The sequence below is a fragment of the Thermobia domestica genome, chromosome 11, assembly GCF_964235325.1.
Source record: "Thermobia domestica chromosome 11, izTheDome1.hap1.1, whole genome shotgun sequence".
Classification (NCBI taxonomy): Eukaryota; Metazoa; Arthropoda; class Insecta; order Zygentoma; family Lepismatidae; genus Thermobia; species Thermobia domestica.
Window position 1 is genome coordinate 198,237,983 of NC_137464.1, and position 72,089 is coordinate 198,310,071.

The 72,089-nt window shown below is 36.7% G+C and overlaps 1 protein-coding gene across 1 annotated transcript; it reads right to left on the reverse strand.

Annotated features, from left to right (window-relative positions):
* Positions 1-16,227: 16,227 nt before the first annotated feature.
* LOC145664657 (uncharacterized) lies at positions 16,228-45,357 on the reverse strand. The gene is made up of 2 exons (XM_081731497.1): positions 45,172-45,357; positions 16,228-17,454 (listed from the first exon to the last, which is right to left on the reverse strand). Exons 1-2 carry the CDS (start codon positions 45,325-45,327, stop codon positions 16,363-16,365), a joined length of 1,248 nt encoding a protein of 415 aa, XP_081587623.1. The 5' UTR covers positions 45,328-45,357; the 3' UTR covers positions 16,228-16,362.
* Positions 45,358-72,089: the final 26,732 nt, after the last annotated feature.

Genomic DNA, 72,089 nt, shown 5'->3' on the forward strand with positions numbered 1-72,089 from the left:
TTCTGACATATAGCTAACAGCTGAAAAAGAAATACTTAATTTAAACGAAATATCGGATCCGCAGGTGGTTTATATCTTGTTTCAACGATTAAGGTCAAAGTAGAAAGAATAATCGCCACAATTTCTGGGAGGAAAAATAACTACAGTTGGAAGGCAAAGGTTCGCGAAGTTTAAACCCTTTGGAAACAAACTATCAACGACCTCACAATCAACAGTTTTGACAAACACAATTACTATAAGTAAATATAATATTAATAACTCACCAGGTGTCGGAAAACTCAATGGTTTACCTATTTCCGTTTTTCCTCTCGATTGGTATTTGGCCTCTTTGACTAACTGTAGACTATGCACGTACGCAATTCTTGCTCTGTGCCAGAAATTATACTATCACGTTGTTACAGAGGATAAATTCCAGGACAAATCTTTAGGATTGCCAGAATAAACAGGTATCCAAACTAGCAATCTCTACGGACTCTACTAAGAAATGTCCCACACTACAAGAATTCTCTCTCATTAATTAATTTCCTTCTTTTTTCAAAAAAAGAAATATTTCAGAGAGATTAATAAGTAATGAAAAGGACCAAAATGCACAATGAATTCACTCACCAAATAGAACTGAATAGAGCGAATTGAGGGTTCACATTGCATGCACACTTTCCCTCTCTGACTCTGTAACAAGCACAAAAATAGGCTATTTCCTTGCCAACTTCTTTCACTAACACTGTGAACTTGTTCAACACATCGTGATATTTAACTTCGCTTAACTCGCAAAGAACAAATAGTAGCAAAAGATTTTCTGGCACGGAACTTAGACTTGCCCACGTATATTCACTCACAAACATGTCCTACTTAACACAAAGCAAAGCAAGAACACGTAACCACCAAACAACTCCATCCTCTCTTGGCTAAGGTAGGGAACAAGATAACCGGTCCCTGAGTCACCGAGCCAGGTAGAGTTGGAGGGAAAAGCCACGCCCACCGAACAAACACGCGCAAAACCTTTTTTCCCTCAAGTTGTCATAGCATATAGTTTCTCAGTCAATTCCTCCTTACATTATTCCTATCAAACTTTTTTATATACTTTTTTTCTTTCACCTATTTTTCTAAAAAAAATACTTTTTAACAAAGAGAAAAAATTCGTTTTAAATACTGAAATTGAATAATAATATGAGTCTTAATAGACAATATATCGCTCAATGTACAATTTTCCTTCATGTAACCATCCATTCTTCTTCTTCCCAGATCCAGAAGGATGGTGCGTTACAGTGGTGAAAAAGGAGGATCATCTAAATTAGTTACTAAATAAATCTTCGCTCAAGTCACTCATATCACTTTCCACTCCTTCTAAAATATCTATTACTGCGTCCTCGTTTGTCATATTTAGGTGAAAAAGAGTTACTACACGGAGCAGGTGTTTCTCACAACAGTGTAATGTTAACTGAAATGCAGTGTTGGGAAGTAACGTAACGCAAGTAACGCGTTACTTTTTAAGTAACGTTTCCTAGTAACGCGTTACATTTTTTCCAAAGTAACTGTAACGGTAACGCGTTACAAATTTTTAAGTAACGTACCTAGTTTGCGTTACTTTTTCCGCGTTACATTTCGGATGAGTAACTACAATATATGTATATTTTTTTCGGAAACAAATGTTTCTTTCCTGTAAGTGAATATCTCAGAATGAAACAATCGAGCATGAACTACGTATGTCAGTGACCGACAGTCACAGACACACAGAGAAACAGATAAGTTCGTAATGCCACTTGCTGTTTTTGAAGATGAGGACAGCTTTAGGGAAACCACGTGTACTGATTGCAAGCACCTGGAAGATTTTGTCGTAGATTTTGACAGCTCCAAATCAATACATTCAGTGAGTGAACTAGGAGTGAAATGATACCGGCAGTCTATTTTACTTTGATTGGTGTTGTTTTTATAAAGATGGAGATCGAAAATATTTTATCGTTCGAACATTTGAAAGAATACTTTTTTCTTAAGAGCTGAGAATGATGGTAGACAGAATTTAAAAGTAAAGTGTCTGAAGTGCCCCGGCAGAAAATATTTATCAACAACTAGGGTGCCATAATTAACGATTTACAATAAGGGGTTAATATGAATAAACTGTGTTCTGATGAGCAGGCCTACTTTATTACTAGAAAATAGTTTGCTGATGGTATGTAATATTGGAGTTCTTTCAGATCAGTTTGCTTATCCTACAGTCCAGTTGATTATAGAGTAGTGTAATGTTTCTCTATATTCTTTATTTTTAATTTTACATAACAGCATTGTTATTATTATATAATTAGTTTAACAGAATAATAATAAGCAACCATTTTTTCTAATCAAGCTAAAACTCGATTCGACTGGAATTCAAGTCGAGTTTCGAGTCAAGCCAAGGGTAATATCCTCGAGTCGAGTTCCGAGCCGATTCAGTTTTTCGCGTCGAGTTTCGAGTCCAGTCGAGTTTGATAAATGGCTCGTTCGTTTTAACTCGTCTTGAAATAATGGCCTGATTACACTGGAAAACGAAAGCCATGAGAAATGTAAGCTAAACAGTAATATGGAATACTTTTATTGTTGCTCACGAGAGGGGACACTGCTCGCATCTCGTCTCGTCTCGATAGCCAGATCACAAGAGATTTTTATAACAAGCTCAGCTCGGCTCGGCTCAACTGAGAAGATGGCTCGAGCCGGCTCACTTGGGGTGAACCATCTGCTCGAGCTGGCTTGGTAGGGATGAGCCATTTGCTCGGTTCGGCTCAACAGAGCCTTGGGCTGTAGCCGAGTCGGTTGGGTGAGCTGTTGGATCGGCTCACTTCTCGGTTCGGATCGATAGTGAATGAGCTGTGAGCCGAGCTGCTCGAGTCCTTGACAATTCTAAACCCGGGCCGTGTTGTTTTGAAGATATTTGGCCAGTGACCTACAACTTTTAACATTGTTTGGCTCGAGCGCGAATACTCAACCTAGACTCTCAACCCAAATTCAGAATCTCGTGAACAATGTCCTTGACTCCTAGACTTCACGAACTATCAAGGACGGCAATAACTAGTTTTTTAGTATTCAAATACAAACCGCCTATCTTTCATTTTTATATACAGTGTTGTTATAATTAATAATAATAATAATAATAATAATAATAATAATAATAATAATAATAATAATAATAATAATACAATATAAGTTGTAGTAGTAGTAGTGTCATTGATAATAATTATACTATGTAATATACTTGAAGAATGTACTCGAAACTACACACCGGATTTGGCTCGAGTCGACTCGAAACTTAACCCCAATTCAAGTTGAGTTGGAGGAAATTTTTCGAGTCGAGTTCTCGGGTCGAGCTCAAAGATGTCTGTTTCTAGTCGAATCGAGTGTCAAAGGAAACTCGTTCGAACTCACTCGTGTCCATCCCTACGAGTAACGCAGTATGGCATTTTATCAATGTTACATTATATGAAAATGTTCATATATCAAGTAAAAATTTGTCCTTGCATTTACATAAAGCGATTCAGAACGTGTAATAATAATAATAATAATAATAATAATAATAATAATAATAATAATAATAATAATAATAATAATAATAATAATAATAATAATAATAATAGTGGTAGTAATAGTAGTACGGAAAATTGAAGTCATATTTTTTTACATTTTTAAAGTTTCGGACCTAAAAGTAACGCGTTACTTTCGAAGTAAAGTAACAGTTACTTTTTTGGGGCAAGTAACGCGTTACATTTTAAGAGAAAGTAAAGTAACTTGTAACGCGTTACATTTTTAAAAGTAACTTACCCAACACTGCTGAAATGCACTACAATTCAGCATCTAAAGACAATGAACTTTGATTGCTTGTAGTGGTACCAACTTTTGAGAATTATTGGACTATTGCTATATGCTGTTCCCAGGGGCCAGTACTAAATATTTGTACATTTGTTTCAACGATAATTGTATAGAAAATCTCTACACAAGCCTATAATCTGTACACTGAATCGTGTAGAAAATATATGCACATGGCCCACAGGTAAAAACTTTTTGTGCATACAATTTATGCACACGGCCAAATAAGGTAAAACAGGAAATATGTAGTTGGTCCTAAGAGGAAAATTCTGATTTTGACCCTTGGCGCTCAAAGTGTTATTACCCTCTTGCTGGCTACATTGAAACAAACGTAACACTACCTGCAAGCTTCCTCCTTGCCCTACAGAACGCAGCACAAAAAGTTTTAATAGGATAATTAGAGAAGCTGTAGCCCCGACATATCTGTTGATTTTTGCTTCTGAGGCCATGAGCCACCGCGTGCTGAAATACAAAGTAATCAAATAGTATATAAGATTCAGTCTACAGAGCAATTATTATTTTAAAAAAAAGGACATACATTATTTCGAGAATCAAGATAAGACGAGAAATGTTTACGAGACTTTTTGTCTAGTCTCGATTCTCATCTCCAAAACGAAACGATAATTTGAGTTAGCCTTGTCCCGTCTCGAATGTAAGATGTTAATTCTCGTTCCGACTTCGTTTGTTCTGTTCTAGAAACGATGAGAAATTCCTCTTCTCGTAGGCAACATTAAACAAACCCGAAATATTCTTGCCAAATGTCACGTTTCTGCTTGTAATGGTATGACCTGAGCGATAATAAGCTCCTAACTTTTAATCTTCTACGAGTTTATTATTATTATTATTATTTTATTATTCCTGAAGATTTGATAGCTCAAGTATTGAAACATACGAGTATTAAAATTCTGAAAATAATAAAATGTGTGTCATCGCCGATTAATCGTCACCAAATATCCTAAAGTAAAAAAAAAAAAAAAAAAAAAAAAAAAAAAAAAAAAAAAAAAAAAACTTGCCCGACGTGGATTCGATCCGAGTACCTCCATCCTACTGGTCGAGTGCCTTGACCACTGAACCACACGATCACTACGCAGTAAGTGATTCGTCTTTAGTGTGTTTACGGTAGGTTCCTTTGCCTCCGCTTACAAAGTTTTACGTTCTATTTCTTCGTTTCAAGACTTCTTTCGTATTTCTTTTATCATGATATGTCAATGATCTTTGGCATAGTTTATGTTAATAACTTGAGTTGTTCTTAAACCTTTGATTCACAAGTTTGTTTCTTCTTGACACCAAACTACAGATACGGTATGACATTTAATTCTCATACTCTGCATGTTTCAAAGCACTCGACATTACCTGATCAAAGACTTCTGTCCGGCCCACCAGGGTTGTTTTGTTTAAAACAAATGATTAAAACTTGTTTTAAACAAACACCGTGTGCGTGGGTTTTCTCGGGGCTCTCCCGTTTCCTCCCACTTTCTTCATTCCACCATTTCATTCATTACTCATCTTCACCGTCTCTTTTAGCCTAACCGGCAAATTTTATATACATTTTATAAATTTTTATTTTACTTCATTTTTGTAAAAAAATCTGGCAGAAAAAGAAAATGATCAAAAAGTGCTTCTCATTCAAAATACTTCTTCCCATGTGAATGTTTTGATTTCTCGTCGCTACAGCAGGTCAGTGTGGTCATCTACAATTTCTTTTGTCTTCCCCCCCCCCTTGTTTCTAACGTTTATTGTACTGTTTAAATGCTTATCAGTTAACTTGCGAGAAAGTGTCGTAGTCGAAGGTTGCACTTTTTATAGAACTGATAAAAAAAAATAAAAGAATTATCATGGAAACAAATTATTGTGTTGTATTCAGAAAACAAATAGTTCTTTGCTAAATTGTGCTTCTGAAATATCGCAGGCATTCATTGATACAGTACATGTTGGTTCTCAGTCTTCGTACATTCATACTTTAGAGCAGCGTTTCCCAACCGGTGTGCCGCGACACACTGGTGGGCCGTGAATGAGCCGCGAAAAAATCGAAACAAAATTAATTCTATAGCAATCAAATTGCAATACATAGCGAAAATGTATATTTGTATTTCACATTACTATGAACCTCTACTATGAATCTACAATTTTAAGTTTCATACCGTGTTACTTTTCTGTACATTTGTAATGATGAAAAAGTATTTGTTGTCATTGTTATGACTATTATTGCTTCTTTATTGTTGCAGATTATTTCGTAACTTGAAATTTTAAATTTACACTGAATCTTTTCAACAAAGCAAACATGCATACAAATTACCTACATTTGTATTTTAAAAGTAAAAGAGATTTGTTTGTTCGTTTTTTATTAGTGATCTTTCTTAGTGAAAGATTGGATGCAGTTTTCGAAAAAGAAAACATATTTTTAAAAACCTGAGTCCAACATTTCATTGCAATTGTTTTCTATTTTTAAAGTAGAATAAAAAAAAAATAAGCACAATTATTTACCACGGGGAAAACCAGTGATCGAGCTTTCTACTATGTGAAAAGATCGGTAATCTCACACACACACACACACACACACACATATATATATATATATATATATATATATACAGATGGTGATCAGAAAAATGGAAACACATGTAGTTGGCAACACGTCAGATGTATGGGTTGCCAGTGGTGTCGTGGCGCCCGCAGCGCCGGACCGCTGGTGGTGGTGTGTTAGGTCGGTCTCCATACTACGTCAGGCGCAGTGGAACAGCAGTGTCCAGTGGCTGCAGCAGACGGAGACCTCGCAGATTTTCAAAGAGGGCAAATTGTTGGTGCGCGGTTATGTGGAGTGAGTGTGACGGCAGTAGCTACTGTGTTAGGTGTGTCGCATGGGACAGTGTCGAAGGTGATGATGGCCTACACAACACACGGAAAAAACACATCGGGGAAGCGGAACAGTGGGCGGAAGAAAATCATGAGTGACAGGTCACGCCGAGTATTAAAGCGCATTGTCACGCAGAACCGTCGCGCCACTGCGGAGCAAGTGACGGAGGAACTCAATCAGCACCTCCCCCACCCTGTTTTGACAATCACAGTCCCCCGCGAATTACATGACATGAACTTACGGGGTCGCGTTGCACAGGCCAAACCGCTCATCAGGGACCATAACGCTTTCGCACGCCGCAAATGGTGCCGCGACCATACAACTTGGACCGTTGAAGACTGGAAACGTGTGATATGGTCGGATGAGTCATCCTTCACCCTATTCCCAACCACGGGCCGTGCTTATGTGTGAAGACCGCCCAAAGAAGCTTATGATCTGCAGTGTCTCCGCCCAACTGTGAAACATGGCGGCGGCTCGGTGATGCTGTGGGCCGCAATATCATGGTTTTCATTGGGTCCTGTAGTCACACTTAGCGGACGAATCACTGCCAATGATTATGTCGCAATTTTAGGAGATCACTTGCATCCTATGGTCCGGATGTTGTCCCCGGACAATGACGCCATCTTCCAGGATGATAATGCACCCATTCACACAGCTGGCGTCGTTGCAGCGTGGTTTGAGGAACATAGGGATGAAGTTCAACACCTCCCCTGGCCCACCCAATCCCCAGATCTCAACATAATTGAACATCTGTGGTCCGTCTTGGAAACACAACTCCGGCGATGATTTCCACCTCCATCCTCTCTCACAGAACTGGCCGATGCCCTGCACGAGGAATGGTGTAAAATTCCACTTGCTACCATTCACGACCTCTATACCTCCATCCCACATCGCATCAAGGCTGTTCTGAAGGCGAAAGGTGGCCCGACACCATATTAATCTGGTAAGTTGCAATTTCGTTCAGGTGTTTCCATTTTTCTGATCATCTGTATATATATCACGGTATTTTATGGTGTGCCGCGGTAATTCAAGTTACACCTGTAGTGTACCGTAAGTTAAAAAAGGTTGGGAAACGCTGCTTTAGAGAAAGAAAGAATCCGAAATGAAAGAAAGAAAAACTCATGACAAGGTGCAATCTAGAGTTTTATATGATTGTCGCTAGAGAGGGGCATCCGTTTAGAGGTCATCCTCCCCCTAGCCTCAATTTCAGATGTTGGGAGCAGTAATTCAGCTTTAGAAACCCTTTGCTCAGCAAAGTCCACAGAAAAAAATTGAAGTCCTTATACCGAATAAATACGGACCTCGATCACCATTTATATTGATCGTAAGGAAATTATAGGCCTAAATTGCTCTCTTGTTTATTTTTTGGCCTAGGAATTCAAAGGTGGTTCTACTTTCGAGTTTCGGGCCTGCTTAAAATTCTGGAAATTGGGCCTAAGCAACGTTCCAGTTTTGATCACCTATATTTCTTCCGTGTAAGGACCTCAAACTTGTTCTGTTGGACTTTGCTTATCAAAAGGTTTCTAAAACTGCCTTACTGTCCCCAAAATCTGAGATTCAGGGTGGAGTTGGGGCGGCTGCCCTAGTAGCCGCTCTTGAATGCGAAGATATTACGTTTTGAAATAGAATCAATTTCCTGAGTAAAACTGAACCTTATTGAAAATGGACTTGGATCCATTGTGCTCGGAACGCCCTAAATATTACTTTTCTTCAATAAATTATTGACTTGAAAAAAGCAACCAATTACATAGGCTTGCAGAAAAAATTTAAAGTTAACACAACGCGAAGTGTGCTTCAAATATTACTTTTCGAAAATTTATTATTTTAAAATAACTTTATTAGCATCAGTGTTCTGAAATAGTAATCAAATTTTGCAACTAAAATCTCACCCGGCTCCACGAAACGAGTTTAGCCCCTAAGAACATAACTAGAAAACTTTTAGAAACAGTACCTCTGAAATGACTTGTCTTAGGGCTAAAATAACCGCACAAGCGTATTTCTGGTAAAAAAAAAAAATTCTAACCTTAAAACATGTAAAATGACTCCCTTTGCATTTGAAATTTCGAATTGCAATCAAAGATGGCCGCCATGATGCTTGATAGCACCATTTGATGTGTCAGACCACTTTTAAGTTTCATCATTTTCCCTCAACCCATACTCAACACACAAGGGTGGTGAGTACTTTTATTTACCATGTATATTGATAAATTGTGTGAAATCTCCATAGTAGGTAGATTTTAAAATCTACCTGAAAAGCTTATTAACCAAGAAAGTACTTATGAGAGTTACTGGCAAGAGGGTTAGTAAAAGGGGGTCGTGATATATAAAAAAAGTTGTAAATCTATACTGAAATATTCTGTACCCAATACATTGTAGTCTTAACAGGGATAAAATAAATGAAAAGGTCGGTTACAAGCAGTGGTGGTATTCAGCCAGTTCCGACCGGTTCGCTAGAACCGGTTGTTAAATATTTCGAGCTCGCAGAAACGTTTGTTATAACCAGACGTAACAGTGAAATTTACCCAGTTATACCCAGAACAGTAAATTTCTGTTTAACTATCTTTGTTTTTAGAAACATATGATTCCGAGAAACAATGTATAAGCGATTTATTTCTTAATCTCAGATATCAAGAATGAAAACTGGGATCACATGAGTGTACTGTGTGTTTCAGATGTAAAGCATCACGGCCAGTGGCCAATGGTGCACGATATTCTGCGCGGTGTTGCCGGATTACGGACTCCCCTTTCCCTTCTCGCTCGTCCTCCAGTTGAGATTATGACACATACATTGGCAACATTATTCACAATGTAAATGTACTATTCCAGCGAACTCAAGAATTTTGACTGTGCATCCTAAAAGTATATATAGTAACTAAATTACTTACCTATTAACTTTTCCAGTGGATATGCTAAATACTCGTCTTCAACATTACTTTCACTATCGTCTATGTCAGTTAATATTTCGTCATTGTCTGAATCTGAGTCTTGTAACTTTATTGTTATGGGTTCCAAAAATTGTAAACAGAAAAAATAATTCTTCGAGCTTGAAAGAAAAAAAAAAACGAAGAAAGAAAATAAAACTTCTGCTGTACTCGGTTTGCTTAAAGACATTGCCAACTATAATTTTAGAGAACAAACGAATTACCACGAAAGAAAGCAAACGAGACACTGATGAATTCTCATTATGCTAGAAGAGAAGTTACGTTCCCACACAACTAGCACCTTTCTTTCATTATCCGTTTTCATAACAAGTAACACGCTTGGGCTTGGTGTAGGTGCCACGAAACCAATCCATCTGATTCCTAAGCAACTCGATATGCTCGAGTTTATTTTGGGTTACGATAATTTATGACACCATTCAGACGCCTGATGCTTTTGGTTCCCTTATAGAGGAGAAATGAGGGTGTTAAAAGTCGCACATAATAAGGCAGTGGAACGTGAAAGAAAAAAAGGAACAGAAAACATACTGCGTTTCTTCTATCGAATAAGAAAGAGCCTATCTTAAAGTAAATTTCAAAACAAATTACAAACTTCCCATGCTTTATTCTTACGATGTTAGGCGTATATACACTCTGTAAAGAAAAAATAGCGACACTTCAATTGTCAAGGTAACTTACACAGAAAACCATAGTTGCAGCCGGCTAGAAGTAGAATAGAAGGAAATTATGAGAGTGATAATTCATTTGCATTATCTGTGACACCTATGATGTACAATGGGGCTTACTAATTATTTATGTATCAGTAATATTCTCTCCAGATGGCACCTGAGAGCGTCTCGTAAATTATTGGGGTGAGAATTCTGCATTGCATTTGTGATGTGTAGGCCCAGGTAATTAGCATTTTGTGATTGTTCTATGCTTTGTCATTGTTTGAACAGTGTCAAGTGGCAATATTGTTGTTGTGCAGCGTTGTTTTTGTATGAAATTGTTGCTACATGTGGACTGTAAACAAATATGATTGGTAAGAAATGTGACTTGTCGTCACGTGAACAAGACATACTTCTTGCTTTGCACAACTTAGTTACATCTCTAAGGTAGATGGCTGGAATACTCAAAATTCACCATCCGACGCCAAAAAGAGTAATTCACAAGCAAAAATAGTATAAGAAATCATCCCTTCGTCAACAGTGTAATAGAAAAAAGAAAGCATCACCCAGAGCAGATCGCCAAATAAAATCAATAGCACTGCAGAATTAAGGAATGACTTCCCCAAAAATCGTTTTGATTTTGGAACTGCAGTCACTCGTATGACTGTATTGTCTTAACTGTATGAGGAGGATATTACGAAGAAAGAAAACCGCCTGGAAAGTCGAAACTAACAAAAACACAGAAGACTTCAACACGTACGTTTGTGAGGCGATATGCTACTAGAACTTATGACAACTGGAAGCATGTTGTTTTCTCCGTTGAAAAAAGTTTAGAATAGTGGGAAATGATAGTGGTGTGAAGTTATGGGAAGCTGTGGATACGAATGAGCGAGAAACTTGATTCGGATTTTGTATAAGAGATGCAAATATTCAGTTACTGAGTGATGGTATGGGCTTGCTTCACTGCCAAAGACGTCAGAGCAATGGATATATGTGAAGAGTCATTTGATGTACAAAAATATCTTCAAATTCTGGTACGTAAAATTCTTACAACAGCTAAAGATAACTTTCCTGAAAAAGATATGGACTACTTCGTTTTCCAGGACGTTAATGCTTAATGTCAATGAACGAAAATCGTTAATACGTGGTGCAAGAATATAACTATTCAAGGACTCATGTGGCCTCCCAACTCACCTGATATGAATCCAATTGTAAAGTTTGGGTCAATATGAACAAAAGACTCAATAGATAACTATCTCGGATAGAATGGAACTCATGGAACAGATAATCCGGGAGTGATTCCATGAAATCAAGGTTGCATAATGCAATAGCCCTGTCGCCAAAAGCCCTCGACGATTCCCCTGCACTTCCTAAAGCCCATGGGCCACATACGAAATCTAGTTTGAGGTATTGTACCTCTCAATGTTCGTACACAATATGTCTTACTGTTAAGAAATTGCATTTTTTGTTTTGTGCTATTATTGTTGATTTTTCATACTTTTATGTATAATTCTTCCCACAGCCGTTTTTTGCTAAAAACACACATAGCTACTAATATATGCATATAAATTCATTATATGCATATAAAAAACCTGAAACTGCGGCGCAAGTATCAGGAATGAACTGCTTATTAAGAATATGCATTGTAATATTATCAGTAATTCATGCAAAAACTCATATTGGCTGATGTATGTTGTGAAAACCATATCCGAGGAAGTGTTACTATTTTTTCTATACAGAGTGTATATGAATCAGATTGCAAAGGTATGTAGCCACGGGGGAAAAGGGGGCCCTGTCTTTCCAAACTATTTCCAGCTCCAAAACGAGGTTCATCTGGTATATTTAATAAACTTATTTAACAGTTAATGCAAATGAGGGATGCTTATAGTGAAATATGAAAATTTAAAAAAAAGAAAACATCATCAATACGGTTTATACACCTAATTGAAACAACTAAAATTAATCATATGCCTTATATTCTCATTTCCCTAACTGGGGCACTGTGAACTCGCTACTATGTTATTGCATAATAATATGAGTTGATATTTTTTCGAGTTTTTTCCCTTTAGTATTTTAACCTACATGAACACAAAGTCAGATAAACAGACTGCTGTAAACAGCATTTGTTTTCTTATGAATAGCTTATTCATTTGTCTTACAATCCGGTTTTCAACTTCAGTACTGTCAAGATCCGTCTTTTGATAAGGTAGCATCGTGAAAACATAATATGTGTATAGTATACATGGTGAGGTAAAATGCTTTCATATTCTGAAAGAGGTCATTTGTTCTGTTTTTAATGTGTGAAAAGCTTTCTTTCCTCTGAAAGTAATGTTCCCCTAGAACAACCTGTTGATTACACCCCTGATTCTCCTGTAATAAAAGTTGAGTTCCAGTTCCAAATCGAAGAAAAATCCACTAGAAATTAGACGTGGGACTCGCTCGTTTTACTAATTGTTTTATATGGAAACCTTTAAAAGTGTGTATCATGACAACCAGTTGTCATATAAAGATGTAGTTTTCACGTATGTGTTCGTAATTCTTTTCTCTACTTGGTAAAGTGAGCAGTTAATGTGCTAGTACAATATTTCTAATAAGCGCCTCTGGTATTGTCAAGATTCGCAGTAGCGCGAGAAGTCAGCGTGCAGAACTACTTGTCGCAAATTGTCAACACCACTCAAAGCCAATTGGACGCCGCGTGAAGCCAACTCAAGGTCATGCCGCTTATCATTTGAAACACACAATAGTGATGAGGGTTATTGAGGTCTACGTATATTTGAAACGCATACATATTATCAACACTTGCTGATCCATTGCTGGATTAAGATCTTTCCAATACTTTTTGACAACAATATATGTTGGGTAATTTGTTTCCTAGATATTTGCAGTAGTACCTAATTTCGTCACACCACCTTGTATTAGAATGCTGTGTAGGTCACTTCTTGTCACTTGTGGTATCCAGTAAAAAATTTGCTTTTGTCTACCTTGTACGGTTTGTTTCCTAAGAGAGTTGTATCCATTTATTTATCTATCCATCTAATCTCTCTCTCTCTCTCTCTCTCTCTATATATATATATATATATATATATATATATATATATATATATACAGAACCAGTTGTTAAAGAATTAGAATAATATCACACTGTTCAAAATGTTTAAAACATTTTTTTTCGTGTGTGTTTTAAGACATCTTTAAAATATTTTAAACACCTTTTTCATGTTTTAAACACATGCTTTGTTCTTTTTTTTTTTTAAAAAAAAAAACTATTTTTTCCAACCCTGCTATACACGTGTGTGTGAATTACAAAGTATTAAAGAGCTCATTAATGGACATCAGTATATGAACACATTGACATTATAGTAAACGAATGATTTTTGCTTAATTTGGAGATTAGTGCTCTGCGTCAATTACTGCTCTACGTGTCCTTCTATACATTATATGGCTGTAACCTACATGTGACAATCGATAAACTTTACGATGGCTGATTCCCAAAGTCTCGCTGTCTACTTAGTTCCTCAATATTCGAGGATTTGGACATCTGGTGAAGTGTGTACAGATTAGTCACCACCTGTACTACACCACTTCCCGTACTATTTGTATACGAATATCGGATAGTACCTTTTTAACGAATGAAGACAGGAATTGGTGGTCAACAGCTCCATTCTCTACGCTAATGTTCTATTTTTGAAACTTGATTTTTCGTTTTCTTCTTTTATTGTTAATTTTAGAAGAGAACAAACACACAAGAACCGCAAATTGAGCTCCTTTGTGGCTAATCGGTTAGCGTACGCGCCTTTGGCGTGGGAGACCCGGATTCGATTCCTGGCGGGAGCTCATGTGGTTCGGATTACACATTAATCAGTAGGTCCATGTCTCATATAGCCTCGCTGCTGAAAGAAACGTTGAACTCAAAATCAACTTAATAACAACATTAATTGTTAATGTGCACTACTCACTTTACAATTTCTTTAGACAGACCATCAATCCTGCTGTTTCAATGGTGAACTCTAATGTGAAGTTATCCATGCTTTGTTAGCCTAACTTACATGGTGTTTTTCACACGAGTTTGTATTCTATAAAACTCTGCGTTTCTTTCCTCTGCAGACATACCTCTTGCACCGAAGAAACCCATGCAACATCTCAGACGACAGTATGCAGTACTAGATATCGTATATTCCAACATTTGCTCTATACTCATTACAGCAATAATGGTAAAGATTCGCTAACATATAGCATGATAATCGTCCAGAAATTTTAATTGATCTGTGTAGCCGACACGGATTTATAGCCACACTGAGTAATTACGTATTGCTCCACATAAAAAAGAAGCCGAACTAAAAACAACTTGTGTAAATATTCTCAATACGGCTTAATTGCTTCTATGGTTCCTTTATTCTGAGAAACCACGCATCCATCTCTTTGTAGACTCTATATTTCTATATACGAGTCCTTGACCTGTTCTCGCGTTCAACAGACAGGGTTGACTACATTTTGAACATTTTGATTAAATTCCATTAACAACCATAAAAGTGAGAACAAACTATGCGGCAGAGATTGTTGTTTTATTTAAACATAGATAATAAGTGAAAAAAAAAAAAAACGGGTAAAGCATCATTACAACCATGTAATATATTCTGGTGACATTCTATGCCTTAATATTGTAATTATCTTGAGACAAGTGGATAAACGTCAATACTTGCCAAGAAGCTAATTGATCTCTAGATGTACAATTGTCAGAGTAGCATATCTCAATTCCAGTCAGCGCCCGCTAGAGATGTGATATCCACTTTTCACCTTCAGTAAGTATCCTAGTGAAATTCAGGAAGGCAGAGAAAGTATGTGACGTTCTGGGCCCTCGCAAATATCTTCGAAGCCATCAAACAAACTGTAGTAACTAATTTTTCTAGAAGTCACTAAGGATGACTTCAAATAACAAATCAATTGTAGAATTACTAAGCCGAAAACATAAATCGACGTAAGCCTTTAGTACGCCCAGAAAATATTGTTTGCAAACTGGTGTGACCTCAAGGTGTTTACCAGACATATATTTTGAAAGAATAATTTTCTCTCAGATAATCAATGATTTGTATAATTATGGTGGGAGTGTAGGTGGTGATAGCCAGAAATTCAGCTTGAATCACCTGTCAACTGTGAAACGAGACAGGTTTTCAGTAAGTTTCACGATATGAATGATTATCTGGCAGTAGCAAAGAAGTAAATTAACATCCTGCTGTCTATCATTTCTAGTGAACTTATGGTCAAGGCCACTTCGTTGTTTACGCTGAATTGTGCTCCATGTCATTTGGTAAGACTGGTTCAATTCTGGCACGAATAAAATGGAACCACAAAACTGTCGTGGCCAATCCAAAGCGCCACCACAAATCCAACTGAACTTCTGTGGGCCACACAGAATAAAAATTACGATCAAAAACACAGAAACCAACTACCAAGATTAAAGTGCTAGTTCTTTTACGTTTATTGACAAAATTGATTATTGCTGGTGCTGGTCTTGTCTCTGCAATGTCTAACAGCATGAAAATTACTATACTGCCAAACTATTAATACATTAACTCCGCTGCATTGGGAACTTCTGCTATTGGGACAAATTGTGCTGAAACAACAGGTTGCTAAGTTTTATTTATATTTTGAGGAAAAACTAATTAAATTCGTTTAGTAAATTAACTAAATCATTCTGTAAATTTGGACGAAATGTTGGGCTAGACTACTTAACTGGAAAATAGTTTTACGCAGAATTTTCATAATAGCTATTAAGGATAAATTCGAAAAGTCTCTTGACTTTGTATAGTGTACCTCCTCATAAATTGCAATACAATGTGCAATTAAAATAATAATTTCCAAGTATAAAACTTCGGCAAAGTTAGTAACCGTTGTACAGGCTTCCTGATCTACAGTGCATAAGTATGGAACGTTGAACTTTACAGAAAAAAAAAAAAGGTGCTAAATACAGTTTAATTGACAATGCAATATGTTGTTAAACTTATTTACACAAACGCATACTCCTGGCATACAACGGGTTACATGTTTCGTGTTACTTTAATGAGGTCTTAACAATTTCAGGTCAATCTAAATTTCAAGTACAATTATCAATTGTCACAAAACTTCCAACAACTGGACACAGTGACTGTTCATCCATAAAATGTCTGTGACGTTCGACAAACACCTCCCTGGCCAATTCATCACGCAACTGTAAACCATTAGTATCGTCACCCAAATCACAATCTTTGAGTTGATTATTATTTTGAAATTCTTCAGTACTAATGTCCAATATGTCTCCTTCTGTAATACATATGTTATGCAACACTACAATGGCAGCCACAACTTCCGAAGCCCTATCTGCATGTATTGTTAAAACACGTTTGAAAACGTGCCCCCACCTATGTTTTAGATGTCCAATTGCACGATCTATCACACTATGTGCTGCAGAATGATACTCATTAAAAATTGGTTGGTGTGATGATGTATATGGTTCTTTGTAAGGAGTCACTATACTAACGGGGTTTGTTTGGCACGGATATCCACTATCTCCCAATAAAAAATACCCTTGAGGAGGAAAGAGATTTTCGCAATATATAGGGTTCAAGCACAACATCTGTGAATCACGAGTTGAACCTGCACTATCTACAAATAGGTGCCTAAAAAGCATATTCGTATCACAAATCACTTGGAAGTAAACAGACGTTCGAAGCTTTCTACTTATATCGCCTTTATATTTTCTCCGACGTACCACTCGTACACGGGAGCTACCGATTGCGCCTACTGCTTTATGGAAAACTTCTGTTCGACTTAAACGACAAAATGAGTTGCCAATTTCATCAAATTCTTCTTCCTGAGGTAATGAAACAACAGATGACACTAAAGTCTGAGTCTGGGAAAGAATTCGATGCACCATATGATAAACAGTTTCCTTTGGTATATTAAGAGCTTGCTCAACACCCTTGTACGATGCTCCAGTTGAAAGCCATAAAAGAAACGCAAGTACTTCAACTTCCAGTTCCCATCCGTGTCGTTTTGTTCGTGGTAATTTTCCAATTAAGTTATCAAATACACTTAGGGACACTCGAAGAAGGGACCTGCAGGACGTATCATTGCGATTTCCCAGAATTTCCTGGAAGATAACATTATCTTGCGGCTTGCGGAAGTAGGTACCCTTTCTTTCAGCATCCTTTAGAAAAAAAGAAGGAAAAAAGAAAAGAGTAAAAACAGAAAATCAATAGTCAATATATTACATTTGAAATGGAAACAAATACATTTATTTATAGAAGAAAGAAAACGTCATCGAACGTATGTATATTAAATTTTCGGCCCATTTGGAAAATACAAGCACATGTGAAATGGTACAGAATGAATATAACATGCTCACAAAATTATTACTGACCTCTGTTCTAGAGGATAAGTCGTAAAAACTAGACCCATGAATTAGTCATTCTCAGCAAACAAACTACGCAGTGACAAATAAATAATGTAATGTAATTTACGCACAAACAACATTTTTATTCCCTTAAAGTTTTTGCTAACCTCTTTGGTATTTCGTTTCAAAATGTCGGCAGCTTTCAGCACTTCAATCGCTGGACGAGTAACATTCCCGCATTTTGTTAAGCTATTAAAACTTCCACACTGTAGTGATTGATCATCTAATCAAAATTTATTTTCAAGCCTTCTGCTCTGAATTAATATTACGTTACTACAATCAATACAATGTTGCTGTCTTAGAAGGAGAGCTTTGAGGAGTGTGCAGTAATGATAATAGTGAAGATGCCTTTCGTTAAATGTGAAGAAAAGTGTCAAGATACTAGGAATTTTGCAAAGTTTATGGTGCATTACAAGAAAGCGACTCGGAGGTTACACTTGCTTTCCGTAGAGTGTTTTCAATTATGTGTGTGCAATGTGAGTGTATGCAGTATCTTCTTTTTTTCGTGATATTCATGCAATCAGTATAATCATTTTCTTCAAATATATGCTTCAAAACATCGAAAAATTAACTTCTGGTTTCAGTTATCAAACAGAACCTCAATTTACAGAGACTTTGGGTTCGGATTTGACTTTACCAACATTTGATTATATATATTTCAGTTTCAATTCCTGGTGAACGCTTAACAAAACTCTCACACACTGAATGAAATCTGTGTTTCTTCTTACCCTACGTTAATACTGCGCACTTTTATAGTCTTACATAATCAATTGCAAGGCTTTATGAGAGCCCGGCCCGTTGGTTGCAATTCTCAATTTTGGAAGGAGTTACAGAGAAAGAGTAAAAAGAAGCTGTAGGCAATTATCTTTGGATACTTTTTTTTTCTGATTAGGTTTAACGTTCGCTTTTACTGGTTTAACCGAGGTTATACGACACGAGGCTTGACATAAAATCTGAACTACATGAAGTCCTACTGGGAATTAGACGCCCTAATGATATTTTTCAAGCAGAGATATGGTTTAGAAAGAAATTTCAGTAGATTCAAGGTTACAGTAATCTAAATGATGGAAAAGCAGCGAATATCGAAATCACAGGCTTTATAGCGATCAAGTAGTTGAAGCTTTAATGAAAATATTTGATCTAAAACAAATAAAACATATAAGGTATATGATTTAATACGATGCAGATAATCAACGGGATGCACTCCAAGAGAAAACATTAGTTTACGGAAAAGATATGTACTGAAGAAGGCAAACTAATTAGCGAATATAGCAGTAATTAAATTGCACATTGGTATCCGAAAGAGCATGTTATGACAGATTGATCGATTTGAGCTTGACGTGTCTCTTCAACACCGAGACTAAACCTACCGCTTAAAGGAGGGTCGGCACCATTGCTCAGGACTGTATCCGGTAATACCCCAGAGAAAAATCTAACACAGAAATAGTTGCTCAGAAAGGTGTTAGATACTTGGCTTCATATTTGAGTTTTAGCAGGGAAGTCTCTGGCTTGATCAAGAACAATCTACAAAAACCAAAATATATAGCGTAGATTTTGGTTTAAACCAGGTTCTTTTGGTTTAAATAATTTGCTCTATGTTATTACGGACTTGATCGAAATTTTTATAATTTTAAAAATCAGATTGCAATATTATTTTAGTGTGTAACAATATTACCTTGGAAAAACCAAGTAACATAAATAAGTATAGTTACATACTTGTAGAAGGACACCAGAAAACCCAAACAATTATATAACAAAAACATTATGTTTGTGAAAAATGTGAAAGCAGTGTTTTCCCGCATACGTCACGAAAACTATTATTTCAGAGTTTAAAATGCACTGGTTCCGAAGGACATGAGAAAGAGAAATAACAAATGACGCGCATATAAAAACTTATGGTTCCTAGACCAAGGTATTTAATTTTATTTAGTAATTGAGACTCGGTCGTAGTCTCGTTTCGTTTTGACTTGCTTTACTAACTCGGACAGTATCGGGCAGGTGGTACAGCGGGGGACACTTCTAAATGGTACACCTTAGCCGTAAATCTCCATATGGCTGTACCATTTAGAAGTGTCCCCCGCTGTACAATTGTATTGACCACTGCAGAAACGCGAACATATTGTCGTCGTTCCTGAGTAACATTTATGGATTTGAAAATGTAAGTTGCATATTACATGATTTTTTATTACACTTTTACATATGATTATGGCAGGAAAGCACATATTAATTGAATCCTCATAACCGTAGGTTATGATAAATCCGGATTGATTACCTCTTTATTTGTTTTTTTAATTATTTTAATAGGTATTTTAATGGTTTAGTTAGCTTAATTTATTACCATTATTTCAATTATTGCAATTAATTTTAATTATTGCAAAGGTTACAATGACAACTGTTATATTGCTTTGTCGCAAGCATACTGCTTAAGAGTTTTCTGTGATTGGTCACCAATAGGTGTCATAACTATGTATACATTTATACTACAACCTCATGCCTCATTGGCCACACCTGGTACCAATGGCCATTTCATGTTATTATTCATCGCTATGTCCCTCACCCAAGCATTCTATGCATAAACTGACGTTGCATCCCAGTGTACAGAAATTTTAATTTGTGTTTTTGCAAATTTCACCATACCAACTGTTTTCCAGTGCTATCTTCTTAACTTGGTAAACTCCTTATACAGGGTAACCATCAAACTGTGATCAAAATTAAGAATCTTGGGCATCCATTCCAGGATTGCTCAGTATTTTTTTTTTTTTTTTAAGTGAGGGAATATTACGGACTTGATCGAAATTTTTATAATTTCAAAAATCAGACTGCAATATTATTTTAGTGTGTAACAATATTACCTTGGAAAAACCAAGTAACATAAATAAGTATAGTTACATACTTGTAGAAGGACACCAGAAAACCCAAACAATTATGTAACAAAAACATTATGTTTGTAAAAAATGTGAAAGCAGTGTTTTCCCGCATACGTCACGAAAACTATTGTTAATATGACTGTCAAGAGTCATTTCAGGACAAAACGATAAACAATTGCACAAGTGAAACCATTATACAGAATTGCATATGGACAATTTCAAAGTACTGCAGGGTACAGAAGAACTAATTCAGTCCAAGTTAGTTTACTAAGACTTTTTTTAGTCCAAGAAATACGACGACTTAATTTGCATATTAGTAAGAAAAGTTAATAAAGATACGAATTGTTTTAGTGCACTTTGGCTCTGACCCATTTATACATAAATAGATACTTCTGATTTCATTAAATGCCTCTTGTGGGGTTTGTATGAACCCCCCCTCCCCCCCAAAAAAGTACGGCATTTCGATGTGTTTTATCAATAGTAAACATTATTAAAATGAAACAATATTTAGAATTTTCCTTTGATTGCAACTGCATAATAATAATAACAAACTATAAAAAAATCACAAAAGAAACACTCAAACTTTTTTTTTTAAAAAAAGTTGCTTTTCTAGTATAATCTCTCTGAGTAATGAACGGGAAATTTAGGTCTGAATATAATACGAATAATATACGGGTGTGAAACGTGATAACCCACAAATGTGTGTTCATCAAGATTTTACTAACACTTAACGTGTTTGCACACGATACCGACAAAATCGGCGGAAGCAATGATAATATCGGTGTCGTGTACTTTGCACACGTCGCGAACAATGTCGGTGGAAGCCCCGACAATATCGTTGCCGGTGATGAGCGAAGTAATCGACACTCATAATATATATTCTGCACTGTGTTTCTAAAAATCTTCTCCATATATGAAAACAAATAAAAGTAATAATCGGGAAAATTATTTTTTAAAACAAGGATTACAAAAGCTGTTCTGAAGAGGTGTGGAGGACGGTACAAAACTTAGAAAAAATAGGCCTATGCCTAAACATGTTTAGATTTAACAGTGCCGTTTTAAATAGATTTCGTAAACATATTATTTTCGTTTCGATAAGAATTGATGCTGCGGTACATTGCAAACTATATTAGTTTTAATTTTTGTTGAAACACTGTTACATATTATATGTATGTATATTATTTTGTTTTACATTCAATTAACACTAATGTCATATTAGATTAAATGATAAGATTCGAATTAGTAATTCTGTTTTACGTTGCTCCATACATACCTGTCGTTTCTCGTTTCTTTTTGTCCATGAGCTCAAAATCCTCGGCAAGGCCTGCATAAACTTCTCACCATGCTTTTTGCTTTTCAAGTCTGTCCTTGAAAGAGTCTGTTATCTTATCCCATATGCAAGGTCTACATTCCACAAGTTCAATAAGGGTTAAAATATCGTATGGAAAAATTCTTGCCATCTCCAAAATTCTAAGCAAAACTAGAAAGGTAAGAATGCAATAATACACAACCTTTTCATCCAGTCACTGTAGCTAAACTGCAGAACTCTATCAGGGGGTCGATCCAGGCACAAAGGGGAGAGGGAAAACTTGGATACACAGCTTTGGTCTTTGTTTTCAATTGCCATTCCCCAAATTCTTTTAAAAAATGGGGGATTTGGGATAGTTCTGGAAGTGAAAGAAAAAAATCTGCAACAAGTGAAGCATGGAGTCACATCCCGTTGTTGAGATCACAATCAAGAAAATGCCAAATGAGTCACTTGTCCTTGGAGCTTTGCAAAGAGTGTTTGATTATGCTGGTTTCGTTTCAAAATAATAATAATTCTACTTTAACTTGTCAACAAATATTCTATTCAATCATTGCTTATTGAGTGGGACTGGGAAAAGTGATCTGCACACAATTCTGATGAAAATAAAAGGAAGTAATAATAATCAGAATTTTTTGCATATGCTTATGTTCACAGTGTATCTAACTTTGAAAATTAGGCTTAAATTAATTTCCAGAATGTAATAAAATTTAAATGGATCAGATTTAAAAAAATACCATCAGAGTGTGTGTGTGTGAGAGAGAGAGAGAGAACAAAAATAAAAAGCGAGTGGAAAATAATCAAGAAATTGGTTATCTAAATTTCCTATATTCTATTTGGTAATAGCTATTTAGAGGGAACCAGTACTCTTTAGACTTCCCACATTTTATACTTATTTAATAAAGGGAGTTAGCTACTCCAAAACAGAGACTGTAAAAAAGTAATAAGCTGTTCCGAAGTTGTTTGTAGGACAAGATAATAATAATACTATACAATTGTAATAGAAAAAATGAAAACAAAATTCCAAAGACAAGACACGAAACAAGAATACACAGTGCCTTGTCACTCACTCTCTTCATCTAACCCACTGGCCGGCCGACATTATCGGCCGCATGTGGATCCAATCATAAGAAAACATGGCCCCCGACAAAATCGGTGTCGGCGATATCGCCGACAATATCAGGGGCTTGGCCGACAGCATCTGCGGTGTCGGAAGATCGGCCGATAATGTCGGTGGCGTGTGCAAGCTACGATTTGAATACATTGAAATCGATTTCACAGCCGACATTATCGGCGCTTCCACCGATATTATTGTTGCCGTGTGCAAACGCACTTACACTTTTACGAACCTTTTTTCATTTTTTGGTTTATTTATTTATTTTTTTAACCAGCTGGTTTAAACCAGCCAACCCTGATATTAACAAACTTTAATTAATAAAGTTCCTTATATTGTTATTACTTCTACGACTATACCTTATAAGCTTCTGCACGAATGTTAATACTATACGTAATCAAAATATTCACCGATTTGGGTATAAATATGTATTTTGGTGACAATGAATCTCCAAGGTAAACTCGTGTCCAAAATTTATGTCGCATATATTTAAAGATTACGTAATAGAAATAACTAACTCTCTTTCTTAATGAGAGAAAATTTTGTGTATATTTTCGGAAGTGTGAAGAAAAAGAAAACACATTATTTCTTTTAAAAAAATCAATAAAAAATTAAAAAAATGGAGATATAATTTTAAAAAAATCCGAATTTTTTATCGCCAAATTCTAAGTTCACTTTCCATAAGCATGGCCGGCGCGCGGGGAATTTAAAAAGAGAGGAAATTATGTGCTTTATCAGAAATACGCGTAATTATGTCATAATGTTTGTTATTATACATCTGACACAGTCACAATTTGCATGGATATTATAAACATTTTACACGTAATAAAGCAACCAAAGAGAAATAAGTTACAAAATATGCGAAGTGATCAGGCATTCTTGTTAATTTCTTATGCCATATAGCTTTACCAAGTCGGCAAATTTTAACTCACCTTCGAAGCGTAGATTGTTAGCGTGTGCTCCCTAGGTGCTTTTATATATATATAAAGCTTGATTCTGTCAATTCGTTAAACAACAATTTTTTGTTCTAACAATCTTTCTTAGTATCCTCTTGATTCTAGTTTATTTGAATATTTGCAAATAAGTCAGAATTATGTCTGAGTCAATACATTTCAAGTGATCATACACGTGCCGCTCGACCATCTCCAAAAAATTAATTTTTTCATGAATGTTCATCCTATATCAGGGTACTTCAAAACAACCATCATTGGATTTTTAAAACATCCCGTAGCGACTGCCGCCATTTTGCGTTTTCTCGATTTCAGGCGTTTACGTTAGTTTGAATATCTCAGCATGTGTTTGTTCTACCAAATTGAAGTTTACTGGGCGTCCCCAACTTGTGCACAGCAATAACTTTGATCTCTTAACATTTTTGCCTAAAACCACTTGAAAGAGGTGAAATCAGGGCCTACAGTAGCAACATTTTTGGACATTGAAGACATGTTTGAGAAGAGGAAGCAACTGACGTAATGTCTGAATTCGTGTGCATGTAGTCCGGGGAAGCAACTGACGTAGAGGTCTGAATTTGTATGCATGTAGTCCGGGGTCATAAGTTTATACACAAAAAATTGCAGGCCTGTAGCTGCTCCTAAAGGCCTGAAAAAAAAAAGTCGTAAAATTGGGGAATTATACCAATTCGGCACATATCAGTGTCCAATATTTCTAATGGGCCTGGATAAAAAAATCTGAAATTTTGGGAATAGCTACTCCTTTAGTATATCATAACAAAGCACAAAAGCGAAGGTCAAAGAAATAATGACGTCATACTCTAGATGTGCTTTGTTCATAAATTGAACTGGAAATTCGTTGTTGTGAAGTAAAGTATAGTAGGATGAATGGTTAGTCCAGTCAAGGCTCTTAAGCTCGTTTCTTTCCTCTCACTGTCTAATCACACCCACAGCAGCACTGGCGAAGAATGCCGCTATCAGCAGAAGGTGAGAAAAGTCAATACGCAAACTTGGCAAAAAGTCCGTAAGTACTCACTGCTTTTGCTCTTTGCTATATCAATGATATTAAATCCTGTTTATTCTTGTTTTGACCGTCAACTCATACAGGAGACGGTTGTCCTTTCGTCTGATCTACATTCCCCAGTCAGTGAATACTCACTCATTGTCAACACTGAGTTTATGCGTTGGTTAGAAGGGAGTATGTTTATCATTGTTATTCATAAACAAAAATTCTTTCTACTGCATTGTTTACTACCTGTACTGCAATGCTGAATAAGGTATGAGCTAAACTGTGAAGATTACGTAGATTCTAAACAAGTTACTTAAGTCGCAGCTATAAAATGTTTAGATCTTGCTTAACTGGACATATATAAGTTTTCAATACCGTTGTTTAAATTACAGACCCATAATACCTTTCTGAAAGTCTTTACCGAAGACAAATCACTGGACTCAGCTAACCAGGGTGGAAAAAACTCATGATTTTTTTAAAAAAAATAATTTTTGTTGATTTTTTGGATTTAAATCGATTTTTTTGATTTAAATCAAATCTTTCTTCTCGCGTAATACAAGACACGAACTGAAGATAAAACATTAGGAATTAATATTAAATGTTAATTATGCCATTTAAGTTAAAGTATTGGGTTTGAATTTTGAATTGATTGCCAGTCGTTAACTTATTTCAATCCCAAATAGAGATGCAAGGGTTCGGGGGGAAAATCTTTTTTTTTTTTTGGGTGGGGTGGGGTGGTGGACTCGGGTTTTTCGGCTTCGCTTTTTTGCTTGGGAAATTTTGGTCTTTTTTCCAAATTCTGTTTTAAATTGATAAAGCAAGTTTCGTTTCGCTTCTCTACAATACAAAAACTCATTTAAGTAGTAGTGGATGCAGATAATACAAAACCTCGGAAATAAACATAAATTTCGAAAACATATTTCACACCATTTTAATTCTCAACACATTTTTGTTATGAAGCCCAAAAAATTAATCCATGTGTATATAATAAGTTGCAGTTAAGTTTTAACTTTCATATGCATTATAAGCAATATTTTTTATTGTAAATTACAAATACAAAAACAAGGGAAAACTGTTACATGACATACAGAATTTATTGTACTATGTGTGTGAGTTCAAACAAATAACACATCGGGAAGATAATATATTTACTGAACAAACGCACAAAACAAATTTAAGTTTCGACGCCGTAGCCTTCTCAAAAATAACATGTTCTTCTCTTTGTTCATTACGTATATCAAGTGGCTCAAGTGGTACAACGTTGGCTTCGCATTCGGGAGGTCATGGGTTCGATTCCCGCTGCCGACCATCCTGACTGGGGTTTTCCAGTGTTTCTCTCAGTCCTACCAGGCAAATGCCGGGATGGTACCTACTAAAACAGGCCCTGGCCGATACCTTCCCAAATCCTTTTTATGTTTCTGTTAGATATCCAGTATAAAATAGCCTCTGAGCTGCATCTGGTGATTGTTAAATAAATAAATAAATATCATTCCCTCGTCAATCTGTTATAGCCTATAATTTTATTATGTTTGACTTCCGAGATTTTCATAAACATTCGTACTAGAGTAACAACGAAATGTAATCATTTTTTTTTATTACAATTCAACGTATTACTTTAAAAGACTGAAAAAATGCAATCTTTCTATGGGACGCTCAAAAATCACCTAATTTGTTAATGCACCTCCTGCTTCCGCTTTTGCTATCCCTACAGAAACTTTTTTGAAATGGAACAGAAATGTTGAAAATGTATTTTCTATTTATTTATTACATACGTAATAATCTGTTACCACCTATCAGGTGCTTCGGACCTGCAAAATCGGTAAAGTCCCAAATTCTGTAATGCACTGACTGTTCCTTAAGCTTGTTTAGAGTCAGAAAAGTACTGAATTTTCTGTTCATGGATCATATGCGTAATACTGTTCATCTGAGCGTTTGGTTTCCAAAGCTCTGGAATATATAACCACAATTACGGTTTACCCAGTCCTGAAGGTTTCTGAATTTTTAACAAGTATTCAATATGTCATAACGGAACTTTCCCTTATTAAAAAAAAAAAAAAGAAAGAAAAAGAAAAAAGAAAAGAAAAGAAAACTACGAAATACAGTTAAGTCAAGCACAACAAACATGAGTGAGTGGTTAGCTTTTCCGCTTCTATTGGGAAATCCGCATTCGACCATTCCGACAAAAGTTCTTAATTCCACCTGTGAATGTAGAGATAGTGCGTGTACCGTGATTTCTGGCTGATTTCATTTCTTATGTTTTAAATTGTTGTTATTACTAATTACCAGCAATGACGGATTTGCGAAAGGGGTTAGGGTGGGGGTGTCTTTCAGACTGAAGTCTGTTCTCCGAAATTACGGAATTTCTAAAACAAACGAAATTTTAGTTATGTCTTTACTCATAAAGTTCAAGCTCCCCTCAAATGAAAATCAGGCATTTTTAGAAGAAACTAACCATTAATAAGAAAAAACCCTCCCAAAACATTTTTCTAAATCCGTACTGATTATTTGTATAAAATGATATTCAAGGTTGCATCCGGAAGATTATTGTTACATCATTATACAGCTACAGTATAATAGAAATGTGGAAGTATGCTCTGACGGATATATTGAAAAATATGTTTAACTATGTGCTAGAAACTAGAGTACTCAGCTCTAAGAAATGAAACACGAATAACTAAAAATGAAATGATCTAAAGAAGGAAAAAATGTTGATAACTCAGAAGTTAAATTTATATAGCCTCTAAAATTGCTCTCAAATACTATGTACTTAATGATTAATTCATAAACATGTGTTCCATCCATTATGATGGTGAATTCTAGAGGGGAAATATGGCATTTCGGTCATGAAATCTTGTTTAACTATAAAGTATACTATAAGAAAGCTATTTAGATTGACAAATCATGAAAATGAAAAAAGCCAAAATTTCCGTTTTTTCCCTAAAAAGCCGGCTTTTTATGTAAAAAAAAAATCAATTCAAAAAACCTGGCTATTTTGCATCTCTAATCCCAAACAATGTTTCTTAAGCACTAAGAAAAAAGTACGGCGACGTTTATCAACATGATACTTTTTATTTCACAAAAGTTACTCATATTTGGCAGGGGCATACCTATAAAAAAAAAAAAAAAAAAAAAAAAAAAAAAAAAAAAAAAATTGAACTAGCTTGCGGCACGAAAGAGATATAAAATACGCAAATATCGCCTAAAGTTATAAAATCTAAAAAAGAGTTAAGTTTCGCAGAGGGAATCGGACCCCTTTATAAATACGGCCCTATTATCTGGGAACAAACAAACAGACGCGCACACAAAAGAATTTTCATCCTAAATGTCCATCGTGATTTTCTCGTTGGAATAGTTAACGATTTAAAAACCTTATGTTACGAAGATAAGAAAGCAGAATTCCTCCGTTACCCGTTCAAAACTGGATTTTCCCTAATCATCCTCTGCATGAAACACTCATTTTCATACTGTGCTGTACATACATTTGCATCTTATTGTATAATGATTATCTTCCATAATTAAAATAACACAACTGATGGACTGTATCACACAAACGCTGGTTCGTTCTTTAATAGTTTGGTTTAATAATATTGTTAATATATCTTACAATTCCCGAGTTAAAATAAAATGCACATTGAACACAACGATGATGCAGCTATAGCCTCCGCGCTCACTCACACACTGCTGCTATACACAGTTTCAACAAGCACCTACACCTTTCTTCTTCTTCTTCTTCTACAGCTAGCAAGTTACATTAAACAAACATCTTTTAAAAAAAACTAAACAATTTAAATAAACAAGTTAGGACTAAACATAGCCCCCACCCTTGAACGATCTAGTTCAAGATACACACAAAAATGAATTAGTAATATTTGAAATGACATATAAAAAGTAAAACAAAACGGTAAATGAAAAATGTCTTTTTCAATCAAATGGCAATAGGGATGTTTTCACAACTGGTCTTTTGTAAACTCCATCTGAGGTCTTTACAGTCACTGCACGTACAACGTTATCGCTTCCAGGATGAATATTTACAATACGTCCCAACTTCCATTTTAAAGGAGGTAAGTTATCTTCCACAAGTAAAACTAAATCACCTTCCTTCACGTTGTTGTTTCTTTTCCACCACTTTGGACGCTGTTGTAACATAGAGATATATTCTACACTCCACCTCTTTCAGAAGTTTTGCTGAAGTCGTTGCACTAATTGCCATCTTGACAGTCGATTAAGTTTCTTTTCTGTATAATCTGGTTCAGGTATTGCCAACATTGGAGCTCCAATGAGAAAATGTCCTGGAGTTAGGCTACACAAATCATTGGGGTCTGAAGACAAAGGGGTAAGTGGCCGTGAATTCAGGCACGCTTCAATTTGACACAACACGGTTGACATTTCTTCAAAATTTAATACAGCATTGCCTACTATTCTTTTCAGATGATACTTCACGGATTTGATTCCGGCTTCCCACAATCCGCCAAAATGTGGTGCATGAGGTACATTAAAATGCCACTGTATGCCTTCCTTGCTAAGATAATCTGTGACACTAATATTATGATGATCAGATTTTAGCAACTTAACAAAATCTTTTAGCTCTTTGTTAGCTTTGACGAATGTTGTGGAACAGTCACTAAATATATCTGTTGGCTTTCCCCTACGAGCAACAAATCTTCTTAGAGCAGCTAAGAACGCTTCAGTTGTACAGTCACTCACAATTTCTAAATGGATTGCGTGAGTAGTAAAACATACAAATAATGCTACATATGCCTTGTAAGTTGTTCGCCCTCTGCCTTTAATTGCTTTGAGATGAATTGGCCCACAATAATCTATTCCTGAACGACTAAACGGCCGACTAGGATTTACTCTTGAAGCAGGTAAATCTCTCTCAAACTGTTCTACCGTTAACTTTTTATGGCGATGACATGTCACACATTTCCGAAGTAATTTGCGAACAAAATCTCTTCCATTTATAATCCAAAATGTCTGTTGTAAAGAAGATAATACCAGTCTTGGTCCACCATGCAAACACAATTTGTGTTCATTCCACACAATTAATTCTGTTAAATGGCTATCCCTTGGAAGTAAAATGGGATGCTTTCGATCTTCTGAAACATTGGCGTTTTTAAGTCGACCTCCCACACGTAAAATACCTTTATCATCGACAAATGGGTTCAAGCAAAGCAATCGATTTTTGGAAGGTAATGATTTTCCGTTTTTCAGGTACTCAATTTCTGATGCAAATGACCTTTGTTGAACAATCTTTATCAGACACATCAAGGCATTAGAAAGTTCTGTCACTGTAAGTGGACCTGTATACTTGTTTCCAGTATGCAACAGTTCGCTCAAGTTTCACCAACGATGAACAATTGTCAATAATGGAGGTATCAACATGAACATGCATACAAAGTATATGTTTTCTTTCCTCTTGGTTGACTAACTTTGAATCCACTGTATATTCATTACACTCTGGGAGAATGGGGTTTTTGAGCCACTCTGGGCCTGAGAACCATAAGTGATGTGCAAGTAAGGCAGAAGGTAATAAACCTCGAGAACCACAGTCTGCTGGATTGTTCTTTGAATCCACTTTGAGCCACTTCACTGATGGCAAAAGAGTTTGAATCTTTGCTACACGATTCGCGACAAACACTTTCCATCTGCTTGAATCCGAATTCAGCCACGATAACACAACAGTAGAGTCAGAATAGGCAATTACGTCATGCACTTCCAAACGTAATGAATTTAATATGAGATTCATCATTTTAGCTAATAGCAAGGCACCGCAGAGCTCTAATCGGGGCAAGGACACTTGTTTGATTGGAGCAACCTTCGTTTTTCCCATAACAATGTTCACACTCACTTGGCCGTCTTGAGATACATACCTCATATATACCACTCCACAATAGGCCTTTTCGGAAGAATCACAGAATCCTATTAACTCTCTTCTCGTAGCTTGAGTGATAGTGATACACCTGTTGATTTTGATGTTTTTCAATAAAGAAAGCTCTGAGTAGTAATTCCTCCATTTCCTCAAAATCCATTCAGGAACTGGACTGTCCCATTTTAAATTTAATTTCCAAATTTCTTGCAATAATATTTTTGCAATAATAGTAGTTGGAGAAATCAAACCTAATGGATCGAACACTTTTGCACTTTCTGATAAAATATTACGCTTAGTTACAACTGACTTAACTGACACAAGATTGACATTATATGAAAATACATCATTGGATGGATACCACAGAATTCCTAACGTTTTCACTGAATTACTACTATCAAAGTCTAAGCTACTCGTCGCTTGTTTCAAATGAGAGGGTACGGAGTCCAAAACGTTGGGACTGTTGGATGCCCATTTTCTCAGTTCAAAACCTCCTTTCTGCAATAATGCACTGAGTTGTTCTTGTAACTGAATTGCTTCACTAACTGAGTTGGCACCACTGATTAAGTCATCAACAAAAAAGTCTTGCATTACTACAGCCGCTGCAATAGGAAATGATTCTTCTTCATATTTCGCTAATTGTTGCAAACTTTTCACCGCTAAATATGGTGCTGAAGCTGTACCATAAGTTACCGTCACAAGCCTGTAATCTTTAATTGGAAGATTAGGTTTTTCACGCCACACAATTCGCTGGAAGTCTCTATGTTCTGGTTGGATTCTCACCTGTCTATACATTTTCTCAATATCAGCAGTCAATGCCACATTATGTTGTCTAAAACGCACAGGTAATGGAATTAAGTCACACTGCAACCTAGGTCCGACAAGTAACTTATCATTCAATGACACATTAGATGAAGTTTTACAGCTACCATCAAAAACTACCCTCAGTTTTGTCGTAGAACTGGAATCTTTCAACACTGCGTGATGAGGTAAATAACACACTTCACTGGTTGGTTTCAATATGTCACTTTCTGGAATAATCTCCATATGCCCAAGTACCTCATAGTCATGCATAAAATCTACATATAATTGACGCATTTTAGGCCTCTTCTTCAACCGACTTTCTACTTGCTTAAGGCGTTTAATTGCCACTTCACGTGACTCACCAAGTCTTGCACTGTTGTCACGAAACGGTAACTGCACATGAAACCTACCTGTCTCATCTCTTTGATGGGTCTTCTCGAAATAAATTTCACACTGTTTTTCTTCTGACGACATTATTTTTTGTGTAGGTATATCTTCCAATTCCCAAAACTGTTGCAAAATTCTTTCACTGTTGCACTGGATATGATATGTTGACGCTGTGAATTCTTTACGTCGCACTTCATCGTCGCCAGTAGAACCAAACAACACCCATCCTAATTTGGTATTCACTGCTACGGGAGAACCATTAACACCACTACACACACCCACCAATAGCAGTTGAGGATAAATATCTGCACCCAATAACAGATCAATTCTGTCAGGAACATTAAAATTCGGATCTGCTAATGTTAACCTGTTAACATGCGACCACTGCTTGTTTTTATGAATATACCGTTTTGGTAACATACCTGTTACCTTTGGCAACACTAACGCTTCTACATCAAATTCTGATTTAACATCATAACTTGATGTAAACACAATATTAACAACACCTTTTGCCCGAGCAACATTACTGGAACTCAGTCCCGAAACATGTACATACACCGGCTGTTTTTGTAAACCGAGCCGTTGTATGCAGTTTTCTGACACGAAGCTTTTTTCACTGGCTGAATCTAACAAGGCTCTCACAGGTTGTAAATTACCATATGAATCCTTCACCATCACTACTGCAGTTTGTAATAACACTGCATGTTGCACATTAGTTTCACTTGAAAAATGAGTCCCCACTGAAACACCTGAGTTCTGTTTATTTGGAAAATGAAGTAAAGTATGATGACGTTTGCCACACTCACGACACGATGCTGATTTGCAACTGCACAGTTTATGATTAGATTGTAAACAATTAAAGCATAATGCTTTGTTTTTCACTAAAGAATGCCGTTCGTCAACTGACAGCGAAAGAAAGTCATCACATTTATGCAAAGGATGATTTTTGCTTTTGCACTGGCAACACGAAAATTGAGCATGATGCGCTATTGTTGATTTTTTATTACTCTTGTTTGACTCACTAGGTGGGGTTGATTTTGTATTTGAAGTGCTACTTGCCAATGCACGACACCCATGATCTATGAATTTCACCAATTGGTCGAATGTTGGTAGTTCACTGTCTGACAATGAAAGTTCCCACTGTCTTTTTGTTTCACTGTCTAGCTTCTCTGTTATATGAAATATAAGCAAAGGATTCCATTCGTTTACTTTTATGTCCAACACTGATAACGATCGCACACACTCAACACTTGTATCCAACAACCGACGTAACGTGCCACCTGATTCTTGCTGCACTTGACCTTGACTTACAAACCGCCGCACAGTGGGAGATTTCATCGATCTAGGGGAACTTTATTCAATGTATGATGCACATTTGAATGGTGCAGGTTTTGACGTTTTATTCGATTGAAATATGCGATTTCTTTGATAAAGAATGTTGTTTGTGTATTATTTACCAAAGAAGTAACACATGTGTGAGAAAGGTAAACATGACAGTGCATTACACTAGGTAGTCAGGACAATAAACAAGAGTCGGCGTGTACGCAAAACTGACGGCAAAAATAAGTTCATTAGTCTTAGTCACTGCTCTGTTCGGAATGATCAGAGGAATCATTCACATAAGGCTCTTTTAACAATCGTAGTACCTCGGACATTATGTCTGAACGTTTAGTTTTGGCAGGAGCACGTTTACTAGCAATATATGGATCAAGTGATGAGCAATCTATGAATTAAATCCGTGTTTGTATTCACTCTAGATAATTTTCTTATAAAGAGTTCCCTATATTTCTTATTGTCCTTGTTTCGAGCCTCCTGTGCTTCTTCGGGAAGCTAGCCTATAGGTAGAATACTCTCCCGTGAAATCGGACTTTGAGTGCGCTTACGGACATATGATACCAAGAATACTTTTATAAATACAGTTCCAAAATGCAAAGAGTGCACTCATTAAATATGTATGTATCAGTCGGAAAACCACAATTTCAGCATTCGAAAATAATGGGAAATCGCTTAATTAAGTCGACATTTACCCCAGTTATTTCGGACGATTTTTCAGCATTCCGAAAAAACTTTCGGGCTATATTGCCATCATTGGTATTTCCTGCTTGTTGTTTCGGGATATCTACCAATAGTCCTAGGTCACTACGAAATTTTGCTTGGACACGTTTCTTTTTTTATTCCATTTTCATCCGACTTTCTTTGCCTCGTACATGCCATCCTTTAATGTCTAGGCGGTAGGCAATATGGAGAATGCATTCCATAAGATGTATCCAAGAATAAGCCGGAGAGAGTCTACAAGTCAAAAAATTCAGATCTGCAGTTTTATGAGAAGGAATACTAAGATTATTCATTTCTTTCGGTTTCGCTTCACATAAATAACACGTTTGGGTAGACGCACATGAGGATACAGAATTACACAGTTTTCCATCAATCATACAAAAAATAATCTTAGGGCGAAAGATAAACTCCTTGTCTCCTACAGTAAGTTTCTCGATTTGGTCTTCTACTTTCTAGACTTCGTTTTGTAAAACCTCAAATGTTTCTTTTGCAAACGCAAAACTTGTGGGATGACAGTATCTAGTAGAGAATGGAGCGGGATTTTGCCAAATGACACAGTTACGATTGTTAGTGACACTATACAGTTGAACAGGGACAATAGATATACCAAACAAACTCTCGTCAGTTGAATGCTCATCTAAAAAGTTTGGCGATACATACTTTATAGCGCACCATCACAGTCCCCCTTAATAACAATGTTAATGTTGCGAACATCGGACAAATTTCGAAACTCATCTTATTTTGTTTTACTGAGTCTTCCTATGGTATTATCAAGAAAGGGATTGTACCGGTATGTCAACGGATGTTTCTATGATTTTTATTTCATCTGGATAACAATGTTGCTTATTATCTATAACCTTATCATAGGATGGATACATTTTACAGCCTGCTTATTTTGCCTCATCACGCGCGAAATATTACTGGTTTTTCGAAAGATTCGCATCAACTAGTAACGCCAAAGCTTCATCTTCTGATAATTTCGCTGGAACTGGAAGTGCAGCGCTTGGAGATTTCTTGATTTTCGTACCCCGTGTGGGCAAGAACAACAAATTGATTCTATGTTCTTTAACTTTTCTACTCTGCACTTTTGAGGTACAGTTTCGGTCTACCGCGTTTATTTTCAACAGAAGTATCCGTTGGCAGAACAGTCACTATGTTCAAGTCTACTTCATTTTCCAACGACGTTGCATTGTCTTATATCAACCTCTCCTAATGTCGATTGGCTTTGTCCCGTTTAACCAGTACGTCTATCATTAATACATTTTCTTATTCTTCCTGGCGAACTAGTGGTAAGTTCCACTATCAAGGTTTCTTCTATTATGCAATTTGTTAAAACTTCCAACCGCTTTGTTGACACATGTTGTTCCCACACATCTAATATAGGATGCCATGTAAACACGGGAGACATCTTTACACCACGTCTTCACGTTTTTGCGCAAGGTTTCTCGATTGTTTTCACTTCTAATCTCAACAAGCTTTCAGGTGAACTTAATCCGTAGGCTGAACACCACAGAACACCTACTTAAAACTTTGTTTCTAATTCCCACATAACATTTTTTCCATACGTTCAGACACACTTTTCTTCCACGCTATCCCCCAGGAACCCTATAATGCAAGGCAAAGTTCAAGTGCTCGATCTTCCCTTCGGACACCCTCAATACTATTACAGCACTGCACTGATCACTTTGTGTAAGCACAGCAGGACACAAGTCAAATGAACTGCTAGTATAAAGCGTACCTGTCGCAGGCTCTACGCGCGTACACTTCGTTGCCTCTTATCAAGCTATATTTGCGACCGTTGCACGCGACCATCGCCCGAATTCATGTCAATTTCATATAAACGGCATATTTAGCTATCTACATTGCAGGTGTTCTTTGCTATATTGCATGGTCGCAAAATTGAATAAAGTTCCCTTAGATTGATGAAATCTCCCACTGTGCGCCGCAAGATAGACGTGACTAATTCTCGTTTATTTTGATACCTTAAATTTAACAGGTCCCAAGCTTCTTTATAGTTATCGTCAGTTATTTGTATAGATTGAACAAGTGTTGCTGCTTCACCTTGCAGACTAGTTTTTAAGTACTGAAGTTTTTGTGCACCCGTCAATTTTTCATTATTATGCACTGCTGCGATAAACAAATCACGAAACGAAAGCCAATCATTTAAGTTCCCGCTAAAACATGGCAACTGCAATTTTGGAAGTCGAATTTCTGTTGTGTTTTTTTGATTATTCACATCACTAGAAGAAGCGTGAGATATTTTACCCTGCACATCCACTAATTTCACGTTAAGCTTTGTAAGTCTATCTTCAATAGCAGCAAGCTCTTCTTCTTGCACCAAATAAATTTCTTCTTCGGCACACAAGTTACTGGCTAGCAACAAAAGCTCATTTGTTTCACGTGACAGTTCACTCACTTTGTTTTTGTACACCTGAATTACACTAATATCTTCCTGTTCTGTGATATTGTTTATGCAGTTTTCAGCACGAGTGACCCTGCCTTTTAAAACACGCTTTCGGGAATTGTAAGCTTCCATTGTCGCCCACACAGTTTTTTCTTTCTTGTTAACACACGAGTCTTAGCACGTAGGTCACATAAAACACATAAACACGTATTAACATCTGGGTAGGAGGACCAAATCTTTATGATGGACTGTATCACACAAACGCTGGTTCGTTCTTTAATAGTTTGGTTTAATAATATTGTTAATATATCTTACAATTCCCGAGTTAAAATAAAATGCACATTGAACACAACGATGATGCAGCTATAGGCTCCGCGCTCACTCACACACTGCTGCTATACACAGTTTCAACAAGCACCTACACCTTTCTTCTTCTTCTTCTTCTTCTACAGCTAGCAAGTTACATTAAACAAACACCTTTAAAAAAAACTAAACAATTTAAATAAACAAGTTAGGACTAAACAACAACAGAGGCTGGATTTTACTTTCTTTCACTTTAAATTAATTCATTTCGGAATTTGATTTGAATCAACGATTTTTATTTAAAAAATCAAGTGATTTAAATCAATCCACCCTGCAGCTAATTGAAGAAAATATACTGAAAATGAGTGAGAAATAGTACTTATAGGTTATTTTTTTCAGAAAACAGTCAATGTTATACGAAATACAGGTTGGAAAAAAAAAGCGAATTTTTTGATCATTCTTTGTGAATTTTGAAGTCAATTTACTGGAATTTAGTATCATTTTACAGGTTACTTTTTACAAATACTAAGATCTACAAGACCTGATAATTACAAATTACAATAATTTTTAGATTATAGTTCTAGTTTTAATTTAACACTTGCTGTGGTCATGCTCTTTAGGATAAAAGAGAACTGTGATTTATAAAAATAGAATTGGTGGAACGAGAACGTGAGAAGAGACGAGAGAACCTCCTGAAAATGTAAGAACACCAAGTTGTTCACCATGGATTCACATGGCATCAAACAAGGAACCTCTCGTACCAGAAGTGAGCGTTCTACCACTTGTTCACCGTGCCCTAGTGTAGGTTATTACAGGCTGCTTAAAGCAGAAGTGTTTAACTGTATTTTGCTGAACAAAACAATAAAAATAAAGTAAATCTACATACTATCTCGTACTGGTGCGCAAAAAATGATGCCTAAATGACTAACGTTTCCTTGTTGAGATTTCTAACACATTTTATTGGGCCTTGGAAACAAAGGTTTACTAAACAGTGAAGAACAGCTTGAAATTCAAAATACTTAATGGTGAAACCGATCTAGCCAGGCTGGTGACATTGTCCTGTAGTCCAATTTTCTTGGAGGTGAGACAGTGTTGTGGGGAACGGTCTATACATTTAAGTCAGACATTTGTAACATTCTCTAGGACTAAATTAAGACGTATTTCAAAATGTTTGAAAATAAATAAATAAATAAAAATCTCTACAGATTATTTGTAACGTTCTCTAGAACAGTCAGTTGAGAGATTTTCACAATACCGTATCTGAAAATCCAAATTCTCTTCTTAACAACCTTTTTCTAAAGTATTACATATTAATGAGGCACAGACAAATTTAAATTCTTTCAAATTTAAATACCCCAGGATAACCTCGAACTTCATTATGATATTTTTTCTTTTATATATATATATACTAATGCATTTGCAGTTTTTTCCCCCGGAAGTCATTATTCTGTTCTAAACGAAGTTCATACTCAACTTTCTTTTTTTCTTTGTTTTGTCGAATAGTTTTTTCTATGGAATTTGCAAATTAAGGACATTTTTTTACCTCGATATCACATCCTATCTTTCACAAATTAATAACCATAATTCTCTCTTTAAAAAATTCATGCAGAATGAAAATACCTGGGTACAAATATTGAGTTTTGTTTAACAAGATGAAGATTTGATTGCTCGAAGCTATTGTTACCTACGGCTTCCCTTCATCCCCGTACGAATTTCACGTATTTAGTTCTCAGATATGCTAAACTCACGAGTTCGAATCTTGGGCTAAATCAACCTCAACCTCAAGAAATGAGCGCGAGTATGAACGACTACGACCATCATTAAGAAATTTTGATTAACCAATGAGGTTAATTAGTATAATATACAGCCAAAACAATTCTACTTAATAACATCTCGAAATAATGTGAGTCTGAACCAGTATGAGCCTAATAATAATAGTAAGCGCGAGCCTCTCTAAGGATAGTGTGCCTGAACCCGAATGAGTTAAGTGGTTATCTGTGGTCGTCCTTACAAATTTCTTCGCCCTATCCCTTCAGAAGATCTTAAAATTTTTACTTCATGATCATGAAGTTCTCACTTAACTTTTTTATAAAAAAAACAGCTATTCGTTCATTTTCTACAGAACAAAATCACTTTTAAAATGACTGTTCATATTTTATTCTTTCAACTCACTCGTTACTTCTAACTCACCAAATCAAGTGTATTGTTCATTGTGTGTAGAGCGAGAATTTTTTCCCATTTGGCCTCTAAACGGTCGGTTCAAGAAATCGAATGTGGTGTCATAGGATAGAGCTGATCAAGCCCTATCATTACCCTCGAAAAAACAAAATCGTTTTTACTATTCAATGAGTGTTTTTAATTATATGGGTGGAGCAAGAAGTAAGTTATCATAGAACTCTAATCTATCTAGCCTGCCATTCCGCCATATTCGGCCGGATAGTCGGGAGTCTGCTGCATTTGGATATCCAAATATCATCCTTTTGACTATCCCAAAAACACGAAGAAATGTGCCTCAGGAATCCCAAAGGAAATCACATTTCCTGGATATAAGCGGACTATGGTCTTTCATGGGACATCCCAATATTTCTTGACTAGACGCCTGAGGAATGTCTGTCGTGTACTGCAAGCGATGCAGAGCGAAATCTAGCTTAAGCTACAATTACAAAAGACAAGGGAACGTAAACGATAGATACAAAAACTACGTCCATATAAATCATACTTATGAAAGATGTATCTACTTAAGGAATGTTTTGCTGTTGAGGCGGAGGGCTCCGTCCCTAATCCCCCACCTGTGGGGTGTTAGTAGTAAAATGTTTTCGATGCAGGTTTTTTTTTTTTTTTTTTTTTTTTTTTTTTTTTTTTTTTGAGACTTCGCCCCTAAACCCCTCTCTCTAGAACTTTTAAACATAATACTTTATTAGGCTGTTCCCTTCCCCAAATCTCTTGCTATGGACCATAAAAGTAGAAGAAAAGAAGTGGATAGAAGTTATACGCATGTCGAATTTATTTGTATTGCTGATTGAAAACAACTGAAAGAGCAAGAAAACTGAAAACGTACGGGGAAATCATAACGGAAAAACGTATACTATTTCTGTACATATTTAGTGAAAAAGGAAGAAAATGTGAAAATACCAAATATCTGAGAATAACAATGACAAGTGAAGGCGGAAAATGCAAATATTTGCATAACCACAATAAATAAGGAATATAACATTGAAAACAAGTTCATCTGGCTGCCATCAGCGGAACCTTAAGCCTCCCCTTTAATCCTCACATATTTGCATTATTGGCACAGTGCTTTATCTTATATTACGGTACATATTTTTCCTGTGAATTTTACAAATATCTGGACCCTATTGTAAATCTGTAATCAACATACTACTACTATCGATAGTATGTTTTACTCCTGCTCTTCACAAATGTACAATATAGGTGCACAATGAAAATGCCTTTGAAGCTGATGTTTGTTTTTCAAGATAAAAAGTATAGGATTCTATTTTATGGAATCATACATTTGCAAACTTACAGAAGAATTGTCTCATGTTATTTCCCCATATATAAGGAATCAAAATATATGGGGATCTTATCTCTAACACGTGTAATAATAATAAAAAACGTAATCCAAAGTGTATCTTTCAAATAAAGTAATAGTTCATAAGGAAGCCAATATGTATGTGAGTGCAGTGAGGTGTGTTATGATCCGAAAGACACAACTGTCCGATGGGTATGACAACTAGTACTGGTAACATGAGAAACACACGTGTTTCCGCTATCCTCACCTACGTGCTTCGGCGTGGCCCACCAGCCCCTCCCTGTTCTGATTCGATTAGATAGGCTACACTTCTAGGTCTTTAGATCACAGCACAGGTTGGTTTGTGTTTTTTGCACTATCGTTTATATGGCATATATCCAGACGCGTATTTATACCCATAACATTTAAGCCCTTCTAAAGTTAATCTACACCTAGGAATGGAATTGTTTCCATAAGAAACAAGTTATAAACCACTAGATGTCGATTTCCTCGTGAAACAAGTACAAAAATCATGAATACATGTAGGATTCCGTAAAACAGAACAGCACAATAAAAAAAAAAAAAAAAAAAAAGCTTACTAACGTAATTTCCGACTTTACACTCAGACATCTGTCCCACTAAATGTGTATATGAAGTTTATGGGACAGGAAAATAATGACTACAAATACAATTTTGAAGAAGTATCGTAATGCTTTACATACTGGTTAGAACACTCCGTCTAGAAGTTAAAATGAATGTGTGTATAATACAGGGTTGGCTCATTTAAACCAAAAAACGAAAAATGTTCGTAAAATCTTGATGAACACATACATTTGTGGGTTATCACGTTTCACTCCCGTATATTATTCGTTTTATATTCAGACCTAAATTCCCCAATCATTACTCAGAGATTATACTACAAAAGCAACTTTTATACATATACATGCATATATATATATATATATATATGTTTATGTGTGTGTATGCTTTTTGTCTTTTGTGATTTTTTAATATTTTGTTATTATTGTTATGCAATTGCAATCAAAGGAAAATTCTATATATTGTTTTGTTTTAGTAATATTTACTATTGATAAAATACATCGAAATGCCGTACCTTTTTTGGAGGGAGGGGGGGGGGTCATACAAACCCCTCAAGAGGCATTTATTGAAATCAGTAGTATCTTTTGTATCTATTTTTTTGTATAAATGAGTCAAAGCCAAAGTGGACTCAAATAATTCGTATCTTTATTAACTTTTCTTACTGATATGCAAATTAAGTCGTCGTATTTCTTGGACTAATAAAAGTCGTAGTGAACTGACTTGAACTAAATTGGTTCTTCTGTACTCCGTAGTACTTTGAAATTGTCCACGTGCAATTTTGTATAATGGTTTCCCTTGTGTAATTGTTTATCATTTTGTTCTTCTGAAATGACTCTTGACAATTACATTAACAAGTATGTAAAGATCAGTACAACGTATTTTTATCAGGACTCCTTCGTGAGTGAGTCGGCAGACGTATCGCATGATGCCAATTAGTCCCGGTTTCGAGTTCAAATGGAGGACAATTTCGCTCCGATGTAAGCCGAGAAGTGGTTTGGATTCCGCTTCAAGCTTATGTGACCCCTTCCAGCATAACCCGGATGCTGCATAATAACACCAAGGGAAACAAACTTATTTATGTCCATATGTGATATAAATACACACAGCAAATTATTTAAAAAAAAGTAAAAAAAAAAAAAAAAAAATGTTTTCTCAATAAAAATCATGGTGTCTGCCAACCCTGTTATAATATGAACGAGGACTGTCTACGTATTAATTCCCACTCTCGGAACACACCTGCACAATGTAGGATACCAGTATTATATGAAAATGAAATCTTTGAGTTTTACCTCCCACGTGATACCATGACGGCTAATGGAGGCAGTGATGATGAGAAATGAATGAAATGTTAGAATAACGGTGGAAGGAAACAGAAGAATCCCGAGATAACACACGCATACGGTCGTAGCCCATCATAAAACCCAGTTGGCGCGAGCTGGTATCGAATCGGAACCCTGTGCATCTCCTGTATTTTTTGTTCACAAGTGTAATATTAATAGTCTCATATCATTGCAAAGGGCTACAGTATGGTTAAAATAAGTGAGAGCCAGGCCCGTATCCAGGGGGGGGGTCTAGCGGAGGCCGGGCCCCCTCTAAAAGTTTTACGGTACGTTTGCAAATGAACTATAATATGGAATGAACTACTATTTTTGGATCGGCACCCCCCCCCCTAAATTTTCGAGCTGGCTACGGGCCTGGTGAGAGCAATATCAAGAATTTATAGCGCTATCCTCGATTATGCGCAATCATGTTCCAGCTCCGTACGGACGCACTCTCACCCTGACTCGATTAGACAGGATTCTCGCTTTTAATAGCTACCTGGTAAAGCCATTTCTATGGCAGGTTGGGATGCATATTTACACAAGCACGGGGAAGTGCTCGTAAAGTAATTCTGACCCATAAATGCAATTCGTACCCTACCAAACAAAAGGCACCAGTGAATTTTGTGATGAATTAATCGCATATACTAGAACAGCAAGTAATTATATCTAGGCCACATCGAGTTCCACTTGTATTATCAATCTGCACGCAATTATTTGGGCATGCGTCAGGGTAGTAACAGTCCTGATCTTGAAAGAATTAGAAGCAAGTTTTTTTCTCTTATTTTTATTATGATGGCTTCTCCTTAAACTGCACAATTAATTCTATTATTGTCGTTTTGGAGGTAGATATGTTTGCACGAGAAAGTTTCTTTTGAAAGTATGGAAGCACAAGTGAGGAGAAGCAGGTGTGTAGGACAGTTAGGATACTTAAGTATATAAATGAAACGTTTATGCCGGCTATACCGGAATGACGGTTATGCTAGCTACGCTAAAGGCTGTAGAACACAGGTCCCACTTACCATTTAGCTGTAATAAAGACGGAAAACAACGTGACCTGCGGGGCTCTAATCCGCCTTCACTCACTAACGCTCGTCGGCAATACTATGTGAATTAAATAGAAAATTTGGTACAGAAAAGAAACCTAGCTACTATCCTATGTGGGGGGACCTGTGTTCTAGAACTTTTCCGAAATGGTGGAATGAAGAGTGGGAAAACCTCGAGAAAACCTGCGCACTGATTGTCTACCATAAAGCTCACTTGGCGCGAGCTGGGATCGAACCAAGGGTCCCATGCATGAGAAGTGAATGCTCTGCCACTGACCCACTGTGGCCCAAGTGTAGATGATAGGCCTATATATGGAGTTATTGGGTATTATTTAGGGATATAGTATACGACAGTGCCTCGTTACTTCCCGAGGACGCACGAAGTGCAGTCTTTTACAGATTATTCACTGAACATCTAGGAACTTAAAAATGGGGTAAAAAAGCGAGTGTCGTTCACTTTTGTGGTGGTACGAATATAAAGAACAACGTATGTATTTCACTTTTGGGATCGTACAACTTGTTTATTTTGATGCTCGGTGAACTCTCTTCAACTGTTTGAGAGTTGTATGCAGTAGTAGCAGGTCTACCGTGATTGATTACCGATTTTTGAAGGGTTGTTTTCAAGGGATGTTTCGTGAAGGTTTGGGCTCATTCCGTAGAGGTTTTTCTGAGCTCGCGGTTTTTTTTTTTTTTTTTTTTTTTTTTACTTTCGCTTATTGGTAATTTGCATTTTCGGGATTTTCTTGCGGGCCGTATAACGTCCTGCAGTTCTACACAGAGGTTCCGCCTACATGGGGGTGCCATTTTTTTTTTTTTTTTTGTTTTGGTTCTGCGTATATTGACGGAGCTTGTGCTTTGTGTTCTGCAGGTGGTAGTACGGTAGGAAGAAGATGAAAATGGTGATATTTGTACGTGTAAGTAAGTAAAGTGCGTGGATCGTGAAGTAAATGTGCGATCTTAATCTTTTTTTTATATTTGTGCTTTAAAATCTTGTATTGCAGATAATAAGTGATTTTTTCTGTTGATTGATAGTTTAATGTATTAAAATTTCAGCACGTTGGCGGTAAGCACTTCTATGTTGCTCAGTAGGTCATTGTAGGCATTAACTTTTCCACACCTTTATATTTCGTGATTAACAATAATATAGCCCTTGTACTTCGGGCTATATGTGCGCTTTTTCGCTTGGTACTCCCTCCCTAATTTTTATTGCATTCTTAAAATGGCCCTTGTACTTACAGATGTTCTTCTAAGAATGTGTTTTTTTTTTATATGGTATGCGAAGAATAATAATGTGCCCTTGTACATTTTGTATGAGTATATGTGGGGCATTTGAAACACATATCGCATGTCACGTGCACGTGGATGCTTCTTACTGTTGCACTACGTATGAAAATGATTTTATTACATGTAGAAGTAGTAATAGAACACGGAAGAGACCCAGATCATGTTGTATTCACACTTCATATTGGAGTGTGAATACAACATGATCTGGGTCTCTTGCGTGTTCTATTACCACTTCTACATGTAATAAAATCATTTTCATACGTAGTGCAACAGTAGGAAGTATGCACGTGCACTGGACATAATGAGGTCCTCTTGTATACTATTACCTTATTTAGTTTATCCTCCAAATCACTTGTTATGAGTCTAGCTCACTTGATACTGCTTACGGTTCTGTCCGTTAGGTTAGGGCGGGTTGTTAACTTTGATAGGTTACAATGGCACACTAAGTCATAGTACCGGCTCCGGAGGCGTCGAGGATTTGGGGGAAATACTAAATATCATCCGAAGTCATTAACACTTACAGCAGAATACAATACTGTTGTGACCTTACATTTTTAATCATTGTCAAAGTTTCACCCGGTAGCCTTAAAATTAAAGGGGCTACTAATATTGTAGTCAATAGGCTATTTCATTACAACCTACTACTTACGTCTACTTTCCTAAGTTTCAAAAGAGCCTTCAGAATTTTAAGTCTTGCTCTTAAGATATGAATCTGTCTTCTATTATTGTTCAGAATCTGAAGTATACCTAAAATTACAGGAATTTTTTGTTTATCGCAGCGCTTAAGATTTCTTACAATCTCCATTATAATTCACAAAACCGCGTCAGGGTTGCCAGATCTAATTTTTTTTATTTCAGACCAGTTCTAAATAACTTTAATTTCCAATTTTTCGTCCCGCTTTTTCATTCCATTTGTTGGTCCATGTTCCTGATTTCTCAACGTTTATGGAACACTAAATTAGCGTTTTAGTTTGGGACAGGCCCATATTTAGTTAAGTGCTATTCTGTGCTCGGCAGAATTTAGGGGGGGGGGATTTTGATTTGTTTTTTAAATATTCACAATAAAGTAATATTTAAAACTAGCAACACGCAGAGTCCCGTACAAACGCGGGATGTTAATGTGTCTAATTTTCTCTAACTACAGTAGTTACTAATTAGCTAGTTTATCTGATTATTTTTTAAAAAAGCCATCTTCTCCCACCCCAACTCCAAGGAATGAGGGTGAACTTGAACATCATGAAAACTGATACTGTTATTAAACTCAGTAACCTCCAAAACATTAAAATCAACATTCATATCTGTCGGTTTCAATCGCCCTCTGGCTGATAAGTGGAATATGAACTTGAATTTTATTAAAACTGTCACTATTCATCTCAGCGACCCTAAAAACTATGAATTCAGCTCTAATATCAGTCGTTTTCGATTATTTTAAAATGCCCCCATGTTATTCTTATGGGGACTTTGCACCCCCAAAACTCAGCTCAGATGTGACTAGTGGCGGGTAAATTCCTGGGAAGATATTTTTCGGGAAGATTCCCCAAAATGGGAATTTCCGGGAATTTATGTAAATCACAAAGAAAATTGCATTCTATTACTATATCATGATTTCAAAGTTAAATTCGTTTTATATCACAATTCGTTTTTATATTATTACTGTTGTCCCCAGGGGAGTCTTTAGAATATACGTATATTCTAAACGATGTTATGTTGTTTTATTAATATTTTATTATATTTAGAGAGCACGCAATATGGATATTTATTTACAATATGTTCTATGAAAGTAAATACGTTTCAAAAATAGTTGGCTTTATGCAGATTCGTTTTGACGTATGATTAGCGTCATACTAAAGGCCAGATTACTACAGGAAACAGACGTTAGTCGAACTCTTTAGCATGACTCTAACCATACGTCAAAACGACTCTGCATAAGGCCCAGTAAGTCCACACTTTTTAACCGCTAAACTGTTGAAATTTACATGTTAGTGGATTTTCTAAACTTCATATACTAATATTATAAACATATTAAATTTTTAAATGTTATTAACAAATTAGGTTGGGTAACTGCCAGAACACACATGTCCCACCATTTTATCAACATTTGCGCATAAATATGTATGTTCACAATATTTGCAAGATACTTTCCTGTCTTTATAATTTTGCATGTAACATTGCCACACACGAGTTTTCTTCCTGCCCATTTCTCGAAATTCCATGCGTTAATTCACATGTAAAAGAAGCTCGAGTACCTCTTCAGAAATTCGAGACACAGAGAGGAGACAGACAGATGTCTATTACTAACTGTGGTTCAGCGTTTATTAATAGTACTTCATTTCTATTTCTACATAATTCTACATTACTTTACAAAATGGTTTCTTTCCATCATTTGTAAATTAGTACTTTGCTACTTTTGGCGATTGTTTAGCTTTGGCGGGTCAGATTTTGCACCTACTTTTTGCAATATTCTATTCCGATGCGGTTGTTTTATGGTTTCATTGGTTAAATTACGTTACCAACTTTAAATTTAGGCATCATTGCCACGCGAGCGTCAGCCGGTGAATGCGGGTTAAAGTCCCACAGGGCACGTTGTTTTCTATCTTCGTTACCAACAATTCCCTTTCTTTTCTCACATAAATCACTTCGACTTACCTTTATGGTTTGTACAAATCCCCTATTGCCCTTAAAAAAAAAAAATGTGTTCGATACTTTCTTGACTACTTGAACACCACTATCAACTCATTTCTTCTGTAAATCATCGTACCTTTTGCTAGTTTTGGCTCCCCAATACTAAACAATTCCTCTACTTTTTAGTGCAAATGGAAATGGAACTTAAAAAATCATGTTATTAGTTATATAAAGTACTGTCAAAGAAACTTAAATTTTTAACCTCCAAATTCTTTAAAACCTTGAAGTAAGTCATAATATATTAAAATAAAGTAATTAGTAATATAGTTCTTATAATTTGGAAGATAAAGTAAAGAAATGGAAATAAATTCCTTCCCGGAAATTTATAGGCCAGGGAAAAACCCGGGAATATTCCCACTGCCCACCACTAGGTGTGATCTAGGGACCTGGAACGGGTCATTTGGATCATTTCTCTGAGAGCTTTAAAATGCATTAAAATTTCATGTTTCCATGGGCGGCGATTAGGGGGGGCAAGAGGGGGCAGTTGCCCCCCCACTTTTTTGAAGTGACCACTTAACTCTTTTAAATTATATCATCTATATTTCGGTGATAGGCTAGAATTTTCATTATTCGATTTAAAAAAGTACCAAAAAAGCTTTTTACTTGTTTTTTTTTTCTCAAGCCTGGAGGCATTGTAGAATATGTTACATATGTTTTCACGCCTTTCTGCGTCGAGACGTAGTGTGATGACGTCATAACTTAAAAAAATATTTTTTATGACTTTTTTATTACTTTTTGCAGGGTTTACTTTTGCACTTAGAAGACTGAAATTTTGCACACACATTCAGTGCACCCCTTAATGTTTTCCAGATTATTTTCAGATTTCTGCGATAAAACAGTGGGGTCCAGAGGGGCAAAAAGGTAAAAAAAAAGGGTATATTTTTAACAAATCCCTTTTTTTCGCGATTTTCCCTCCTCAGATACATAATGGAGACATGTGAATAGTACCGTTTGGAAGGCTGTTCTCTTCTAAAATGAATGATGTACGAACCATGATCCTAGTATAAATAAGGATGTCTCAGGGAATTTTTACCTGAGAACCTTTTTTATACGGGAATCTGGATTATTGTAGAAATGTTATTTTTGGCGGGCTTACTTTTGCACCTAGAATATTTAAATTTTGCACACACATTTAGTAAACCCCTTAGTATTTTTCAGATCTCTGCGTTAAAACAGAGGGTACAGAGGGGCAAAAAAGTACAAAGAAGGAGTATTTTTTAAACAAATAATCCATTTTTTCATGATTTTCCCACCTCAGGTACATAATGGAGACACTTGAGTGGTACCGTTTGAAAGTATGTTCTATTCTGGGAGGAATGATACACGGACAATGATCATAGTATAAATAGGGATGTCTCAGGAAAATTTTATATTACATACGGGTCATCTGGGGCATTGTGGGAATGTTCTTAGCTCATTGGTAAACATTTTCCCGCACTTAGTTTTCAAGATAGAAGCTTGAATTTTTTATACACATTTAGTAAACCCCTTCGTATTTTTCAGTTGATTTTGAGATCTGTGCGTTAACAAAAGGGGTCCAGAGGGAATCAAAGTATGAAAAAATAAAAAAAAAATCCATATTTCCCTCAAATTTTCCCGCCTTAGCGACATGATACGAAAACGTAAATGGAACCGTTTGAAAGGTTGTTCTATTCTGAAGAGAATGAGGTACTAACCATGATCCTAGGATAGATGCTGTAGCTGATTGACTGAAATTCAATAATTTACCTTTAAAAAGCCATAATTTAAAATGGTTAATGTAGATAGTTGCATTTGGAAATGTCCTAAAGTTTTTGCATATATTACTGGTTCATATTTGGTCTAGGAATTAATTCGTGCGGGTGGACAAGAGATGGCGCAACGAACGGAGCGTCCCACAGTTCCGTGTATCCACACATGTGTTGCAAACCCCTGTCATCGCGTATCGTTCGTAGTATAGGGCAGTGGATTAAAGCGTCAACAACACCAGTTTGTAGTTAAGTGAACATGGCGCAATTTGTGCCTGATAAAGTGTTTTTGCGGGGTGTCCTGCTGCATTACTTTAACATGCAGAAAAGTGCGACTGAAAGTCATCGTATTTTGGTGGAAGTGTATGGTGACCATGCTCTAGCTGAGCGAACGTGTCAGAAGTGGTTTGCACGGTTTAGAAGTGGTGATTTCGGCTTGGCAGACCAAGAGCGAGCTGGACAGCCAAAAAAATTTCAAGACGAAGAATTGACAGCATTGCTCGAGCAGGATTCGTGTCAAACTCAGGAACAACTTGCAGCAGCATTAGGCGTTGATCAAACAACAGTCTCCAAACGCTTGAAAGCCATGGGAATGATTGAAAAGATGTCACATTGGGTTCCACATGAATTGAAAGAGAGAGACGTTGAAAGACGAAAAACCATTTGCGAATTGCTGCTTCAACGACAGAGCAGAAAGGGGTTTCTGCATCGAATTATTACGGGTGATGAGAAGTGGATCCATTACGAGAACCCTAAACGAAAAAAGGCCTGGGTGAAACCAGGTGAACCAGGTCCATCACAACCAAAACGAGATATTCACTGTGCAAAGGTTATGCTGTGCATATGGTGGGATATGAAAGGTGTGGTGTACTATGAGCTGCTGCAACCGGGTGAAACTATGAATGGAGAACGTTATCAACGACAATTAATGCGTTTGAAGCAAGCTCTGGCCAGAACACGACCAGAATGGGAGAACAGACATGATAAACTTATTGTTCAACATGATAACGCTCGCCCACATGTCGCAAAACCGGTCAAAACCTATTTAGAAAATGTCGGATGGGAAGTTTTACCCCACCCGCCGTATTCACCAGACGTTGCTCCTTCGGACTACTACTTGTTCGATTGCATGAACAACGATTTGATTGGACAGCGGTTTACTTCTTCAGAAGATATCGAAACATGGGTCTCTGACTGGATCGCTTCCAAGGATGAGGACTTCTTTCGCCACGGAATCCGTACATTGCCTGACAGATGGGCGAAAGTGGTGGCTAGCGATGGACAATATTTTTCTTAAGGTATTTATGTATTTTGTGTTTGTACTACAGCTTCAATGTGTGCGTACCAACCGCACGAATTAATTCCTAGACCAAATAGAAAAAATGGTGCCATATAATATTTGTCGTTGCGTAAGAGTGTATTGGTTATTTGTCTTCCCGTGGAGTTAAGACAGCTACAGGAATTGCGTTTTAATTGCAATTCAAAGGAATTAATATTACAATTGCGTCGTAGCATATGCTTGTAGTATTTCATTTTCTAAGAGTAATAACATACATTTAATGGCAAGTGTGGAATTAAAAATGTAAGTTGTTCATTAATCCTCAGTTTCAATACAACTTTTACAAAACAAGCCTCATTATTCATTAGTATGATTAATAATATCCTTTCTATTTATTTTATTTACAAATATGTTATTAAATAATCTGATCACACAATTTTCCAGACAGAATTTTAAGATGTTCATGAGCAAGGAATCATGAGCAATTAAGTAAATTACTCTTGTCAATTTACCTAATTAAATATGAAACACGATATACCTACGGTATTTTAACTGAAAAATATAGTATCCTATTAGTTATATAACCTTTCGTCAAACAAAGTGTTAGAAACAACCAGGTAAACTAACATTGATATACACATATTCAGATCATATCTTGCCCCCCCCCACTTTTAACGTCCAATCGCCGCCACTGCATGTTTCTATCTATTATGGTTCTCGAGTTGAAAAGAGCTACAGACAGCTTATTGTATTATTATTATTATTATTATTATTATTATTATTATTATTATTATTATTATAGATGCTGTTAAAACGGTGAATAATGTAAACAATTATTTTTCTCTCAATCAATGAGTAACTAAGCTCGTTGACTTGTAATCAAGGGGTCCCGGGTTTGATTCCCGGTGTAGACATTAGTGGTTCAGATCCCAAGTTAAGCTGTAGGTCCCGTCCTTAGTACATCATCATCCCATGAAAAGCAATGGCAGACTACCATGGGTTTAACTTGTTCAGAGGCCGGATCAAACACCTACCTTCGGACAGAACACCACACCATAATCATCATAGAGAGAATTAGAGCATTTAAAATTACGTTGTAACTTGTAATACCTCAACTGCTACTCAAGAAGAGCTGGTATACAGAGGTTGTTTTCTATCTATGGTGGCGAAATTACACACCTTGTGCAGCACCACCAACCGGAAAGAGAACAAGGCTGCCAGTCGTGTGAGTTCCTGACCATTGACTCTGCGTGACAGGTATGGTAAGCGCATATCAGGACAAATGCCGCCCAAAATAAGTGTTTATTGGGAAGGCTACATAACTGCCCTTTCCGACGTGAATTACAGTTATAGTGCCATTATCAAACTGTGCTAGGAGCGTGTATTCACTGTGTCCAAAAATGGTATATCACAAACGTTGAAAGGAGCAGGTAAGGTGAGGCGTGGGATGATTCCTGTGTGGCAGAAACACGCCAACCTTGGCCTGCCACTAGCCGCACACGAGCTAAAATTCGGGAAGCCGGGGCTTTGGTCACCAGGGAGAAGTCACCCACACAAAGGAGTATCGCGAACCGGCTACAGACGTAATTGAAGATAGTGTACACCATGATTTACAGCGATCTAATGTTGGTAAAGCGACAGAAGGGGCGTGTTCATACGCTTTTGCTAAAACACATCCAGGAAAACCGCACCAATTGCCGAAATCTGTCTAAGTGGTACCTACTAGGCCTGTGAAAAATGGAAGTTTATTGTAACACTGGAATACGTTTATCTGGATGACTGTCACAAGCCACGTGCAATTTTTTATCGACAGGTGCGAGGAACTTTCAAAGATGGTTTACACAGAATGCAAGGAAAGTTTTGGCACAGGCTTCATGATCACTGCTGGATACTCGTATCAGGGCAAGCTGGCCATACGTCGTGTAGCGAAAGTTACTAAAGTGAATTCGGAATATTATCAGGGTAATGTCCTGACACCAGTTTATCGCAATGACATTTCCAGTCTCTAGGGGAGGGACATTAACGTGTGAAGGTGCATCAAGACAGCATCAAGTCACACATCTCGGTCAACCCGCCTCTTCCTCCAACAAATGGCAGAAGAAACTGTAATTCGTGCCATTCCATTCACAGACATTCCAGTGAAGTCCCCTGATGCGTTATCGACGTACTTTTGCGCCTTCGGCCTCCTGAATAAGCCTAGTTTCACATGAGACCGCGTACCGTTGAAGGGCTATGGAAAGCCTGTCAGGAGAAGTGGTTGCGGCCAGAGTTGGCGTGGGTCAATGAAAACTTGATCCACGACCCACCACCCACCGTGACCCACGACCCACTGATCCACCACCCACCGTGACCCACTCTGACCCACCACCCACCATGAACCACTCTCATCCACTTTGACCTACTCTGACTCACCAAAATCCATCGTCATCAACACTGAACACGATCCACGGCCTCTTCTGAACTGACTAAAGAGTTTACACTTGTAATAAAACAAGACTGTGAAATTGTCACTAATCGGAGTTTGAATTTCTAGTCAATCGCTCAAGCACCACTGTTAAAATAACAGTGGATCTGACCTTTACGATATAAACTGGTAAAGTGTTTGTCAGTGAGGAAATTGAAACAGTTCGAGCTGGGGGGGAAATTAGTGTGTGTCTAAAATATATTTGGACTAAGAGAGTATTCTTTCAAGTGTTAATTTCTGAACGCATTCCACAAGAAACTTCTATTCGCATTAAAATACCCCTGTACAATATGGAATAGGTTATGGTTTCTCAGTTCACAGTATTTTTCTCACAAAAGACTTGAAAAATCAGTTGTTCATAGGGTATAAAGGTGCTCGGGTACCCTCTGTGAGAGCGTCTCCATAAAGTATGCTCATAATTGTAATTTGTGTAATCACTAAAACACCACGTTAAATTTAAGTTACAAATATGCATAATTGCAATTATTATGAATATTCAAAGTAGTTTACCTAAAGCAAAGAAGAGACTTACTAAAAATTAGGTACAAAGTTGAATAACACAAATAAGCCATTAGTAATACAAGTATACATTTTCTATAACTCGTAATTTTCCACCTTAAAACAAATCTGAAATCGAATTTATTTCCTGTTGGTAACTTTTTAGCGGTAAATCATCCGCAGTGGAATGATGTCCATCTTTCAGCCAAGAAATAACTAGCTCGTCTACTTTGAGCTTGTCTAGCGGTGGGCCATTAACATTGATGAGCAACTAGTTAGACAATGTTTGAGCACTTAGTGTATTTCTAATATCAGTCATCTGTAAATTCATAAGGGGAAATCCCCGTTCGCACTCTGTCGTGGAAATTGATAATATTTCTACCCGATTTCTACAACTTCTCATCGACAATCTACTTGTTAGACTTAAGTCTGATAACGATTTTTCTTGGCCAGGTTTGAAATACTCAGCAAGAAATATCATCTCTCTATCACCATACAACATCTTCTCCATATCGACCATGTCAGTTGGCAATGTCGACCCATGTAGAACAGAAACTTCATCTACCACGCCTTTGATAGAGAACCTTGTGAATAAATTATCAATTAAAGCCTGATAAACTGATGATTTCGTATTTGTTTATGCATTTAATTTTTGTAATTACACATGAAGGTTTGATACCATTATCAAGTTCCCTCCCCCGTCTAGAAAGCGAAAGGGAACGAGGTTCCTGGAAAGTGTTCAGAGGTGAATGGGAATTTCCCTCCTTCTTCAATTACCACACTGCTGTTTGCCATGCGCCAAATTACGATGAATTTCAATTAAATTATCATAGTATAATTATTTCCTTGTTCAATTATCAATACTTTTCAGTGGAAAAAAGGATGAAATTTCAAAGTTCCAAATCAAAGTAAGTAGACCAACGTAAAGGGAGAAAAGTGTAAAATTTTCCATACAATTATGCGTACAATCCAAACTTAAAATTTCCGTGTAATTAAGCTTACAGTACAAATTTTATGCCTATTTTTCTCACAACTTTATGGGTTGATTGCCCTGTGCTGTAAGCGCTCCATATTATAAACATAAGCTTCAGCAATTATTATAGCAGAAAGCAATGGATATATGAAGCCAAGCACTGTATTTTTTGTTTCTAATTTTTTTCTTAAATAACATCGATCGTTTTCGATCATTTTTACAAACCAACTCACTACCAATTTTCCATATATAGAAAGTGCCTTCCCCCCACATAAAGGAGAATTTAAAAAAATACTAGTACACACACTGTTTATTTTCAATAAAGGGTTAATACACTGAATTTCATCTCCGTTTGGAGATACTAATTTTTTTTTGCAAAAATTCGGGTTCTCACTACCTCCTTAGGATATTATACCTTATAATAAAAGCAATATAACATCACAATTTGGATTAAGGCCTAACTATATACCAAAGGTAATTTCATTTGACTTTGCAATTTGACCGTGATGATTAGGCACACATAGTTAAATTCTATTTTTTATATAATAATTTATATATTACAGTGATTCAAAAATGTATTTTTTCCAGTAGTTAGCTCTAAAAACTCACAGGTCTCGAAAGCCAAGTAGTAGTGTAAGTCCTATTGCTATTATTACTATTAAAAATATCAATATCCAAAAGTGCCTGAAGTTCTTTTTTCACTTGGTTACATTTACTCACCTCAGGTAAGTAGACAGAAACAAGTGGTAAAGAAAGGGAAATGAAGGTCTTCAAAGTAAAACGGAGACAAATTTACCAGTCCTCAGAAGATACTGTCTACAATGCAGTGAGCAGAGAGGGTCGGTAGATCATACTGAGTTGGTGGGTCGCAGTGGGTCATGGTGGGTGGTGGGTCGCAGTGGGTCACGGTGGGTGGTGGGTCACAGTGGGTCAGATGCTGTTGACCCACGACCCACTGACCCACCCAGAAAACCTGACCCACTTGACCCACTCCATCTCTGGTTGCGGCTTGACGATACTACACTGCGTGCCAGTTTCCTACAGTGGAAACTTCGCTGTAAGGCAATTGCCCAGATGGAGGGCTTCCAAATGGAGCACTCAATGGTGTAGACATGGTTTCCCTTAAGCCAAACGCAGTTTGAAATCGTCACCATAGGTCGGAAACACGCTCTGTATTTCCAGAATCACGGCTTGTTTCCTTGTTTGAGACATAAATTTGTGCGGAAGAGGGTGGCATTATTTAGGGCACAGGGGCGCACAATACGGGCCTGATTTCAAATATTCTGCACAGAAGTTGTAATTGTTGTATGGCCTTCGTGCGAAGCCTGTCTCAGACAGATCTGAAATGCGATTCACTATCCTAAACTCACGACCTTACTTAACGATCGTGTGAGAACTGACTTGTCCTTACTCCATGTTGAAATGTTCTGCTGTCCTTATTTGGATTCTGACTTGGAAGAAGTAGAAGCAGTTTCTACTTTCTCCTGGACTTGCATACAACTACCAATCAGAAAAGAGTAGCGCCTGGGACATTCAACTTTATTTCTCGCTATCATTTCAGAAGATGGCTACCTGAACAAGGGAAGCATCAATCGGATTAATAGAATCATGCGAAAAATGTATTTTTTTTTTTTTTGTATGAAGTGAAACATGAATTATATTATTTAAAAAGCTGTAAGAATAGAGGCCATACAGAAGATACAGGATACAGTGAAGTAAGGAGTGTCCGCCCGAACACTACAGGCATGAACAAATGTAATTACATCTTTTTAAAGATTACAAAATAGGAAATTTAAGTATTTTGTACAATTTGTATATCAAACAATAATGTAATATGTTTAAAAAACAACAACGAGAGTGTCATCGGTATTGTATGGCCTTCGTGCAATTTTAGGGAAAGGTCCTAGAATGCTGGCGCAATATAAAAAGTCCGGGTGTAGTGCATGAGAGGACCCCCGGCGCGGTATATGTTTGCTTTATGGGGTATCTGGGTAGAGAGTTGAGCTGATACCCTCAGTACCAAAACTATAAAATTGCTCTTCCTCCTTTATTTTGACTTCCCGCGCCTGATAACTGATCTCATTTACATATTTGGCCAAATCATTTGATTTTTCAGTTCTACAATCTGATTTATGCAAGGATCTACAAACTTTTTGCAGCTCATACAGACTCCCTCAAGTTCGGATCTTGCTTCCGAATTTTCGGATTTACTAATTCCAGTAGCATATGGAATTCTGAATAATCCATTCAGTAGATTTTTTGGGGGGAGAGGAACGACGATCTTCTGCAAGTAGTTCCTTACCCACCATTTAAAATACGGTTTCCACTCTTTGGACCAGGAGCTCCCTTTTTGTGCCCACAACAGAGCAGATATAGACAAAGAGCCATGAGAGTTATAACTCCCCCTTACGGAACTTTTGCCACTATATTATAAATGTTCCTTAGGGTACTTAAAATCAAAAAAATAGTTGTTGGTCAACTTATAAGTGCAACACCTGGGCCCTGGGGTCCTTAACCCTTTAGCACCCGTGTATATTTACAGACATCGATGGGATCTCTTTCAGTGACCGTAGATCAGACCGTTAGTGCAACACTGGAACAAGTTGTATCTCGATCGGTTTGAAAGATTATAGACTTTCAGTTTACGTAATGAACGGGACATTTGTACGAAGGAAAACTAATTGAGGGATATTTGAGAAAATTTTCCTTAAAAACGTCCCTTCTTGCGATTCTTTTAGTTATTACGTGACAACACTGCAAACTAGGTGAATTATAAATTGTATTTACGTGTCCTATTTTATATTCAACCTAAAATGAAAATTTGGTCTTGATTCTTCAAAAACCAGCACAGGAAATATGTATTTTATAGTCTTCACAGGGTACATAATCATAGATATTCATGGAAGTACGAGTATGACTTTGTGCCAATGTTCCGACCGCCATTGCAACACTGGAACAAGTTATACCTCGATCGACTTGTAAGAGTGTTAGCTGTCAGTTTACGTAATAAACGAGACACTTCTGGTTACAAAGGAAAAATAATTTAAGGACATTTAAGAAAATTACTCTTAAAAAGTTCCTTCTTGCGATTTTTTAGTTATTACGTAGTAACATTGTAAACTAGGTGAATAATAAAATGTATTTATGTTCTGTTTTATGTTCAACTTAACCTGAAAATTTGGTCTTTATCCTTCAAATAGCAGCAGAGGAAATAATAGTCTTCACAGGATTCATAGTAATTGATTATTATGGAAGTACATGTATGACTTTGTGTCAATGTTCCGTTTTACTTTCCTGTAGAAAACAAGTTATTCTACTTGATTTTATCATTCGTTATATTATGACAAATTCCCAGTACCAAGAAATCCCCCAGGATGGTTTTATGGTTTGTTGGCCCATGGTATAATATAAATTATTTCAAAGCAATTATTTTACTGTTGTGTGGTTACATTATGTTCTTTTGAAAATACTTGTTGTTCTGGTATTCTACAATAAATATAACTTACAAACATATCTGTTGGTATGTGAAGTTATCAAATAATTCTCGAAGTTACTTCATAGGGCATTTATTCTCATTACAAAAATCTTTGAGTTTTACGTTCCACGGTTATGCCGGTTAGGCTAGAGGAGACGGCGAAGATGAGAAATGAATGAAATGGTGGAATGAAGAAAGTGGGAGGAAACGGGAGAACCCGAGAAAACTCACGCACACGGTGTTTGTCCACCACAAAGTTCACTTGGCGGGGGCTGGAATCGAACCCGGAACCCCAAGCACCAGAGGTGAGCGCTCTACAACTGAGCCGCCGCGGCCCCCTATTCTTATTACATGTGCACACAGATAATCACACTTAATACAAGAAGTAATATGTAGTCCTTAATTGTCGTAACATTAAACAATTTGTTATATTCTTTGTGATCTTGTTTGTCTGTAAGTTGATAATAGTAGTACATTCGCCCTGAGATCCCATGTTCTCAGTTATTCTGAGAAGTTTGGAAAACCAAAAGAAAGCAGTCAGTCAGACGGCAATTGCAACCAGTAAAAAAATCGAAAATTCTGTGTAATACACTACGCATAAAACGAAACTGACATGAGGAGGACAAATTTCATCGAAGAAAGCTTGTATAAAAACTTGCAGGTCAAAGACCTGCATCAATAGAGTGACACTGCAAAACTGCACCGCTTAACACCAATTTGCATCCAAATTCCTACTGAATTAGACACAAACAAACATGGTGTATCGCTGGGGCTACCAAAGTGTCACAAAATTACCACGATTGCTAAGTCAGTCTGCAGAATGATGTGTGGCGGAAAATTGTACACTCTCAGTGGATAATTCACCATATTTAGAGCGTACTGCTATACGACTGTATGTAGAAGACAACCTGTTGAAGAAGAGCAGTGCGTATTTTGAAAGCAACACAGCTGAGAGGGAAAAGATCAAGAGGAGAGTGAAAGGATGTTTCATGAGAAACTCTAGTGGCATGTGTCACTAGAACAACTGAACGTGCCATTCAAGGAACACATATTCGATAGGAAGATGAATCACTAGTGTTACAGATTCAAGAAGTAGATCTCGTAGCAGCCGAAATGAGGTACCATAACTTGTATCAGATCGTCGAGCTCAAATTGTTCATGGAAGAAACATACCTAAAGATAAATTCGATGAAGGCGCACTCTATGCAGGTATGTCGGTTAAGTGTTTTGGTTACTGAAGTAGCTTTATTGTTACAGCGAGCTTTTGTTAATTACCATCGACAAACGTCAGTTCTTTCCTGGCTGCCCACGGCAAAATTGCTACATTCCAGGAGTTTCGACTTACCTCATCTCCCTTTTTAGTTTATATTTATCCTTTTAGCTGCAAGTAATACAGGTCCAATCTTCGGAAATCCGTGTCGCCAAATGTTTAACGGAAGATGTTTTTTCAGCTGTTTCAAGTGTACCATGGATAATGTCAAAACATATGCTCCTAGGTATAATAGTCAGGTATCTCACAAGCCGTACAGAATTAAAAGCTCTACTCAACCGTACGGGCCACTCGTCTTCACATTCATAAATATTTGAATTAGAAAGAGCAATGTATAATTGTATTGTCGAAAACGGTGAAGACCTCCAGCCATCAGTCTTAAAAAGATTCATCTGTGTTCTTTCCCCTTTGATAGGATAATTTCCCAGGATTTACGTATCACTTCCAGTTAAAAGGGGAAATATAAACTGCATGAGAGATGAGGTAAATCTCAGTTCTTGGAATGTAGCATTCCCGCCGTGGGCAGCCACGAAGGAACTCACAGGTGTTGGTGGTGATTAATAAAATCTCGCAATAACAGTAAATATGTTTCAATAACCAAAACACTTACTGACATACCTCCATAGAGTGCGCCTTCAATGAACTTATCTTTAGGTAGGCTATGTTTCTTAGATGAGAAATTTCAGCTCGACGATCTGGTACAAGTTGTGGTACCTCATTTAGGCTTCTATGAGGCCCACTTCTTCAATCTGTAACAATATAGCAGTACGCTCCAAATATGGTGAATTATCCACTGAGAGTGTACAATTTTCCGCCACACATCATTCAGCAGACTGACTTAGCAATCATGGTAATTTTGTGAAACTTTGGTAGTCCCATCGATACACCGTGTTTGTTTGTGTCGTATTCTATAGGAATTTGGATGCAACTTGGTGTTTAAGCGGTGCAACTTTGCAGTGTCACTCTATTGATGCAGTTCTTTGACCTGCAAGTTTTTATATAAGCTTTCTTCGATGAAATTTGTCCTCCTCATGTCAGTTTCGTTTTATGCGTAGTGTATTACACAGAATTTTCGATTTTTCACAACAGCAATCTTTTTACTGGTTGCAATTGTCGTCTGACTACCTGCCTTCTTTTTGTTTGCCAAACTTCTCAGAATAACTGAGAATATGGGATCTCAGGGCGAATGTGCTACTATTATCAACTTATAGACAGACAAGACAACAAAGAATATAACAAATTGTTTAATGTTACGACAATCATGGATAAGAATAAATGCCCTATGAAGTAACTTCGAGAGTTGTTTGATAACTTCACATACCAACAGACATGTTTGTAAGTTGTATTCATTGTAGAATACCAGAACAAGTATTTTCAAAAGAACATAATGTAACCACACAACAGTAAAATAATTGCTTTGAAATAATTTCTATTATACCATGGGTCAACAAACCATAAAACCATCCTGGGGGATAAAATCAAGTAGAATAACTTGATTTCTATACAAAAATAAAACGGAACATTGACACAGTCATACTCGTACTTTTATGATAACACTAGTTAACAAAGGTTTTGTTACATAAAAGGAAATACCTGTTCTTAAAGGAACTTTTTGCGCTGAATTCGAATATGCACTAGGTTTTTCTCCATCACGTACGATTTTCCCGTAACAGAGGGATTTTCGAGGAAATCCCTCAAAATTTCCCTTTTCGTTTATTTTACACCCCAAGATCTTGTCCCCTTGCATATACTAACATAGAAATTATACCTAAGTATACTTTGATTCATATTTAACAAACCCTCCAAGTTTCGTAATAATCGCTTTATTCTTTCTAGAGAAATAAATATGTTTGTATGTATACTGTGTGTACTGTTTATTGCACCTTATAGTAATGCTTTCAGATCTCTTAAGTTGAGGTAAAACGTTTTGCTTTATTACCACAAACACATATATAAAATATAATACAATATAATTTGCAAGTGTGACAATTTACAATAAACAATAATACAAATGTACCAAAAGGTCATGAAAAGACAATCAAAACTATCACAATATATGAAACTTCCATTGGGTTACAAAAACGTACACTACTTCCTTCTTTTGTAAGAAATGTTGCATTCTCTAACAAGACCCCAACAATAGTCCCCCATCATTGAAGGATCCCATCGTCCCTGGTACCTTTTCTCCATTGCCATTATATCTTGGTGGAATCTTTCCCCCGGTTCGTCGCTGAGAGCACCTAGGTTAGCAGGAAAGAAGCTGAGGTGGGAGTGCAAAAAGTGGATTTTTAAAGACATCCTACAACCCAACTCTTTGTATTTCTGTATCATGTCCTGTACGATTTCTGTGTAACTCTCAGCTTTTTTATTGCCCAGAAAGTTGCGCACAACACACTTAAATGCTGTCCAGGCAGCTAGCTCAGCACTGTTTAACTTGCTGTCAAAGCTATCATCAAGCATTAATTTCCTAATTTCGGGACCAATAAACACTCCCGCTGAAATCTTAGCATCACTCAGGTTAGGGAACTTATCTCGCAAATACTTGAAACCTTCACCAGATGTGTCCATGGCTTTGACAAAGTTTTTCATAAGTCCTAACTTGATATGAAGTGGCGGTAGTAATATCTTATTAGGATCTACCAAAGGAGCGTATTTGACGTTGCATTCTCCAGGTACGTAATTCACTCTAGGTTCCCATTCCTTCACTTCATAATGTTTGTCATCAGCTTGGCTATCCCATAAACATAAAAAACATTGGTACTTCGTGTAACCGCACTGCAGTCCTAATAAAATACCAACTACCTTGAGATCACAACATATTTGCCAACAATGGTCCTTGTATTTATAAGATTTAGCAAAGTTGACATGGTGTCATAGGATTCCTTAATCTTCACTGAGTGCGCAAGTGGTATAGAAGGTTTTTTGTTACATTTGAAAACAAATATTGATAACCATTTCATGAACAATACGAAAAACTTGGAGAATTGTATATATATGTATTAAGATATACATATACTGTACGTTTAAAAATATATACGTTGGAAGTTCTATTTTTATACACGTTTCTAATTTACAGAGAGCAATACAAGTGTGTTGTTGACTATTGTAAATATTCATTTTTATGTCTGTGTTTGTAGTAATAAAGCAAATCGTTTTTACCCCAACTCAGGAGATCTGAAAGCATTACTATCAGGTGCAATAAACAGTGCACACAGTATACATACAAATATATTTATTTCTCTAGAAAGAACAAAGCGATTTTTACGAAACTTTTAGGGTTTATTAAATATAAATCAAGGTATACTTAGGTATAATTTCTATGTTACTATATGTAAGGGGACAGGAGCTAAAGGAATAAAATATCTGAAAAAGGGAAATTTTTGAGGGAATTTCCCGAAAATCCCTCTGTTACGGGAAAACTGTACGTGATGGAGAGAAACCGAGTGCATATTCGAATTCAGCGCAAAAAGTTCCTTTAAGATCAGGTGATTTTTCTCATGTAACAAACAAAGAGTTTAAATTTGTTAACTAGTGTAATCAATTATTACGACCCCTGTGATGAGTATAAAATATATATTTCCTCTGCTGCTTTCTGATGGATTAAAACGAAAGTTTCAGTTATGTTGAACATAAAACAGAACACATAAATACATTTTATTCAGGGGTAAAAGTGGAACGCAGGGTGACGCCGTACCCCCACCTCAAAAAATTTGTAAGCGTCCCCCCAGTTCTTAAAAAATACAATAGGCAAAGCTAGGCAGGGGAAACGGCGTGGCATCATGCTGCTACATACCGTCCCCCCACCTTTTCAGATCCACTTTTACCCCTGATTTTATTATTTACCTAGTTTGCAGTATTGCCATGTAATAACTAAAAGGTTTTCTAGGAAAAAAATCTTAAATATCCCTCAATTATTTTTCCTTTGGAAGCAGAAATGTCTCGTTATTTACGTAAACTGACAGCCTACACTCTTACAAATCGATCGAAGTATAACTTGTTCCAGTGTTTTAATGACTGTCGGAACATTGACACAAAGTCATACTCGTACTTCCATGAAAATCTCTGATTATGAACTCTGTGAAAACTATATATATATATATATATATATATATATATATATATATATATATATATATATATATATATATATATATATATATATATATATACGGTATATAACATATTTCCTCTGCAGCTATTTGAAGGATCAAGACCAAAATTTCAGTTTAGGTTGAATATAAAATAGGACACGTAAATACATTTTATTATTCACCTAGTTTGCAGTGTTGTCACGTAATAACTAAAAGAATCGCAAGAAGGGATATTTTAAAGAAAATTTTCTCGAATATCCCTCAATTAGTACACAGACATGTCCCGTTCATTACGTAAACTGAAAGCCTATAATCTTACAAATCATCGAGGTATAACTTGTTCCAGTGTTGCTCTAACGGTCTGATCTACGGTCACTGAAAGAGATCCCATCAATGTCTGTAAATATACACGGGTGCTAAAAGATTAAAGACCCCAAGGCCCAGGTGTTGCACTTATATGTTGACCAACGACTATTTTTTGATTCTAAGTACCCTAAGGAACATTTCTAGTATAGTGGCAAAAGTTCCGTAAGGGGGGAGTTATCACCCCCTCGGCCCTTGGTCTAACATCGCTGCTATGGCTATTTCATCCTCTTAGGATGAACTCATATTGCTAAATAGAAAAACAATAATATTTACGATTTGATTCGATTTTCACTTCGATTGCGAAAAAGAAAAAACAATAATATTTACGATTACGATAGTTGATTGCCCTGTACGTAACACATTCTTCAAGTGTTTTTCGCTTGTTTAATACAGCGGCCACGAGAGGCTCTGCTGATAAAAGCTACCTAGTTTTAAGGATCGTCTGAGAACCCTACTTGACCTCATGATAAAAGAAATTGCATGGAAGTTTGTAGTAGCGTCAGAAGTATTTTTCAGCTGGGGGCAAACTGATTTTGAACTACTGTTCTCAAAATTGATACAAGAATGTGACATACGTAAGATAATACGAATATATGATCTTAATGTAACATGGTTGGACAATAATAATAATAATAATAATAATAATAATAATAATAATAATAATATAATGCACCTATAAACAGTTTCGTGCTGGAATTTGGTATGGTGCAAATATTTTCAACCATTTAAATCACAATTAAAAACATAAAAAAAATTGTACAACTTACAAAAAAATGCCTGTTTGTAACTACAATTTCTACCATTTTATATAATTATTTTTAACTGTGTTGGAAACGCCCGTACGGACATTGTGCGGACAATGGAGTCCACTTTTCTATTGTGCTCTGAATTTGTCTGGATCTTTTTCCAGTTCTTGAACCCTATGGCGAGAAAAGCCAAATCAGCTCCTTGCATCAGCATTTTACCTGTCAAATGATATGCCTTATACAATCAAAACACAAAACATAATTTCTGACTATCATAATGTAACCAGGGAATCAGTGGCGGATCCAGGATATGATCAAGGGAGGGGCTAAACCATAATTTGCCGTTTTATCCAGTGTAAAGCAGAATTGAAGTCCATTTTATCCTGTGTAAAGCTGAGCGTCAAGGGGGGCTATAGCCCCTTAGCCCCCCTGGATACGCCCTTGCAGGGAATGAATGTAACCATTCCTCGCGACAAGATCGGCGTGCAGTTTGTGAAAAATTAAAATCCTTAGTCGGCTGAGTTTTATTTTCTAAAACAGAAATTTCGAACTTTTTCTCTTGATCGGTTACACAAGATCTTCCGTCAAGTTCTTTAGGTGTGTTCTGTATGGGAGTGTTGGGGGAATTTTTCGCCAATTTGCCTGACGCTTTGCCGAATTTGCTGCTTGGAGGTGCTCGTGGAATCCGGTACTTTAAGTCAGGCACATTGCAGAGGATTCTTAGATGTATTTTGTTGTGAACTTTCTGTACCAATGCTGGTACTGGTTGTTGATGAAGGTTTTTCATAAACACCAGGAAGACTTGTATTTTTCGATACTTTCTTTGTTGATGATGTTAACCATGTGTCAAGAAGGGTTATTTTTCGGTTAGACGTAAAGTAAGGAATAAAGTAAGAAATAAAATAAGGAACATATGCGTTAACATATGTATTTCCTTGCATCCCTACATAAACAGCAAACGATTTAGCAACGCATTTTATTTCAATGTCAGACTGATTTACAGGTTTCAGCACTCTCTCCTACATGGCCTAAGTGAACGTTATGTGATTAGTTAGGGGATTCAAGCGATCGTTAATGCGTAAACTGAGTGCTCCTTACGAAAACTTAAGCAGTGTTCATTTTGCTTTCTGTTTGCTGGTAAAGCAATACAACTCCAAAGACAAAGATAAAAGAATCCAAACACAAAATGTTATGTGAACCAAAATTTCAACCCTGTAAATAATAATTGTGCGCTGAAAAATCGTTGCTAAGGTTCACCAACTAGTATAGTAATCAGACCATTGACTTTGTGAATGGGATAGGATTTGAATTTTTATAGGCCCTTCAGCAAGTTAGCCCTTCACGTGACTAAGGGATGACGTCCCTCGGCGTGCATACAACCCGGAAAAGGAACAGAGGAAGGAAAGGAAGAAGTAATTAGAAGAGGAAGTCACGGCCCGTAAAGAACGTACCATCCCAGCATTTGCCTGAGGGAAACCGTGAAATAACCTGTCACGATGGCTAGCCTCGGGGATCAAACCTCGGACCTCCCGAATGCGGAGCCATAACGCTACCACTGCGGCAAGGCTGCTCGTTATTGACTTTGTGGGGCTGATAAACTAATAAAAATAATGCTTACAATAATGCTAATAATCACAAATCATTGGATTCACAGCAAACAGAAAAAGTATTTAGAGAAATACCTATATTTTGATTTTACATCAAAGAAATTAAACATAAGGAAAACGTTTCTACCCTGTTTTAAAATTTAGAAGAGCTGTCACATTTGTTTTTTTTTTAAATGTTCATTTAGTGTATCTTTTCAGGGATAAAAGCAGTGTTGGGTAAGTTACTTGTAAAAATGTAACGCGTTACAAGTTTGCCCCCAAAAAGTAACTGTTACTTTGCTTCTAAAGTAACGCGTTACTAACGCGTTAGTTTTAGTTCCAAAACTTTAAATATGTGAAAAAAATATTACTTCAATTTTCCATACTACTATTACTACAGCTATATTATTATTATTATTATTATTATTATTATTATTATTATTATTATTATTATTATTGCACGTTCTGAATCGCTTTATGTAAATGCAAGGACAAATTGTTACTTGATATATGAACATTCTCATATGTTGTAACATTGATAAAATGCCATACTGCGTTACTCGTAGGGATGGGCTCTAGCGAGTTTAAGCGAGTTTTCTTTGAAACTCGATTCGACTAGAAACAGACATCTTTGAGTTCGACCCGAGAACTCAGCTCGAAAAATTCCTCCAACTCGACTCGAATTGGGGTCGAGCTTCGAGTCGAGTAGAGCCAAATCCGGTGTGTAGTTTCGAGTACTCTCTTCAAGTATATTACATAGACAATATAATTATTATCAATGACACTACTACTACTACTACTACTTTTATTATTATTATTATTATTATTATTATTATTATTATTATTATTATTATTATTATTATTATTATTATTATTATAACAACACTGCATATAAACATGAAAGATAGGAGGTTTCTATTTCAATACTAAAAAACTAGTTGATTGCCAACCTCGGTAGTCGTGAAGTCTAGGAGTCAAGGACATTGTTCCCGAGCTTCTGAATTTCGGTTAAGGGTCTACGTTGAGTATTCGGGTTCGAGCCAAATACTGTTAAAACTTATAGGTACTGGCCAAATATCTTCAAAAGTGCTCGGCCCGGGTTTAGAATTGTCAACGACTCGAGCAGCTCGGCCCACAGCTCATTCACTATCGACACGAACCGAGAAGTGAGCCGAGCCAACAGCTCACCCAACCGACTCGGTTAGAGCCCTCAGCTCAGTTGAGCCCAACCGAGCAGTTCGCTCATCCCAACCAAGCCAGCTCGAGCCGATGGCTCACCCCAAGCGAGCCCGCTCGATCCATTTTCTCAGTTGAGCCGAGCCGAGCTGATCTTGTTATAAAAAATCTCTTGTGGTCTCTCTGTCGAGACGAGACAAGGTACGAGCCGTGTCCCCTTTTGTGAGCAACACTAAAAGTATTCCATATTACTGCTTAGCTTACATTTCTCATGGCTTTCGCTTTCCAGTGTAATCAGGCCATGATTTCAAAACGAAATGAAATGAAATGAAATGAAATCTTTGAGTTTTACGTCCCACGGTTATGCCGGTGAGGCTAAAGGAGACGGTGATGAGTAATGAATGAAATGGTGGAATGAAGAAAGTGGGAGGAAACGGAAGAACCCCGAGAAAACCCACGCACACGGTGTTTATCCACCACAAAGTTCACTTGGCGGGGGCTGGGATCGAACCCGGGACCCCAAGCACCAGAGGTGAACGCTCTACCACTGAGCCACCGCGGCCCCCGATTTCAAACCGAGTTAAAACGAACGAGCCATTTATCAAACTCGACGCGAAAAATTGAATCGGCTTGGAACTCGACTCGAGAATATTACCTTTGACTTGACTCGAAACTCGACTTGAATTCGAGTCGAGTCGAGTTTTAACTTGACTCGTGCTCATCCCTATGCGTTAGAAAAATCGTTGCTTATTATTATTCTGGTAAACTAATTATATAATAATAACAATTTTGTTATGTAAAATTAAAAATACAGCATATAGAGAAACATTACACTACAACTAATAAAGTGAGAACACTGGAACTAGGGGGAAATCAAAACTTGCCAGTAACTCTAAAATCGATATATGCTTTTTAAAGCTAGTTTCAAACTCTATAATCAACGGGACTCTGGGATAAGCAAACTGATCTGAAAGAACTCCAATATTACATACCATCAGCAAACTATTTTCTAGTAACAAAGTAGGCCTGCTCATCAGAATACAGTTTATTCATATTAACCCCTTACTGTATATCGTTGATTATGGCACGCTAGTTGTTGATAAATATTTTCCGCCGGGGCACTTCAGACACTTTACTTTTAAATTCTGTCCACCATCATCCTCAGCTCTTAAGAAAAAAGTATTCTTTCAAATGTTCGAACGGTAATATATTTTCATTCTCCATCTTTATAAAAACAATACCAATCAAAGTAAAATACGCGTAGACTACCGGCATCATTGCACTCCTAGTTCACTCACTGAATGTATTGATTTGGTGCTGTCAAAATCTACGACAAAATCTTACAGGTGCTTACAATCAGTACACGTGATTTCCCTGAGACTGTCTACATCTTCCACATACAGCAAGTGGCACTACGAACTTATCTGTTTCTCTGTGTGTCGGTGACTGTCGGTCACTGACATACGTAGTTCATGCTCTATTGTTTTATTCTGAGAAATTCACTTACATGAAAGAAACATTTGTTTCCGAAAAAAAAAAAAATACAGATATTATAATTACTCATCCGAAATGTAACGCGAAAAAAGTAACGCAAACTAGGTACGCTACTTAAAAATTTGTAACGCGTTACCGTTACAGTTACTTTGGAAAAAATGTAACGCGTTACTAGGAAGCGTTACTTAAAAAGTAACGCGTTACAAGTAACGCGTTACAAGTAACGCGTTACTTGCGTTACGTTACTTCCCAAGACTGGATAAAAGTGAGGGAGAACGCGAGGGGACGCTGTCTCCCCACCTCCAAAAATATGTACGTAAAGACAGGTAACATCGTAGCTTCGTAGCTTCGCAAATTATAACATCACATACTTCTTTAGCTTCTCTGTTCCATTCTGTAGTGTCACTCTTCCTCTTTTTTGATTCTCTCTCTGTAGATTCTATTCCCCTGTTCCTGTCGTCATCAATTTGATTTCTATTGCATTAATGTTTTTTCAAAGTTTAAAATCACCTGTTGTGCGGAAGGGTCAATTTCTCTCTTTTGAAGCTGCCCAAACAAAATTTCTACAAGTGGCATTATTTTGCTGAAAAAAGATAGTCAAAATTGAAGTGGTGACAGATAAAAATTTTTTAGGCCATCAGCCTGGTGGATTGTATTTACATTTTTTATCTCATTCATCGTTAGCATCTTATTCATGCACTGGATAACGTCTTTTTTATGATCAAATACGGTATTCACACTTCTAGACATAAAATTCCAACGAGCATTACTTACCCGAGGTAGCCGTTTCTGAACTATTGAATCCAAAACTGCGGTTCTCTGTGGGCTACCCCCCCAAAAAAAAGTGCAAACCCCTTGTAAATTAGAAAAGAAAACTCTTACATTTGTATTTACGGAAGTAGCTTTGCTCATAACCAAATTAACTTGATGAGCGTAACAATGTATATATTCGGCACTAGGAAAAGTTTCTTTAACTATTGCTTGTACCCCCTAGAAGGACCAGATATAACAGATGCATCGTCATAGGTTTGTGCAATTAATTTGCGTGAATTTTCATGAAGACCTAACTTTTGTTTTTTCAATTCTGCAAGCAAATAAGAAGCTAATGTTTCAGCATCGTGCTTTGGTGGTGAAATAAAGTTCCAAAAACGTTCTACTGGAGTAGTAGGGACCCGCGTTGGCCCGAATGACTCATCCTCACTCTCTTTTATGACCGGGGTGAAAGGTCAATGACCTGGCCCGGGGTCAATGACCTAGGGGTACCTAGGACCACCCCCTCTAAATTTTGGCAGGGGTACCTTGGCCCACCCCCTAAATTTTGGCAGGGGTACATAGGACCACCCCCCTTAAATTTTGGAAATTGCCAAATCTAAAAATTTGGTATGGTAGCCTAGGACCATAGTATGTACCTCTATTAGTATCGGGGGTCTATGTCGTTCCCTTTTATGGGTAAAAAATTGCCAAAAATTCAAATTTCGGGGTTTTTTGACCTAATTTATCCCCTTTGATGAGGTGTTATTACCCTATATAGTTATATGGGCGTATACAGGGGTCCATTACCTTTCATAACATATGGGTATATTAATGCACCCCTTTAAATTTTTGGGAGGGGTACCTTGGCCCACCCCTTAAATTTTGGAAATTGCCCAATTTAAACATTTGGTATTATAGTACTGGACCCTAACATGTATTATGATAAATTTGGGTGGTCCACCTCGTTCCCTTCTAGGGGTACAAATTTGTCAAAATATAAACGTAAGCATTACGTTATACCACGTGTTTGGTTTTTGGTCGATTTTATCCCCTTTGATGAGGTGTTATTATCCTATATAGTTATATGGGCGTATACAGGGGTCCATTACCTTTCATAAGACATGGGTATATTAATGCACCCCTTGAAAAATTTGGGAGGGGTACCTTGGCCCACCCCTTAAATTTTGGAAATTGCCCAATTTAAACATTTGGTATTATAGTACCGGATCCTAACATGTATTATGATAAATTTGGATGGTCCACCTCGTTTCCTTCTAGGGGTACAAAATTGTCAAAATATAAACGTAAGCATTACGTTGTACCACGTGTTTGGTCTTTTGGCCCAATTTATCCTCTTGGATGAGGGGCTATTACCTTATATGGTTATATGGTTATGTATAGGGGTCTATTCCCTATCATAAGACATAGGTACATTTGTGCACTCCTTTAAAAATTTGGGAGGGGTACTTTGGCCCACCCCTTAAATTTTAGAAATTGCTCATTTTATATATTTGGTATTATAGTACTGGACCCTAACATGTATTATGATAAATTTGGGTAGTCCACCTCGTTCCCTTTTAGGGGTACAAATTGCCAAAATATAAACGTAAGCAATACGTTGTACCACGTGTTTGGTATTTTGGCCCAATTTATTTCCTTGGATGAAGTCCTATTACCTTATATGGTTATGTATAGGGGTCTATTCCCTATCATAAGACAAAGGCACATTTGTGCACCCCTTTAAATATTTGGGAGGGGTACTTTGGCCCACCCCTTATCTTATGATAGGAAATGAACCTATATACATGACCATATAACCATATAAGGTAATAGAACCTCCTCAAGCATTTGGTATCATAGTACAGGTCTCCAATATGTACCACTATAAATTTGGATGGTCCACATCGTTCCCTTTTCATAGGTAAAGAACTACCAAAAATCAAATTTCGGAGGTTATTGACCTCTATTTAGCATGTTATATGGATATGTACAGAGGTTTATTACCTTTATATGTTTATGTTCCCTTTTAAATTTGGGAATTATCAAATAACAAAATTCGGTAAACGTTTTCTAAGCCCCATTGTAGATGTTGATGTTCCTCTTATGGCCAAATATTCAAAATTTAAATGTTATTGACCGGCTTTATTATTGAATAAGTACAGGATTTATTACTTTTTCATAAGACACAGGTGTATTTGTGTACCAATCTTAAATTTTGGAAGGGGTACATTTCTTATTGTCGTATCAATAATTGGTAATTGGATAGTATCTCATTCATTGGGTAAATCATTATGATTACGTGATCGGTTATTGACCTATGATGGGATTAGGAGTCCAGGACATTGGTACATTGAAACTTTGTAGGATAATTTGATAATGCGTCATTGGTTTTGATTATTCCCGCCAAATATAAACGTAAGCAAGACGTTGTACCACGTGATTGTTCTTGATGAGGTAGTGTACAGGGATTCATTTCCTTTGTTGTGGTACTTCTTAAGTTTGAGTACACACACACACACTTCTAGAAAACAGTTGGTTCTACTCAGGTAAACAATTGACGGACATTATTGACCTTATTGAACATATAATGATATGATTAACTCTAAGACTTAGGTATATCAAGAGAAGTATTCTTTAAATTTGGGAATGGTGATAAACAGAATTTTAACATAAGGTGTGAAATTTGAAACAATACATTGAACTTTAGTCACAGCTCATAGTCTAAGATCATTGGTGGTGATTGATTTGAAATCTGATAGCTAACCTTATTGAATCTTATGATTCATAGACGAAAGGCAATACATGCTACAACAGTTTAAAATTTAATCATAAGGTGATGTAATCTGACACTAGCAAAGTTATTGTTAATGCAATTTGATTGGATGATCACTATCTTTCCTGCAATCTGATTGGTTGATCACTATCTTTCGTGCAATCTGATTGGTTGATGATTTTCAAATCTTTGCTGTATTCAGTTTTAAGTTTTG

Excerpts from the sequence above, each read along its gene's own strand:
- LOC145664657 (XM_081731497.1), bottom strand. The coding sequence starts at position 45,327 with ATGGAGATTGTAAGAAATCTTAAGCGCTGCGATAAACAAAAAATTCCT. Across the intron at positions 17,455-45,171 it reads TGAAACTTAGGAAAGTAGAC|GATGCTGAAAGAAAGGGTAC; the intron begins GTAAGTAGTAGG and ends TTTTTTCTAAAG.